At 39.4% G+C, this 53,484-nt stretch overlaps 4 non-coding genes and 4 pseudogenes across 4 annotated transcripts; 3 read left to right on the forward strand and 5 right to left on the reverse strand.

The window, feature by feature from the left end:
• Positions 1–9,243: 9,243 nt before the first annotated feature.
• LOC119571742 lies at positions 9,244–9,424 on the reverse strand (annotated as a pseudogene).
• An 838-nt stretch (positions 9,425–10,262) lies between these two features.
• Positions 10,263–10,415, forward strand: LOC119571745 (annotated as a pseudogene).
• A 3,329-nt stretch (positions 10,416–13,744) lies between these two features.
• On the reverse strand, positions 13,745–13,928 carry LOC119571740. The gene has a single exon (XR_005228638.1). It is a non-coding gene; the product is annotated as a U2 spliceosomal RNA (small nuclear RNA).
• Positions 13,929–17,193: 3,265 nt separating this feature from the next.
• LOC119571744 lies at positions 17,194–17,356 on the forward strand. The gene has a single exon (XR_005228640.1). It is a non-coding gene; the product is annotated as a U1 spliceosomal RNA (small nuclear RNA).
• A 2,224-nt stretch (positions 17,357–19,580) lies between these two features.
• LOC119571743 lies at positions 19,581–19,700 on the reverse strand (annotated as a pseudogene).
• Positions 19,701–26,110: 6,410 nt separating this feature from the next.
• LOC119571739 lies at positions 26,111–26,229 on the reverse strand. Its single transcript, XR_005228637.1, has one exon. It is a non-coding gene; the product is annotated as a 5S ribosomal RNA (ribosomal RNA).
• A 5,292-nt stretch (positions 26,230–31,521) lies between these two features.
• On the reverse strand, positions 31,522–31,717 carry LOC119571741. The gene has a single exon (XR_005228639.1). It is a non-coding gene; the product is annotated as a U2 spliceosomal RNA (small nuclear RNA).
• A 1,429-nt stretch (positions 31,718–33,146) lies between these two features.
• Positions 33,147–33,318, forward strand: LOC119571746 (annotated as a pseudogene).
• Positions 33,319–53,484: the final 20,166 nt, after the last annotated feature.

Below are 53,484 nucleotides of genomic sequence, written 5' to 3' on the forward strand. Positions count from 1 at the left end.
ATATTAATATTATATTTATATAAATTAAATTTTTATTCCTACTACTTACATGCGTGTGTATGTTTATCCATGTATGTATATCCAAATATGTTTTTATAAATCTGTATGAAAATTAGAAAAATTTTTTGTTTAATTGTATTAATATTCATATTGTGTGTGTATCCCTATATTTTATTTTTTAATATATATAATTTTTTAAATTTTAAATATTAAAATATATATAATATATTTATATTTAAAAATATATATATTAAAAATTTTTATGTATATAAATGTGTGTTTGTATAGAAAAAATATATTTTATGTATATGTGTAAACACTATGCATGTGTTCATATTATTATATTATTATATTATATATAAAATATATATATATATATTATAAATAATTTATATATATATATATAATATAAAAAATATTAATATATTAATTTATTTATAATATATAATTATAATATATATTTTTTTTTATTTTTATTAATTTTATTAATATATTATATTTTTATAATATTATAAACATATATTTTATTATTATATAATTATAATTTATATAATTTATTTATAATTTTATATATTTATATATATAATTTTTATTTATAAATTGTATATATTAAATATTGATATCTGTATATGTGATCTTTTCTGTATGGGTGTAGTCATATGTATTGACAAATTTGTGTGGGGGAATATATGCTGTATTGGTATATGTCGATTATATTTGGGGGTGTGAACAAAATAGCCTATTATTATATACAATATATTTTATATATGTAGTGATATATGTATACCTTATAGGTTATGTATGTGTATTTTTGTATAAATGTTTTTTTGTTTTTTGGATTTTTTTTGCTATCGACCCGCGGGGGTATGGCCCTGTTAACAAAAGGACAGCCAAGATCATTAACCATTGTCCTATTTATTTTAGTTTTTGTAAGGTCGTAAAATTTTATCCCCTTAGGAAAGCTATTACTTATTTTTTCATCACCTGATAGCAGATTTGATATTGTAAATTCTATATTTTTAATTCGAAAATATTTTTTATGGTTTATTCTGTTATTGTTGAATTTCTGGGAAGTTGTTAATAAATTATTGCCCCGTTGAAGAATATGGATTTTTGCCCAAGGTAAGGAGGTTTAATTTATGCAACTCAGAGGGTCTACAAGTGCCATCACCAAGGTCCCTTAATTTCCTACTTCCCCAACTGTTTTACTTTTGGTTGATTTTTTGTTTTGTGTTTGGCCATCATTGTCTTGAATGTTTACAGTTTTTAAAAAAAAACCTTACGACTATCCATTCAAACACCATACCGATAATTAACAGATGATATCATTGCCATGGAAAACAAAGCGGCATTTTACCCATTAAGGGAATTGGGAATTAAAGATTCATCAGTAGCACTGATAGACTCTTGGAGGGTTGAGCACATGTGGAGCCCTCTGTAGTAACAAAAAAAACAAAAACCTTTCAAGGGACGAACATAAATCCGGGGTGATTGGTTTAAAATTATTTGGTTATGGTTGGGTTTGGGATTTCAATCAGTGATTGTAGGGGGAAATTTTTTTCCCCCGATATAAGGGTAGGGAGGGGGAATCTAGTGGCACTGACCCCAGACGGGGGGCCCAACACCCCCACCACCTCCCTTCAAACTTTCCTATGGGCTGTCCCCCAAGTTCTATTGTTGGATTGATTTTATTGCTTTTTGTAGGTTGGTCCACTCATTTTGCTGTTTGATGATTTTTTTTTTTATAAGAGACACAAAAACACTGTACGACTATGCCAAGGGTCCAGATCACCAGTTGACCCGGCTGATTTGTCAGCATTTTTCATTGCCATGGATAACAAAGTGGCATGGTACCATATTAGCTTGATTGATTTGTTGGCACCATATAACTTACGAATGACATTACCCAGTCGTTCATTTTTGGTGGTTTCTAATGATTTAATGGCTTTACGTGAACTTCATGAATCAGAAAAAAAAATTCTCTCGTGGGTCATCGATAGTGCAAACTCTAAAACTTTATCAATGGCAGAAAGTTTGACTTGGCAGTCTGAATTTTTAGTTCACATTCAGTCGACCATACACCCGCTCCCACACCATTCAGCTGTCTTTTAGCCGTCGGTGTACATATGTATGGAAAAAAAGGGAGATTTTACTCTGTGGCATAAGCACGATTGTGTAGGCCATTAGACAAATAGACCACGCTGCTCTAAGTCAGGTTAGGAACCAAAAGCCTCAGCGTGGGTTTAGATGACAATTATATCTGACCTCGTCTGATCTCGCAGTTCGCTCACAGAAATCATTTTGACACGCAACTGCGTGCTCAGCCCTTACTCGAAGACATGGTCTCGTATGTTCATTTCACTGTGTAGTACTCTACCTTAGTAAATAGCCAAGCCGTAATAACCACTATCACTACCAACCAGCACAAACCATTTTTAGAGGCACTTCATGGCCTTGTTACAGAGATGTTTAATAAAGATCTCTGAACCTCTGGCGTACCTCCACCTCCGGCACCATGGTGTTAGCTGATGGAAGCCAAGCTTCCTTAATAGAAAAAATTGTGGGTTTCCCATGGCGCTATATTTGATTGAGCCAGGGTATCGATGGTAGAGAGATCTATATCGACTTTCTCGACGAGGTGGTGAATTCGCGTGGCAAAGGGCCTAATGCCTCTATTGCCAATAGGATGGCTTGGGTCTCGAGCTACCTTTGCGACATAGGTCAGTGCTAACTAGCAAGTCTGAGTCGGAGGGGAGGTACTCCTGACTCTACTTCAAGGCTCCAAGACACGCATGCAAACAAGCATTCTGCACAACAAACAAACTTTTTCAAAATTGAGTTCGATGCCAAGCCATACACGATTGACTCATAATCTACTTTCGAACTAATCAGGGCATTATATATCATTAGCAAAGACTTTCAATCAGCTCCCCCATTTATTACCAGAAAATGCACTTTAGTAAATTAAGTTTTTTTTTTTTTTTTTTTTTTTCTTTAACTGACCAATGTGGTCTTTCGAATTGAGTCTACTATCAAAGACTTTTGAAGAGGTATTTGGTGATTTTTTTTTCTAGAGTTAGCCTGATGTTCGGCTTCCTCCTATGTGAATAAATTACCCCAATACTCTCTTATGGAAAACTTACATCCCCATTGGAGGCCCCAGTTATGAATCATATCCAGTGCCAGTTGGATGCAATTTGTATTTAAGATTCCGAGGGGAGCTGGTAAAATACCACTGATCGTACATGGAAAATAATGTTGGCGACAAGACACTTCCTTGTAAGACCCTGTTTGTCTGGACAGAATTGTCCGAAAAAGTGACATTGTGGGGAAAAAAGTATGACATGAAAGTACTGTTTTAAATGAAAATTTGAATAAAAACGAGGCAAGTTTCCGGATAATCCAAAAGCATAAAGCTTTCTGAGTGGGCCATATCACCATGTCATGTTGTAGGCTTTTTCTATATCTAAAAAATACCGAAATAAAAAAATCTTTTTTAATTGCCTCCTGAATATGACATGACTATGACTAGTTTATCAAGAATCCGCCGTGTCAACTAGTAAATTACTGGAATTTATAAAATGCAATAACCTACTGTTAACAAATCGTTCGTGACCTTACTGTAAGACCCTGTTTGTCTGGACAAAAATGTCCGAAAAAGTGACATTGTGGGGGAAAAAGTTTGACAGAAAGTTCTGTTTTAAATGAAAATTTGAATAAAACGAGGCAAGTTTCCGCATAATCCAAAAGCATAAAGCTTTCTGAGTGGGCCATATCACCATGTCATGTTGTAGTCCTTTTTCTATATCTAAAAAATACCGAAAATATTTTTTTTTTTTTTAATTGCCTCCTGAATATGACATGACTATGACTAGTGTATCAAGAATCCGCCGTGTCAACTAGTAAATTACAGGAATTTATAAAATGCAATAACCTACTGTTAACAAATCGTTCGGACCTTACAAAGCAATTGGGCAAAAATTGGGGCGGTTGAAGCATTTTGGGGAATTTGCCCTCCTTTAAAATTGGGAATTGGGGGGAAAAGTGCAGTTTTTAAAAAAGTGTGGATTTCCAAGTTCCATTGTACATTTAAAATTAATCATGGTCATGATTAAGTCATTTCATTCGATCCATTGGGGCCGGGGGATGTTCCTCTACGAGGTTTAAGCCGAATAAGCTTCCATTTTTTAAAATTTGTTTTAAATCAAGTTTATCTCCCGGGCAAAGGAAAGGTTCAGTCACCCGTTCCTTGGTGGCAGGAATGGGGGAGGGTAAAGTTGAGCTGTTTGTATATGAGAAGCTTGGCGAGTGATTGAAATTTCCTCTGGGGAATGGAAATTGGGTTCCCCAGGGGAATGAATTTTAAATTGTGAAGAGTTTTTTTTTTTTTTTTTATTTACAGTGGCCAAACCTGTGTATTAGGGTGATGTTTTAAATTTGTAGAGACAAGCTCCCCCAGGAATCTTTTGTTTGTCTAATTGTTATGGGCCCTAGCTCTTGCTTTTTTGTAATTAAAAAGGTTCTCATTGTTGATATTATTTTTAAAAAACCCTAAAGGCCCATTTCGTTGGCACAGGTCCTGCGGCAGTCTAGTGTCCCCCGTGGAACTTATGCAAAACCCTATTTTTCAAAGGTTTTAGGAATGGATACACTGCTCTAACCAAATTCTGAATATTTTTTTACTTTATCAGCAAGGGTTTTTACAAGTTCGAACTTGACCTTTTTGGGAAGGGGACCCAATTGCTTTTTTTTTATTTTAAAAATTTTAGTGCGGGGTATTCCTGTTGTGTTGCTGGTTTTTCAATAAAATAGGAGATGACGCTTAAAAAGAGTCTTCAATGGGTGCCAGGGTATTTGGGTGCTTTTGATGAAGAGAATAGTATAGGCCAAAAAATAAAAAGTACGGTATTATGTTCCCCCGCGCGAAACCATGTTTAAAAAGGGTCAGACAAAATCATTAAAACTTAACTACTTGCCACCTCCACCTGGCCGTAGGGAACCCATAATATGATGACTTTAAAAAACGCTAAAATATTTCTTTTGTGACAGATACCCTGAAGAAAAAAAAGGTATCAAAAATTTACCACATTATCAGGGGGCCCAAAAAACGAACATTTAGTCGAAAATTTTTTACTGATTTTAATTTTGCGTGACATATAAGTAGAATAAATTCCCTACTACAGTGAAGGGGAGCTTAGGTGATGTAATGGCGACTCCCCCCTCCACCCCTACCCCCCCACCTTCCTTTGACACAGATGTATTTCCCCGAAAAAACGCCCCTTTTGACACAAGATTGGAGAACTTTACATGGGAGTTTAAAGTGATGTAATAATCTGAGGTCATTTACTTTAGTTCAAAATTTCACATTTCCTTTGAAAAAGGGTTAACGTGAAGATTACTTTTATGGGGTTGGAAGTGCCTTGTCTTTTTCCTCGCTACCCAGGGGCCTCCCATGGGTTTTTTTGGAGAATACCCGTATGTCCTGCGTCCCTGCTTTGGAGACGCCAGAAAGATAATCTTTTCGGAACCAACCCTGCGGCCTAGCGGGGCCCCGTCTGGAAAGGGTGGATCAAATTTGTGTTTTTGTATGATCATCCGTATATGTGCTGGCCTGTTTTGCTGGGTTGTTTCGCAATTTGTTGAATTTGTATTATCAATTTTAAATTCTTAGCATTTTCCCTTTTAATTCGCAATTTCGGGTATCCCTTTAAATCTGAATTTCTTTGTCTTTACCGCAATCCTGACTGATGCTTTTTCACTGGGATGTTTTTCTGGGGGAAGCGCAGAAAGTTTTTGGTTTTGTTGGTCAAACTTTCCCCTTTTGCTTCAGGGTTTATCCTCATGATGCAAAAAATTTCATGCCTTCAAGCCGCTCACTCAGTAAAGCCAGATTGATGGGTAGTTGCACAGTTAGCACATTTTGAGAGCATTAGTCAGCAGTGTCATGAGTCCAGCACATTTCCCCCACAATTCAATTTACCATTGTCTTTATCATTGCACCCAAAAAGGTGTGTCCAATTTTCGGCACTACTACAGCGCATAGGTTTTTTTAATATCGGTTCTCATTGGACACGTTGTATCCAATTGTGACATATCGGGAAATTTTTATTTGAAGCAAAGCAAAAACCAAAATCCTACACCCGGGTTTGGGAAAAGAGTACTGGGGTTAGGGGGGCTGCCGATACGCTTACTGTAGTCCTAAAACCCGGGAAAATCAAGGACGAAGGGTTAGCAAACACTAAGTGCTGAAATTTCTAAAAAGCTGAAGTTTCCCCATAAAATTCGTTTATGACTCAAGAAACAAAAAAAGCTTGGCGTGAAGAGGCCAGGAACCCGGGGAAATTCCTTGGCACACATTTTTTGTTTTTTTTGCGTCTGGAAAAATGGGGTCTGAAAAAAACGCCGAAAAACTGAATGAAAATGATTTTAGATGTTTTTTTGAAAAGGGGGAATAAAAAAAAGATAAATATATAAAATTTTTTAATAAAAAATATAAAAAAAATTAATGAAATATAAGAATATAATAATAGAAAAATAATATATATATATATGGGGAAAAATATATAATTTTTAAATATAATAATATGATATGAAAATAATATATTAATGATAAAATATTATAAAATAATTAAAAAATTTTTATAATAAAAGAAAATTTAAAAAATATATAAATAAAAAAGAGAATATATATAATGATAGGGTATTAAATAATATAAAAAAGGGAAGTAAAAATATAAAAGGGAATAAAAAAAAATTAAAAAAGGGATAAATATGTAATGAATAAAATATATTAATATAAATTAATATATAATAAAAAGATATATAATGAAAGGGGAAGAAAAAAAGATATAAAGGAAGGGAAAGAAAATAAAAATAAATATAAAAAAAAGGGGGGGAATAAGATAAAAAAAATTTTAAGGGATATAAAAAAATAAAATAAATTTAAAAATAATAAAAAAAATATATAAAAAAAAGAAAGAAAATAAAAGAATGAAAAAAAAGAATGAAAAAAAAAATAATATAAAAAAAAAAAATAGAAGAATAAAAAATTAAAAATTATTAAAAAAAGAAAAAAGAAGTAAAATATAATAAATATAAAAAAAAAAAAAAAAAAGTAAGAAATGTAAAAATAAATAATATGAATATAAATAAATAAATAAATAAAAAATTTTTAAAATAAAAAAATAAAAATTAATATAGAAATAAAAGATAAATATATATATCTAAATAAATTTTATAAAAATAAAAATATTAGGGAATATATAAATATGGGGTTAATAAAATATAAAATTAAATATATAGAAAATTAATAAATAATAATAAAATAAAAGAAAAATAATAAATAATAAAAATAAAAGTAAAATAGTTAAAAGTTAAAAGTAATAAACGAAAAGAAAATTAAATATAAAATTTTTAAAATTTTAAATATAATTTTAAAATTTATAAAATTAAGGATAAAAATATAATAAATAAAAAAATTATTATATATAATTTTAAATAAATATAAATTAAATTTTAAATAATATATATGTTAAAAAATATTTATAATAATAAATAGATATAATATTAATAATAAAATTTATAATAGGAAAAATTTTAGGAAAAAGAATTTAATAAAAAATATAAAAATAATAATTGTAAAATAAATTTATATATAATAATAGTTATAAAATTTTTAATAGGGGAAATATATTTAAATAGTATATATAAGATTAATAAATTATAAATAATAAATATAATAGGTTTTAATAAAATAAAAAATAATATATATTAGATATATTTAATATATAAAAAAAATAAGAAATAAAATATAATAAAGAAAAAAGGGGAAAATAGATATAATAAGTTATAATAAGAAATAAAAAAATAAATTTTAAAATAATAGAGAAAAAAATTATATAATTAGAATATATATAGATATATATTTATATATAATAGGGATATAATATTTTTAAAAATAATAAATAATAATTTAAATTATATAATAAAAAATAAAATTAATATATAATATTATATTATTAATTATATATATATATATATATTTTTATATAATATATGTTATAATATGTTTATATATATATATAAATATATATATATATATATATATATATATATATATATATATAATATAAAATTATAAGTGTAAAAAATTTTAGGGGTTTTTTAATATTATTATTTTAATATTTAAAAAATTATATATATATATATTATTTAATATGCATTTTATAATAAGGTGTTTTATGTTATTCAAGGATGTAGTTTGAATTATTAATTGTTTGTTGTAGTAAATACAAGGGGAAAATAATATGAAATGATAGTTTATATAGTAATTAAGCAGTGTTTGTTTGGAAAGCATGGAATACTTGTATGAAAAAAAATCCCTTCATGGGATATAGTTTTTTTTACCCCCTGATCCCACGTTTTTTTTTTCTTTTTTTTTTTCTGTATAGTAAAAAATTGGGTTCCCCTCAAATTTTTTTTCTTTAACCCTTTTGATGAAGCGGAAGCGGCTCTCAATTGGGCTTAGATTTTTTGAGACTTTTTGACTCTGTTTATCGATGTTCAGATGAGAAAACAAGGTTGCTGAAAACTGAAGTAATGTCAAAAATTTTTATTAGAGTAATTTTTTATCGTTCCCAAAGTTTTAACCCAAATTTTAATAAAACCCAAATAATTTTTTCGAAATTTTTGCTATTTCAATATAAAACCCTTTTGATTGTCATTATTATTTTGTCTTTTTGTCAAGTATTTCCCCCCGGGGTAATTATTATACTTTCATCCCTTTTTTTCATGTACCGGAACGTCAAAGCATAATGAAAGGTCAATTGATTTTGAAGGCAGATCATAGTTTACTACCCTAAGTTTCTAATAAAAGGGGTTGCATGATGGGAAGGCTTTGTCTTTTACATACTTTAGCTGAAGAACTGTACCTTACTCTTTATATATATCGTAATAGTTGAATGTTTTATTAGTTTAAAATCTTCCCGGAAGATTTGGATTTATCTGGAAGTACTACAATAATTGGGCCCGTTTTTTTAGAAATAATTTTTTCGTGTTTTTTACTGTAAATGTTGTAATATACAAGGGATATTTTTTTCTAGCTAAAACGCATTTCTGAGGCCCTTTCGTAGCGAGAAACTTACTAGTCACTAGTTTAAAGAAGCTAGTTAATATCAGCTTTAAGAGAGGATAATGTGAAACCTAACTGCATACAAATAAATACAATTTGTTGCATCCTCCCCGGAGGGAGGGACCAATCCCGGGGGTACTGCAATACCCGGGCCCACCCGGCAAAGGTGGGGCAAGCCCCTACACTGCCATTTTTTCCAAAAAACAGTTTTTTATCTAGATCCCCAGGGGATCGTATCGATATTAAACGATAAGAAAAGTATACAGGATGTAAACGACTGGGGTTAGAATTATTGAAAATTTATTTGCATATTAGAATGTTTCCTGTATGAAAAAATGTTTTCGGGGTTTACAATGTTCATCAAATTCAACGAAAGACACGTGGGAAAATATTTTAGTTTTTTAACCATCACAAAATTATTAAAACGCATGCGGTAAACAACACACCCCCCCGGCCCCAAAGTTCCCATCCCGACACACGCCCCGCATAGACGTTATGCCCAAATCTATTCTATTAATTATGTAGGCCCCGTATTCCCGCACACTTTGACACGCGCCCCACGCCAAAAGTCCATTATACTTATATGTAAAAAAAGTACGCGCACACACACGAATACTTTTTTGGTTTATTTTCCACACACATTGTATAAATAAAAGTTTCGAACCCTGACCATTTTTCCATTTTATATTATTAGTCTTGCGAAATATAAGCAAGATTTGAAAATGCTAAACCTGAGTGTATCAAAACAGGGTGAATATTTTAATTTTTACACTATTTTTCGTAGATATTATCATCTTATTTTTGGTGCCTGATGGGTTAGATGAATTGTTCGAGTGGTATGTGTGGGTTTTCTATGTATATCCTAAAATATCCGATGATAAAATTAGGATAACAGAAGTACAGGTGGAAAAAGCTTCTTATACACTGTAATTTCGTTATATAAGGGAAATTATTTTGAATGAATAACAAAAGGCCTTTTTTTTCCCAATACATTTTGAAATAAAAACCAAAATGGGGTTCACAGAAGAGTCTACTTTAAAAAAAAAATTTAACTTGGGATTTTTATAAAATGTTGTAGAGCGTGTGGGGTTCTCAGTTAGTGAGCGTGGGGGCGGGCGTGGGTTGGTGAAGCATATTACCTGGACAGGAGATACCCCTGATCACGAAGGGCTGTTTTTCCCGGGCGAGCTCCCATTGCACCCGGTGGGGACCCCCCGATTAAACCCCAAAAGTGGTTAACTCGGTGCGCAATTTTTTTAGCGGGGGCTGCTTCGCGCTTCCCCCATATTACTTCGATCACTTTTAATTCCCTAGGAAAAAAAAACCTTAAAACCATGGGCCAAATTATGAGTGTGGAAACGTTAGATAAATTTTAGTTTTTGAACATCCCAAGAGTTTAATGAAAACTACCCCAAAAAAAAAGCTACCCGGCAATTCTTTTTTATCCCGGGAAATATTATGCAACTTTTCATAAAATTTGATCTAAATTTTTTATATTGCCGGGAAAATTGAAGATTGTATGTCCAAAAGGAAATATCCAATTTTTACAATGCCAAAGAAATGGGTAGTGAAAGGGAAATTTTTCGTACTAGATGGATGAGGCACCAGTATTATTTTTTAAAAAATGTAATTTTCATTTTTTTAAAAGTTTTTTACTTTTTTGAGACTAAACAGTAGTTGCTAAATTTTTCATATTAACCCAATTGGCATATGTTTTTTCTTTTCTTAGGGATGTTATTTTGCAAAAAAATATGAAAATGGAAAATAAAATTTTTTTTAATTATGAATTGCGATTTTCCCCTACAGAGTTTCTGCTATAAGTTGGGGGGCATATATGGGTACACTGTGGTTGTTACATTTTCTAACCTTTAACATTATGGATAAAATTAAATTTTATATATTTGATAAAAAAATGTATGTCCCAACATTATATATTTTCACATATAGATAAAAATATATATATATTATGGGATTGAAAACAGAGTAGACAGTGGTGTGGGAAAAAAAGTAAAATTCTAAATAAAAAAGGGTAGACCCCTTTTAATGTACGTACCCAAATTTCCCAAATCAAAAATTAAGTTTTTTGCAATTATTTTTTTTGTATATAAAGGTAATCCCTTTTACCCCCAAGTAAAAGAAAATTTGGATGAAGCAAGCGGATTTAAAAATGTAAAAATACAGTAAATGAATTAGCTTCGAACACCAAAAGATAGGTTTTTTAATGAAAATAATGTAAACTGATAAAATGGAAAAAGCAAATTTGTTTAGCCCAGGAGGAAAGGTTAAAATTAGTAGTCACTAAAAATAATTGAAAAACATATCCGAATTTTTCCTTCTCAAGATTACTATAGGAATTTATCTTTTATTTGGGGATGTTTAATTTGAAAACCCCCCGAAGTGGGTTAGAAAAAAATTTAGTAAGACTATTTTTAGTTGTTCCCCTCCACAAATCTTTTTAAAAACAAAGATTTTTGCGTTTGAAGGGGAAAAAGAGTTTAAAAAATGGTAATCAATTGACCCAAAAAAGGGGAAAGAGGGGTCTTTGGGGATAGTAGAAGGGGAAGAAAGGCATATCTTTAAAAAACCAATATTTTTATTTTATCAAATAAGGGTTAGCACGCACAAAAGTAAATGTGTAGTATGGATTTTCGTTAAAAGAAGTATTAAAACCAGGTGGTTTTTAAAAGAGAAATTTAACAAATTTAAATTTTAACATCACATATAGGGGAAAGTTGTGCCTTTAAATATCAACCATCGGGATAACTTTTTAAGTACATGAACCTTTTGATTCCCAATTAGATTCCTTATAGTACCTAGAAAATTTCCTTTAATTTTTTTAGGATATGCAGGAATAGGTAAAATGAAGAATACCTTTTATGTATTTTTGTATAGTCCCTGTGCCCCCCCGAATGTATAAATGTGTTGTTTTAAAAAATATCATAGTAAAGCAAGTTCCCCTTTATTTTCTGTATAGTATTTCATTAGATAGTTTTTAGGTTTTGTAAATATTTTAAGGGCAAACTATTCCAAAATTACATCATACGGGAGCTAAACAAGAAAGCGTGAAAACCGGTTTTTAAAGAAAGTCTTCAGTAAAATGCAGGCTGTGAGTAAATCTAGAAAGGGAAACTATGATCATCTTTTAGGATCCTTCTATAGTGCGATTGCCGGGTTTTCGCCCCAGTTTTCGGAATAAATTTAACCACGATTTAGGACGTTAGTGTAATCCTTGAGCGGGGAAACGGGGTCCAATGTTTTCTTAAGTTTGATGACCCCTTTTTACTCGGTTTACCGATGTTTAAGGAGGTCACCAGGCTGAGTGTTGAATTCGTCCACTAGAAGTTTCTTTAACTTTTTAGAACTCCGACAGGGAGAAAAAAATCCTATTAAAATTAGGGGGGCTCTCTGTTTGTAGATTTCGAAAACCAAAAACCCCAGTACCGTTACGGTGCTGTTTTTAATCCTTTAAAAATATTCATGGTTTTAAATGTTTAAAAAATTTTATATTTTTTTTTTATTGATAGCTTTTCAGTAATGCCATGCCACAACCGTTTTTTTTAGGTTTTCAATTTATTTAGTAAATTTCCCCCCTTTAGTTTTGGGGTTTTTGGGAATTCGCAAAAAAAATATATTTAATTTTTTTCCTGGAGGGATTTCTATTTCTATATAAAAATACATTGTCATTAAATTTACGTGCACTTAAAGTTTTTGGAGGGATAGATGTCTCATGGAATGGGAAAAGCAGCAGTTTTTCACCACTTTGGTTTAAGTGATTTAACATTATTGATTATACAATATTTTTTCGTTTAAAATCTCCCCAGACGTTCTGTAGATCAATCTTGAGGGATTGCAATGCCTCCATCCACGTCTAAGGTAAAGGAAGCCCATAGTAAATTTCCCTTCTCAAAGTCATTTTAAATCGCGTGCTTTTAGAAGAAAATGATGGTATCTACAAATGTTTAATTTTTGTCCAAGTTGAACGCATTTTCTTCACCGATCTCCGGAAAGAAGAATAAATCTGTAAAAACGCCCTTTTTTTGGGGGAAACCTTTTTAATACTAGCTTTTTAGAAGGAGCATATAAAATTTTTTACGAGAGATGGTAATCAAGTTTTCTATGAAAACTATTGGATTATTGTTTGGTGTTTTGTGGGCGAGAGGGTTCAGGGCCTTGTATTAAAATTTTGTATAAAAAATGTTAAAAAAATATGTTTTTTCTTGCATTTAAAATGCGCTGTGATGAAGTGAAGGGGCACAGAGGAGAAAAGATTGTTATTTACAGAGCTATTTTAATGATCATAATATTTTTTAATATACCTGACACGGGGTTTATAAATTTTAATTTTTGTATCTTTATTATAAAATAAATAAACAGGAGGGATAGGATCCGTTTTACATTGTTTTTTTTTAACAGAAAATAGCGCATCAGGAATTATGTAATTGTAAAACGTTTATCAGGGTTTGATTTAAAATCCCCTAGAAGGGGGGGATAGTTTTTGGGCCCGTATTTAACCCCACAACGGGTGGAAGCGTAGAGCTCGCCATCCCATTTTCTGAGTGGACTTGAATCGTCAAATGTAAAAAATCAAATTTAAAATATTATATTTCCCTATAGGGGAGGGAAACCCCAAACCAGGGGGCACTGCAAAAAGGGCCGATTTGCGCAAAGTTGGGCAAGCCCCTACCCTTTGCCATTTTTCCAAAAAAATTTTAATATTGTAGATCCCCCTGGGGATCGTATCAGATTTAACTGATCAGAACAGATATACACTTTATCTTGCCAAAAGGCGAGAAGCTACTGAAACATGGTTGTGGGTCCCAGAAAATGTTTTTCTGATGAGATTGTTATGAAGCTCCTTGGGTTTGCAAACAGACTTTTACGTTTTGGGTCAAAATTTTAAATATTGATTGGTACGGAAGTTTGTGTTCTGTATGAAAGAACGTTGCTGGGGTTTTAAACAGTTTTATAACTTCATTTGGCTTTCCCAAAAATGTGAGCAAAAAAACCGTTAGTTTTCAACCCGTTTTCACAAAACGTTTTACTAACACATACCCCCCATGCCGCCCGCACAATAAGCGCACGCGCTCACTAATGCACCCATATAAGGTATTTATATATAATATAGACCTTCTCACATGTCCCATATTGTGAGCGAAATTAAAGTATGCCTCAAACATACTGTGTGTGCATGTAATAAGCACGCTTCGTAATCATTTACCATAGACCCTTGGTTGTTTCCATGTGGGGTCCAAGTTCGTTTTGAACCATCAAATCACGAGGAGGTGTTGACGATTTTAACTGACCCCACTGACCCCTCGTTTGTGCTAGCGGCCCAAAAAGATAAGGGCCCGGTAGCCCTTTGCCCCTTCAGGGCGGGCCCCCGGACTGGACCCCGCTCCGTTTTCCCTAAGAAATTCGTGTGTTCTTTCTGTGTTGTACTCTTCATAAAAAGAGCAAGCCGTCATTTCAATAAACTACCCCCGCTACCATTGTACTAAAATTCGAGCCCATTTAAAAATGGTAGCAGGGTGGTTGTTGCATCCCTTTGGCTCACAACACGAACACAGTCTCCGAAATCGTCTCGACCTGCTTCCACGATCTACGATGTGTACAAATCCACGTGAATACATGTGGGCCTCTTTATTTCTTTTCCCTTCCTTCTCCCATAAATGTGTTAAGCCGTAGGTGCAGTCGCTCTCCCGTTGGTTTTGTTGGGTAAAAGTGCTAAGTGACAGCAAATGGTATGTTCTCACACGTTTCTTCTGACCTTAGATCACATTACTGTGTGATCACGGTATGTGGTCAACAAACATGAATATCGCTCATTAATCAATTAGTTAATTAAATTATCTTTCCCTTCCGGTCGGTCAAGACACGGAAAGTTCAAGAGATGACCACTTGTTTTTCCTGTAATTTGGTTGTTGATGAGGTTGACACCTTGGGATAACTGTAGCACCGTTACATTGCTCGTTGGTGACACGTTCTATCAGGTAGAATTGAGCTTGTAACACGATTTTTTATCAATTTATTTTGAGTATAGCGTTAGGATCTTCCCCCATATCATAGCACACAGGGATGCGTAAATCTCTGCCCCATCATTAGAATAGGTATGAGTAGAACCGAAGTTATTGGTTCGATCGGCAACTTTTGAGTCAGTGTGATATGCAGTTACATCCGTTAATTATTGTAGGACTAGGGTTTAAGCTAGAATCATTATTTGCTTATTTATCACGCCCTTTTCACTCTCTTGCATGTTTTGGGTACATCCCAAGCAGTAGTGTGATTCGTGAGAGATACTCGTAGGGAATGTGATGAGCGCCCATCACAGATACTCGGAAGAAAGCAGGTTATTTACAGATCTTTCTGGCCCAGGTCGCCTGATTCTACAGCCTTTTGGGCATAGGATCCCCCCATCGATGAATAGCGGGACATGGCTACCTCGGCAGTTCAGAATTTCTGACCCCCAGAGAAGATACACTTATTAGAAAGCTTGCAAATATTTTTTCACATCACCATTCATTAATGCGTACATTCTGTCGCATATTAAATGTTGAATTCAGTGTGGTAGTTGAAATAATTTTGTATAAATAGCATTGCTAATTTATCTGTTTTTCTATATTGAATGTTAATCTTCATGTTTGTGATACATTTTCTGTGTGAGGTCACTCTCAGTTTCACTCTCATTCATGTTCGCTGTCACACACACACACACTCACTCACTCACTCACTCACTCACTCACTCATTCACGCAGAACATAAGACACTGAAACCTTTTCATTAATAGGGTTTGTTGCTGTCATATTTGCAGGCATAAAAATCTATGATGTATTTCTTTTGCTCGCAATTTTGTCAGTTGTGATGAGTGACTCATACATAATGTACAGTTTCTTATTTTGCATACATTTCTTCTCTGTACATCATGTCTGCGGACCAGGATGTTCGTCAGAGCAGGTAGTAAGCTGCCTCATGATGTAGCGAAGGACCAGGAACTTGCCAGCGCAGGTACCAATCCCCCCAGGATGCTGTGGATGGGTGCTGCTTGCCTGGACGCAGGCAGATCCAGTCAAACTCCAGAAGCTCGTCAGCGAAGATGCCGAAGATGCTAAGATGCCGAAGAGGATGCCTCCTGCCAGGACGCCCATAGATCCAGACGAAGATTACTAGGACGTGAGGACGAGCATGCGGCCGAAAAGGACCTGGACGAGATCTGCGAGGATGTGTGAACGAGGACGCCGCAGATTTATACCTGGAGGAGGACTATGTTGAAGTGTGTCGACCGGACATGCGACCCCTTGCTCAGCGTTTACCCTAAGACTTCGTCTCGTGTGTTCCCTTACTGTGTTGTACTCTTCATTAATAAAGCGTCAAGCCGTCATAACAACTACCCCTGCTAACCATTGTACTAGGTTCTGAGCCCGTTATAATGTGTGTGTGTATGTATAATGTATACATATGTAACTTTACATAATAGTAAATGGTCATAGAATGTTTACGCAAGTATACCTCAGAAAAGAACTTGTACGTTTTCTTTTGAATAAAAAGTCTTTAAAATTGCCATAAAAAACATTGAAGTAAATTTGACTATACATTCCATGTGATATTAGCGTAGCGTAATATAATTAAAATCTGAATGGTATATACCGCAGTGTACATTGAAATCATCTGAATATTACACTTAGGCAAACATGTATATCCGCCTGTATTAATGGGTGTATGGATGGATTTTATGGATATATGTGTGTGTGTGTGCGCTCACACACTTATGTATACTTATAAACATTGCTAAAAAAAATGTTACGGAGATGATAAAAATGGTGTATTATAAAACGAATGCCGCAAAAAGCTTATTTATTCTACGATATGTAATGGACAGTTTCAAATTTAATGCCTTGCAAGCGAACGTCTCTGTTTCCAACCATAGTTGTAAAATATAATTAGAAATGTGATTTACTAAGAGGATCTTGAGAAAACTAAAGTCAAAGCTGATATTTGTATAAAGTGTTGTAAAGAGCGTGGGGTTCTCAGTATGGGTGAGCGTGGGTCAGCCCGTGGGTTGTTTTAGCATACTTACCTGGCACAGGAGATACCGTGATCACGAAGGCGGTTCTCCCAGGACGAGGCTCACCATTGCACTCCGGTGGTGCTGACCCCTGCGATTAACCCAAATGTGGTTAACTCGAGTGCGCAATTTTTGTTAGCGGGGGACTGCGTTCGCGCTAACCCCCTTATAACATTTCATTTTTACCGAAAAGTGTTTTATATCCACTTGCCTACGAAGTCAGGACTATAATGATTTTACTTGCATATATTTCGTTAGTTTGTCAAGCCAGCTCATTGGAAATTTTACAGATAACTCGTTCGAAGATATTTATGCATTTCCTAAATGTTTTACAGCATTGAAATGCTGAAAATCTCATTTCAATAGCATGGTAGTCTGCACTGGTATTAACAAAACATTTTACCATTCTTTTAAGCTCTATGCAAAGTTATTGGGCAATATTATTGGTATTTTGAAGGGTAATCCCCTTCATTCCCATATCACGAGAAATTTGATCATAACAATGCAATGATATATATATATATATACATATATATATATGTATATATATATATGTATACATATATATGTATACATATATATATATATATACATAAATATTCATATATACACATATACATATATACACATATTGTAGTATACAAAAAAATGGGTCTTTTAAAAGATTGCCATGTAAATGTATGGATGTACCATTTTTCGTTACATTTTAAGAAAAACACCCTAGCGATACCGATAAAACGATGCAGACTTTGAATCGCTAAAGGGATATGGATACCAATACAAAAGCATCGATCGATACATGTATCACGATACTAGCCATCTCTGACTAAAATGATGAATGTAAATCATGATAATAGCAGTGATCCTGGTGATGATATTATTGATGATAATTTATAAATGAATAGCAGTAATGCTGATAATAATCATAATTGTAATCCCACAATCAATTATGATTATTAGTAAGTCAATAAAAGATAAAAACTAGTGACGTTGATCATGGGAAAAAAAATTAATGATTATCATGGCTATTTTATTCATGGTATCAGTAATTACGACAACGATGAATATAACGACAACTATAACAAAACCAATCACGATAGGGAAGACGTAGATTAGTGTGCCTCAATGTCGTGGACATGTTTATTAGCTTTCATCTGTGACTAAACTTTAATATGTAGTGTCCTTTTGCAAAAGTTTTTGTAGCTCGGTTATCACCAATTTCATACACTTGCCTTTTACTAATTTTCTAGACGTTCAGCTCTGTAACGAATTTTAAGGTGTACAAGTAATGCATAAGAATTTGTAATTATGATACTCCCATAATGAAGAATGTAATCATATTAATGACCACATCAGTGGTACTAGTGATATTATTTCAATAAAAAACAATGGCAGTAATTGTAGTCCTCCCAAAAAGTGACGCTAATAAGTGAATTATTAATTAGATTAAATAAATAGGGAAAAGTAATAATCGTGATCATTGCCAGTTTAATTTACATCAGTAATTACGATAACGATGATCCTAATGATAATTATAAAAAAAAAAATTATACAGGGAAGAACGGATTACTGTGCATAAATGTGGTAGACATGTCTTCGAGCTTTCTATCAGTCACTACCTTACTATGCAATTTCCTATTGTGCATTTTTTTCATATTTTTTATATCTGCTGTATCTAGCGCGGACACTGGACCTAATATTTTGTTGTATCTTGTGTTTGTGCTTGTTAACCGTGCATATAATTTATGGCTTTTCACAGTTATCTACTGAAAAAAGACACGTCTGGTTTCCCAGGCGGTCACCCAACCCGAATAATTACTATCGTTGGCGATTGAATTAGGATTTTGTATATTTATGCAATACATTTCAATTTTCATTTGGTCTCTTTGGGTTTACTAAGATTATACACAGACGACACAGTCTTTTTTTAGCGGTTTCGGCCCTGAAAAAAAATCAAAGCTTCAAAGTGCTGCAGTACATATTGCTAAAACTTAATCGTGATTTTTTTTTTTTTTTTTAGACATCTTTATTACAATCATTTTATACTTATTGTTCCTTCGTAGATATCATTACTAATATAAATTACTAAGGGAATTAGTATTATTACAGCTTCAGTTATTTCTTCTTTGTAAAATTTCCCCCAAAATCTATTTAGTATCAGAAAATTAATAAATGTTTAGAATGTAGGTTTGCATTTACTTTAGTTACCTCTATGGGGTTAGCCTATTCGTTTTCTGTGTACCCTTTCTTCCTCTCTCCAGTGGCGATACTTTTACTGAAATTTTCCCTATGGACTGAAGTATAATTTCAATTGATTTCTTTATATAGATATAAGAAGAGCTGCTATAAATTTTATAAAAATGCAAAACATGTAAAGAATTTACAATAAAATGCCAACGACATCTGGTGTACACAGACGGTCACCCATCCAACTACTGACTAGACCCAACGTTGCTTAATTTCTTTTGATCGGACGAGAAGCTGTTTTTTCAACGTGGTATGATCGTTGGCGTATTTATTACTAACATTAGACATCTTAAGTCAGTGTTCACTGAGTTTTCAACATACGAAAAATAATTATGTTTTGTTTTGCACCAAACTACTTTTACTAATTTTCAAGTTGTGCAACTCTGGAAAGAATGCAGTGTATGCAAGCAATGCATATTGAATAAAATGATATTGTCTACGGTTATAAATCTGTGTACACATGCATCCTTACATCGTTACTTTAAGTAGAAAGAGTTAAATAATATAGATAATCATAAACAGGAATTCTGCTTATTATTGAATCTTGAGTGCTTTCATACACATTGCTGTTACTGTTCCTCTTTTTTGGTATTATCAGTATTTGAATTGTATTTGGTATAACTATTCTTACTAATATTCTATTATCACCATCATTAATCAATCCTTTAAACATGTGATTATTGTTGCTATCAAAGACATTTTTGTTATAGCGTCGGCAATAATGATGCTAATGCTGATGCTAATGTTAATTTGAAAAAAATTTGAATAAAATGATGATACTGATTATGATCATGGTAAGAAAAACATAAGCTTTGTCATCATAGACATCTTAAGCATGATACAAAAAATTTAAAGATATCTATGATCATGATAATTATAGCAAAACCAATTGCGGAAGAGTGAATAAATTATTAGCTACAAGGTCGTGGACATGTCTTCAACATTACCTTCAGGTTCTTAAGTTTTTCTTTTAATATTTTCAAATACCGTTTCTAAATCTTTTTTATCTGTCGTCCCATATTAGGCAATGTTATTGTGTGCAAGTATAATTAAATGACTTTACAGCCATCTGCCGAAAATGAAGTACTGTATCTGTATCTGTTTTCTATAATTCACACTATACTAGTCCCAAGAAAATGAAGGAGTAAAAGAACGTGCATGAAGAGTAGTAAGCTGAAAAGACCATCTGTTTTTCCAGGTGGACACTCATCCGAGTACTGAGGAATATCAACATTGCTCAAGTTCGCTGATCGGATCTTAATCGTTAATCCCATTTGCTTTCTCTTTAATACCGTTAATTACCATTTGCTTACTCTGTAATACCTTTTGGGAAAATTTCAATACCATGGCTTTCAGTCACATCAGTGAGATTTGTTCTTTATATTTACATCAATCACAGTTCCCCAAATTTAAAAGGAATAAATCTGATAATGGTTCATGATTTACCAAATTTTGCTAGGTTCTTTAGTTTTGTGCCATTAAATTTTATAAAGAATTCATGGGAGGAGAAAATACTATTTTGCAATATATATAAAGAAGTGTACACGTATAAAAACTGCACTTTGATAAAACTACTGCCGTGATTTTTGATCATTTAATTTTGCTCTCCCGGAGATTGATATTATTGTTACGCCGCCCCGTCTCTCTCTGCCACCAACACAAAGTAGGCTAGCAGACGGTGTGTTAACCACAGGGTCGTGAACACTGAACAGCTCCAAGAGGCACCGAGCACCCAGCGTCCCAGAACACCACGAGGAGAAAAAGCCAAATGGCGAGGCAGGCACGAATAAACACACGATGACAGTCTTTCCTTTTTTTACACAAGTTATTTACCCGTACACTTTTCTATAGGCACAATACAGGGGAACCGCATTCACACTGCACGATACAGCTTATAACAGGGCAACACAAAGTTATATCAGGTCACAAGGGCACACACACGAGGTCTTCACAGGAGCAGCACCCAACTCCGTCCCTCGGCTTGTTCCTCCGCTCCTCCGCTCAAGCCAGCTGCGTCATTTTGCCCAGGTCCCTTCATGTTAACACATGCCCAGGGCATCCTTTTCATGTTAACACATGTTTCGCACAGAGACAAAGACCCACTGGCGTAGCACTATCCCCCCCCCCCCATCAAGCTCTGACATACCTAAACATGAAACAAAAAACAGAAAATTTAAATAAAATTAGTCCTCAGGAACGAACAAAATTCTTTCAAACAAAAGTAACTGTAATTGTAAATCAGTTCTCAGAAACAAAAATCTTTCATCCAGTGCGGCTTCCTTCGCTCTCACTGAGGTTCGCTCTGGAAGAGGTGTGGGCGGCGGTAGATTGGCAGTGGCCCCAGAGGGGTATCTCCTGTCCCAAGACCGGCTCATGGTCACCATTGACGTCTGCTGCATCGCCCTCACCGTCCAAATGCTCGTCCTCATCTCGGTCAGCGTCTGCCACGTCCTCATCGCCGCTACTGGGGCTGACTTCATCTTCTTTTTTTACCATGGACCCAGGATAGCTTCCTGGCCCATGGTAACCCACAGCCGGTGCGCCAAGTCCTCAAGGAAGTCAGGCGACGGCCCCACACCAACCCAACTCCTCGCTCCCCGACGACTCTTCTGGAGCTCCACTTCCTCACAAGTGCCCAGCTTTGCACCAGCTGGCACCTTCTGGGCCTTATCGGGGAAGTTAGCTACCAACACTGTAACTAACCCTTCCCCTGGTCCAACAAGCTCCGCCCAACCCCTACGCATCAGCCAACTGCAGGTTTTGAATGGGCTCCACGAGGCCCTCTATTCCATGCATCACTCTTGACAGTCGACACCGGATTCTAGACTCTGTCCTGGGGGCAAGGTGCAGTCGGTCAGCCGTAACTACCTCTGCACAGCCAACCTCTGGAAGCAAGGGCACATCTTCACCGTGCCCCTCACCAGCTTCCGTCCAAGGTCGACACACGCTTACTCTGCTCAGGTAGTCAAGGCCCAGCAAACAGTGCTCGTCCAGATCGGCCACATACACCGCCAGCCGCTGCACCGTGCTTTCCCACGCCCAAAACGAGCCTCCACGGCCCCTTGAGCTGCACACAATGCCCCGTGACACCAACAGTCTCTTGGAAAGTGCTCGGGCTCACCTTCATCAATGCTACCTTCTCCCCTTTAGCCTTCTGGCCCCGGAGGTCACGGCGGGCTGAGCAGCTGGCCCTAGGCCACTCGTTGCCTTCAGGAAGGCCTCGAACTCCAAGGCCCTCGCCAGCGCCACCGCAGGTCCCCAGGGTGTGCCTGCTTGGACGTAGATTTGCAGCTGCTGGTCCTGTAAAGCGTCAACAAAAGAAATCGCGGGCCAGGACCACGATCATCTCTTCCGCAGCCGCAGGGTACGACCTCCTTACCAGCGCTCCACATCCTGCGCCAGCTGGGACAGTGTCTCGCCACGCTCACGAGTCCCCCTTCTTCAAGTGGGCCCGATATACCTCGGCCTGGTGGTGGTGGGCCCGAAACGGCGTTTCAAAGCCTCCGCCACGCTGGTGTAAGAGGCATGTTGGGGTGCCGGCCAGATCACCAACACTTCCACCTCGGGCCCCCTTTGCTCGTTACCAGCTGCAGGGCCTTTTTCTTTCCTGGCTCCAGCCCTGGGCAGATGCCAGCATTTCAAATTGGGCGACATATGCCTCCCCGGCCACCTTCCCGTCATACTCAGCTGGCTATGCCTCACAGAATGTCTGGAGGCCGAGGGGCTGCGGGGGTGGAGAACGCGTGCCGTGAAAATAAAAACGCCCGGGGGGGAGGAAGGGAGGGAGGGAGGCAAAGAGGCGGGTTGACCGGGTCCGGGGTTTGCCGCCACCTATACCCAAGGGAGCGGTTTCCGATGGGTCCCCGCCTTCTGTAGCGACCACGGCTCCCACCCCGACAGTGCGAGGCCCGGGGATTTCCTGCCACGGACCCCAGGCAGACCCCCGTAAATCTGACACTCTGGCATCTGTTGCCAGAACCTCGTCTGCCTTCTCTGCTTGCAACGTTACTACCTCTTGACGCCGCCTTTCCTCCTTCACTTCCTCCCTCAGGCCCCGAACCTCGCCCTTCAGAGTCTGCACCTCCTCCATCAGTTCACTCTTCACGCTGTTGCAGGCCTTGTCGGTATACTGCTGAGTTCCATCTTCACAGATGCAAGATTGCTTTGTAGCACCTCAACAAGTCGGCAGAAATGTTTCCTTGCCTTCCTTGCCTGCATCTCGACGAGATGGTGCGCCTGCTCGTGTGCCCTCTGTACCTGCTCTTCTGCCCTTTGTGCCATTTCCTCCCTCATACCGGCCAGCATGGCAGTGATCAGGTCCATCCGGCTCGGCTTCACCTCACTCGTGCCTGCCTCAGTCATAGCCTCCTCTCCCTCATGGGTGCCGCCATCTTTGGACGACATGATAAAAACGGCGCTCTCACTGACAAATAATCACAAATCCCACTCCTGACACCATTTGTTACGCCGCCTCGTCTCTCTCTGCCACCAACACAAAGCAGGCTAGGGAGACGGTGTGTTTAACCACAGGGTCGTGAACACTGAACAGCTCCAAGAGGCACCGAGCACAACAGCGTCCCAGAAACACCACGAGGAGAAACGCCAAGTGGCGAGGCAGGGCCGAAATAAACACACGATGACAGTCTTTCCTTTATTTACACAAGTTATTTACCCGTACACTTTTCTATAGGCCCCAATACCCGGGGGGAAAACCCGCATGTCACACTGCACGATACAGCTTTTAACGGGCAACACAAAGTTATATCAGGTCACAAGGGGACACCACGAGGTCTTCACAGGAGCAGCACCCAACTCCGTCTCCTCGGGGTTTTTCCTCCGCTCCTCCGCTCACAGCCAGCTGCGTCATGTTTGCCCAGGTCCCTTCATGTTAACACATGCCCCGGTATCCTTTTCATGGTAACACATGTTTCGCACAGAGACAAAGACCCACTGGCGTAGCATTATCTTTACTTATATAATTTTATTTGCAAATATTACTTTATTATTGTTATTAATGGATTTACCACTACCACTAAATTTCTTCTGTCTGTTTTCTGTCTATCCTTCCCGCTCTTTGCAACGGTAAATTTACTTTTATTGGTTTGCTATTGACTGAAGCATAAGTTCTTTGTGCAAATATATAAGGAACTGCTGTAAACTCTTGAGAACTGTAAAACACATACAGCATATATAACAATATATCAATAGCATCTGGTTTTCAATAATTTTGTACATTTTTAATCTTTTTGTCACCAACTCATACTTAAAAACACTATAAAACAAATTCCTAATTGATGTTGCTAATCCCGAGTTTTCTAACCGAGAACAGGTATTTTTCACAATGATTTGGGTTTCTGTCCACACACACACACACACACACACACATATGTATGTATGTATATATATATATATATATATATATATATATATATATATATATATATAATGTATATACATATATGTATGTGTGTATATATATATACATGTATATATACACATACATATATTTATCCCAAATAATACACTATGTACTTTTCTTATTAAGAATGCATTGAAGACAGACCACTGACCATCAAAGCGTAATTACCTGTACTAGACACGTCTATTAGCACGGTGTAACAACTGATCGTTTTACAGCTCAGTGCCTCAGTGCTCGTTCATCCTGTTTTTGTACTAAAGCCGTTTCGCAAAGCCACTCTTAGCTTGCTAACACTCGAAGAAAATGAGTTTGAGGATGAGTTTCCGGGTGGAGTGTCGAGAATACTCCGCCGCGAAAAAAAATAGACCATGGTAAAACAAATGGTATTAATTATATGATCTTAACTATACCTAAGTAAGCTAAAATAACTTTTTATGTGGTTAGTAATACTAATTCACCATGATATATATATATATATATATATATATATATATATATATATATATATATAGTGATCTGTGGAATTTTTACGGAATCTAGGTAGTTTTGGCAGCCCATGTGGAGTCTTCTAATTTAGCAAGTGGAAACACTTCTCTTATGAACATACAAACAAAATGCCAACAGCATCTGGAGTTCCCAAGCAATCATCCATCCAAGTACCCAACGTTATTGAATTTCGCTGATCGGAGTCGAGAAGTGGTGCTTTCACCGTGATATAATTGTTAGCGGTCTGTATAGCTATGGCAATACCCTTATGCATTTAAGTTTTCCTTTAGACTCACTAGTCACTACACAGACGACAGTCATTTTTTACCGTTTTTTCTGCCCTGGAAGTCTACAAGGAATGGTACAGAACTAAAGCTTCTAAACTGAAGCCAAATATATTGGTAAAACTTTATCGTGATTTTTCTTCTTTTATTATCATTATTGCATTCCTTTTATACCTGTTGTTCTTTTGTAGATACCACTGCTAAGATTATTCTTACTAAGACAATCAGTATTATTACAGGTCCAAGTATATTCCTAAAAATAAGTAAAATCTGTTTAGAATTGGAAATTTAAAATGTTTAAAATGCAGAATTGAATTTACTTTAATTCATCCTATTCGTTTTCTGCCTTCTTTCCGACGGCGATAACTTGTACTCTATTTCCCATTGACCGAAGCATAATTTCAGTTGATTACTTTATACAAATATAAGAAGTGCTGTTATAAATTGAATAAATATGCAAAACATAATTATTATATGTAATAAAATGCCAACAGCATCTGGTGTTCCCAGGCGGTCACCCATCCAAGTACTGACCAGACCCAACGTTGCTTAACTTCGCTGATCGGACGAGAAGCGGTGCTTTCAACGTGGTATGATCGTTGGCGAAGGTTTGACAAACGTTAGCCAGTTTTGTGTCAGTGCTCGTCATTTTTATACATTCTAATATAATGCGTGATTTACTTTTGCTTCAAACTTCATGACCATGACATTCCAGTGATAACGATGAGATCTGCTTCGTAATGTAAGCATAAATCACAATCGGGAGTATTGGCAATTCTAAGTCTATTGTTACCACTTTCTTGCATCTGCCACAACTTTGACTAATTATCGAGCTGTGCAACTCTGTAAAGAATACAAGGTTTACAAGCAGTATGAAGAAATTTAGTAATATAATATTTGATATGGTTTTCAATGTGTATTCATTCTACTGCATCTCTTGCACAGAGCTAGATGATATAGCTAACCACAAGCAGAAATGACTATTATTGAATCTTAAACCTGAGTGATTTCAAAACACATTTTCCCGCTATTGTTGTTATTATTATCAATCATTTGTAGTTGTATTTGTATCGTTATGATTTTATTGTTATTAGTTACTGCTATTAACATAGTCATTATTGTCATGATAATGGTAATAAGGATGCTACTTAAATGTAAATGTGAATCATAATTAGCATCATATCAATGATATTGGTAATAATATTACTGATCATAATACAAACAAAATGTAGTATCATTGTTGATGATAATGATTACCCTCATTCTCAGAACTCCCTCGAGTGTGGGCAAGCTAAGAGTGGCTATGCGAAAGGGCTCTAGTAGAAAAACGGTTAGGATTCGATTGACGCATTGAACGAAAAGTATCAGTTAATACATCGTGCTAATAGACGTGTCTGGTACAGGTGTTACGTTTTGCTGATCAACATACTACTTAGTAAGGAAAATACTAGATACATACTAGATTAATTGAGATTTAAAAAACTTCTATTAACAAACGCAGAAACTCAGGTCACGGTGAAAAATCCTAGATCTAGGTTAGAAAACTCAGGATTTGTAATACTGACTAAAGCTTTGTTATATATCAGGAATCGGTGATGAAAAGACAAACAATTTACCAAAGTATTATTAAAGTTACAATTGCAAACAGGATTTGAATCCCAAATCACCATTCCTGTGATAAGTTGATCCTTACTGTATATCTCTATAGGTTCCTCTTCCGGTCTTTGTTGCTTCTCTCCCTCACGTATAATAGTGTTACGCCGACCGCCTCGTCTCTCTGCCACCAACACAAGGCAGGCTAGGCAGACGGCGTGCTATCCACAGGGTCGTGAACACTGAACAGCTCCAAGAGGCACCGAGCACCACAGCGTCCCAGAACATCACGAGGGGAAACGCCACTTGGCGAGGCAGGGCACGAAATAAACACAAAATGACAGTCTTTCCTTTATTTACACAAGGGTTTTTTACCCGTCCCCACTTTTCTAAGGCACAATCCGGGGAAAACCCAGCATGTCACACTGCACGATACAGCTTTTTTAAAACGGGCAACAAAAAATTTTTAAGGTCAAAAAGGGGCACCACAAGGTCTTCACAGGAGCACCACCCCCAACTCGGTCTCTTGGCATGTTCCTCCGCCCCCTCCCCTCCGGGCCAGTTTGCGTCATTTTTTGCCCAGGTCCCTTCATGTTCAAAACATGCCCAGGTCAGTTTTCCCATTTTAACAAAAATGTTTTGCACAGGGGAAAAAACCCCCACGGGGCGGAAAATTATAATAAAATTATATATATATTTTTTTTTGGTATGAAATTTTGTTTTTATTTTTGGAGGGAAAGGAGCCATTTCTTTAAAATCTTTGCTGAGGAAATTCATTAAGAGTATGTATGTAATTATCCTTTCTCTGTTTTCCCCTTACAGCTGTAGAAAAAGGGGAAAAAATTTTGGGCCATAGGTGGGGGGAAAAAAAAACCATCTACACAAATGAAAAACCCTGTTTGTTGGCCCTTGTAATAAAGAGAGTGCCCCCTCTTTTCCCAGTTAATGTTCTAGGGGTTTGGAATTTTAGCTCCAGATATCTTTTTCAAAAAAGGGGGAAAATTTTTTGTTTTGGTTCTTTTCCCCATTTAATTAGGGGAAACTTTTGCATTCTTGACTTTCCCCATCCTGTGGGAGGGCCCTTTTTACAGCATTAAGAAACTATGCTTTTGAAAACTGGTGTGCCCCTTAACTAACCTTTTAAAACATAATTCCAAGTGGTTTTTCTGTTTCAGAAAAAAAGAGTTTTTTTTTGGGCCAGGTTTGAGCTCTTTCCCTTGGGTCCCCAAAAATTTTAATCCTGATTCGGGGATTTTTTATTTCCCTTGCAGCCCCCCCAAATTGACAGACTAAAGAAAATAAAAATAAATTTGAACCAAATTTTTGGTTTTATATATTAATTATAATAAAACTTTTAACCTTACAAAATAAATAAAATATATATATTATATATATAATAAAATTTATATAAAATAAAATATATCATATATCCATATATAGGGGTTATTTGTCTATAGGGAGAAAAAATTTTTGAAAGCCCTAAAATTTTTTTTTTAATTTTTTTTTTGTGGCTTTTCATAGTTTAATTACGAGGGGGTCAAAAATTTTGTGAAAAAAAAACCAGCATAAAAAAATTTTTTTCCCAGTTATATGCTTATTTTTAAACCCATATGCCCCCGGTTCAGGTAAATACACTTCTGCGGGGAACTTTGAAAACCCCCCTTTTAAGCCATTAAGCTTAAGGGCCCTTAATCATTTAAGGTAAAATTCAAATTATTGTTATTTTTGATATAGCGCTCTTTTCCAAATTTCCCCAAACCGGGGGGGAAAAATTTGGGGTCCCTTTCCCCAAATTTTTTTTTAAATTTTGGGAAACGAAAAAAAATCGGGCTAAATTGGGCTGAAGGGTTTGGATTTTAGACGTTTTCCCCAGGGGAAATTTCCGGTACCCCAAACTTTTAACTACCGAGCGCCATGAGCGGGTCCCTTGTTGTGGGGGAAAGAGAATGTGTTGAGGGTAATTTTCTAGGGTTTTTTTTTTTTTTTTTTTTTTTTTTTTTTTGGACAGTTATCTAAAATCACTTTCCCAAAAAGCAGTGAAAATTGTTTTCTTGCTCTTGGGAAAGTCGGGGCTGAAAAACCCTTCTGCATTCGGAAACAGTGGTTTTTCCTTTTAAACCACCTGTTTTTTGTTTTGCCGGTCCACTTCCACCCCTGGGAAAGCCATATTTTGATTAAATTTAAAAATCCTCAGGTCCTACGGAACGGGCCATTTTTTTCATCCCCTTTTCAAAAATTTTCTGCAGAAAAGTTTCAGAGTCCTCATCTACTTGTTTAAAATTTTCCCATTAAAAAAATTATCCCCTCGTTTGCTGAAAGATCGGGGACAACAGCTGGGGGACCCCATTGAGCGGGAAGCTTGTTTTTAGCCCCCCAAATCCCCCAGAATTGTGGTGCAAAACCCACAGAGGTTGAGTGTCCCCTACTGTTTTAAATTGGTTTAAACTCTCTATACTTTTCAGCCATTTTAGGGGCCCCAAGCATCAGGGGATCCCCCATTTAACCCAGCATTTTTTAAAAGCAAATGTGTAGTCAGGGTTTTTTATTTTAAAACCCTAAGCTTTATATCCCAAAAAATGTGTTTTTGGGGAAGAAATATGCATTAATAGTACAAAATATTTTGTTTAGTTATTTTTCATGGAAACCATTATTTTTTTTTTAAAAAAATTTTATTATTATTATTATATTTTTTTATTTTTAAATTTTAATTTTTTTTTTCAGAAACTCTAAATTTTTTATTTTACCATGTACAGTAAAAACTTTACTTTTCCAAACCATATTTGGGTAGAGCATAAAAAGGGCATTTTTATAATGGCAACAAAATTTTTCACATTTACTAAATTCTATAACAATAGGAAATTTTGAAATTGGTTTTAAAAAATTAAATCCAAAATTTAAATTTTAGGGGTGCCTTTGGGAATTTCTGAAATTGTTAGTTTATCAAAACTTTACAGGTCACTTAAAAGTGCGTTTCCCCGGTTTTTCTAAACCAAGACCCCTGGGAAAATATATTAAACCCCATGATGGGGAAATGTTAATTTAACCCTATAGTTTTAAAGCGGTTTCGAAAGTTTGTGTTTTGAGATTTTTTGAGGGACCGTTGGAGGGGTTTTAAATATAAAATCCACAAGAAGTATTTTAAACCCAACCACCACAATGTAAAAGGTCGGCCCCCATTATTTTTTTAACATACCGATGGTTCCAATGTGCCCTAGTGACCAAACCCTGTTTTTCCCTTTTCCCCTTTAAAAATGGCCCGAAAAAAAAGGTTTTTCTTTTTAATAAAATTGGGTTTATAAATTTGCTGTTATTATTTTTATTTGGTGTTATGGTTTTTAACTTTTATTGAAATTTTGGGTTTAAACATTTAAGACAATGATATAAGCAAAAGCCCCTTTTCAAAAAGTAAAAAAAAAAGGGTAAACAGGGGAGCTAGGTAGGACTAATGACGGACCCTTTGGTGTTTAAAGCACTTGAAAGGCCCCCTGTGAAAATACTATAAAAAAAATTGTTTTCCAGTGGGTTGGCATGAAACCCTTGCCATCCGTGCCGTTTGGGTTAAACTTTTAAAAACTGTTAAAACCCAAAAATTACAATTTCAATTTGTTTGCCAGTAAAATATGGGAATGTCAGTTTTTGTTTTTAATGAATTTTCATAAATTTTAAGTTTTTTTAAACCATTTTTTAAAATAAAAACACTTAATTTGTTCGCAGATGTGATACTTTTGTGCTTTCTATTACAAGAAAACCCTATTAGATAAAATTTCCTTTTTTGCTTTTGTCTACTTTTGATCCCAAACTATTCTTAGTAGCCCCCAATTTTAAAATTATTATACTCGAGTTCCTGTACCCCCTTTTTTAAATTAAGGTTACGGAAAACCCCAAAAGTCAATGAAGTGAAGGTGCAATCGTGATTAATTTAATGAATAAAAAACCCTATTTATGTATCCCAAAAAAGTTATACACAAAAGGTGTCATTTGGGGGGGGGAAGGGCATGGTGTTTTACCACTTGGAGCGAATTTTATTGTACCCTTTACCTTTTATATATCGTCAACATTTGTATGTTTTTTTAATTAATAGTTTTCCCAGAGAGTTTGGGAAATCATCAAAGGAGGTACTGCAATAAGGGGCCATTTTCTCAGAAATCATTTAAATTTCGGTTTTTTTTGCAAAAAGGGTTAACCGTTGGAATTTCAATTTTTTTCTTGAAGCTAGTTTTAATACCCTCTGTTTAAGAAAAGGGGTTAATCTTAAAGGTTGTTTTACTTGCAAAAAAAATATTTTAATTTAATCCTCCCCCGGGGGGAGTGGACCCTTTCCCCGGGGGTAAATGCAAAAAACCGGGGGCCCATCCCCGGCAAAGGGGAGCAAGCCCCCAAACACTTTGCCATTTTCCAAAAATCAGTTTAATTTCCCTAGACCCCATGGGGATCGTAACAGATTTAAGCTGATAAGAACGATAATCACTTTGATTTTTAGCCAAAAGGCCGGAAGCGATACTGAAACAAGGTTGTGTGCGTGTCCCGGGAAAAAGTTTTTAAAAAGGGAAAACCCCCTTTCTAGTGATATTTTTTTATAGAAATAAGGATTTAAACGACAGACATTGGGAAATTTTTGAAATCTGATTGGGATATGAAAATTTTCCTGTATGAAAAAAATTTCCCCGAAAAATATTTCGGGGGTTTACAAGGGTAAATTTATCGGACAAATTTCTTTGTAGCTTCTACCAACTATCACAAAACCCTTTTTTTAACACAACTTTCCCCCAACCACAGACACATTGCATGCATACCCACACACACACACACATATATATAATGCCCAAGGCCTATTTTCTCCCGTATATAAATATTTAGACCCTGTATATTTTGGGACACAAATGACGTCCAGTTTTTGGGATGTACTCTTAAAAAAAGTAAGGGCACACACTAACCGCCCCGCACCCCGAACACTTTCGTAAATATTCTGTATTTTCATTATTAAAAAGAAAAATTTTTTTATTATAAAATATATTATTAATATATTATAAAATAATTTTATTTTACCCTATATTTTATATATATATATATATTATATATATTATATATAATATTTTTATATATGGAAACCTTAAAAGAAAGGGAAAAAGATTATTTCTGGGTATAAATTGGTAAAAATTTATGATCGTTTTCATTTGAAAATATATATATTATATTATAAAATATATATATATATATAATATTTTATATATTTATATTAAAAAAGAGAAAAAGAGAGAGAGAGAGAGAGAGGAGAGAGAGAGTTTTTGGAAATTTTTATATTGTCTCCCTTTAACCAAGATTTGAAAAAAAGCATATCCCTGTGTGCATTTATATCATGTTAAAATTACATTTCTACAAATATTTTCGTACATGTTACCATCTGTTTATAGTTTACGAAAGGGGTTTTATGAATTGTGGGAGTGTGCCCTATGTGGGTTTTATATATATATTTTAATATTAATATATATTAAAATATATATTAAAATATATATTTATTTTTAAAAATAATATAATTATTAAAACTATATCTATAAAATTATATATAAAAAAATAAAAAAAAAAATTTATATTAAAATATTATAAAATATATATATAGATAATTAATTTTGCCAAAACCCAAAGAAAAATTTCCAAAAAAATGTCAGGATGATAAAAAATAGCTAACGGAAGTAAAAGCTGAAAAAAGCTTTATACTATAAATTTAAGGGAAATAAAAAGGAAATTGGTTTTATCATTACATCTTTTTTTCCCAAAAACAGTTTATAAATATGAAAATAAATGTGTTTTAATAGTAGAATTTCGCAAAAAAAAGTTCCCAAATTTTATTTTGTATTTGGGGTTTTTAGGGGCGTGGGGGTTTTCATAAGTGTGGGGCGTTGGGGCGGCGGGGGGGTGGGTTGTATTAGCATACTTTTCCCCGGCACAGGAAAATTTTCCGGATCATGAAGGCGGTTTTAAAAGGGGAGGGGTCACCCCCTTTTCACTCCGGTGGGGCTGACCCTTGCGGTTAACCCCCAAAAGGGTTAACTCGGTGCGCAATTTTTTTTAGTGGGGGGCTGCGTTTCGGGGCTATCCCCCCCCTTTTTAAAAATCGTTTTTACAAAAAATCCGCTATCCCCTTTTTTTCATTCGTTATACAAAAATCCGCTATCCCCCTTTTTTACATAAACCCTTTTTCCCAAAAAGGGGATTACATTAAAGAAAAATAGCTTCTTTAAGTGTGGGGAAGGGGGGAAAGGGTTTCCCTTTAATGGGGTAAGGGATCTTTTTTAAAGCTTTTGGTTTGATATATCCCCTTACAAAAATATGAAAACCAAATCAATAAAGGAAAAAATGTCGAATGGTATTATTTATTCTCGTAAAAATTTTTCTTTTACATACCGGACATACAATCTTTTAATCCTATATTAGCTATCCTTACTGAAAGATTGGAGATGAAACCCGTTTTCAGAAAAAATAAAATTTCGAAGACATTGGACAACTATTTTAAATTTTTATTATTATTATTATTTTTATTTTTTAAATTTGTTTTTTTTTTTATATAAACACCCCTAAAATAAAAGAAAAAAAATTTGATTTTTTTTTTTTAATTTTAAAAGTTTGTTTATCTAGTTTCTTAATTTTGCGTATCAAATTTTAGGCGTAACCCATTTTTTAAGAATAGTTATTTTTTTCCCTTTTAGAAAAAAATAATTTTTAACACTTCCCAAAAAATTTAAGATGTGGGGGGGAGATGAGAATGAAAGTGTATGAATTCTTAGGGCTAGCTTGAAAAAGGAAAAGGGCATTCTAAAGGGGTTTTTTAGAAAAATAAACCCCTTGAAATATATACATTAGATCAAAGTATTTTAGTCTTTAAAATATCATTTTTAAAAAGAACCCAACCCCAAGTGGGGATAGAAAAAAATTGGGAAAAAGACAAATAAATTTTTTCCCCTCCACGGGGGGGAAACCTTTATAAAAGGGGGAAAATTTAAAGCTTTTTAAGGGAAAAACCCGGGGTTAGGTTAAATGGCACCCCGTAACCAAAAAAAGGTGGCTGGGAATACTAGAAAAAGATAAAAAATAAAGCAAGAAAAGGTTTATCCCTGAAGTAAAAAGATATTTTTTCTTTCAAAGGGTTAGCACACTTAAAAGCAAAAGTTTTTTCATGTGTTCAAATTAACCCAAATTTTAAATTTTCCCGGCAATTTTAAATTAATTAATATAACCTTGAAATTGGGAAAGTTTTGCATTGAAAAACCGTTACTATCCAAAAAAATCAAAAATCGATTTTTTTAAAGATTCATGAATCTTTTGGGTTCAAAAAAAAAATCACTAGGAGTGTTTTAAATATATATCTTTCACCTAAAATTTTTTTTTTTTTGGTTTTGGGAAAAATCACTGAAGAAATATGCTTTCCTAGTAGGGTATGGTTTTGTTTAGTTGCACCTTTTGGGTTATTAGTTTTTTAAATGGCAAAAATATGCCCCCCATATTGGGATTACATGTACCAAAAATATGCTTTAAAATCCGGGGTGTAGAACGAAAATTGTTTTGTAAAAAGTAGTCTGTGAATGAAAAATCGAACTTTGAAACCCTGATCATACCCTTTTTGGACCAACTAATAGTTTCGATTGCCGGGTTTCTCCCGAATTCTCGGAATTATTTTTAGCCACGATGAGGACTGTTAGTGTAATTTCCCCGGGGGGGGAAAACGGGGTGTCAAGTGTTGTGGTTTTAGGATTTTATGACCGTTTGACTCGGTTTTTCCCATTTCTCAGAGGGGGATATCAATCCCCAAGTCTGGAAATATAGTAAAAATCCTAACAAGGAAAAAAAAGAACATAATTACAAAACTGAGAGCTTGCCACTTATAGAAGAAAACTTGAACAGAAAATGTAAGTAAACAATTTTCACTAATATTTGGTATTAAATGTTTACATGAAAATTTCATTAATAAACAACTATTTGTTCGTAAATATAAATATAGACACTGATACTTGCTACTAGCAGAACTATTACATACTGATACCATTACATTCTTTATCTACAGTTGATATTATTATGCATGCACGTCTTTATTATTGTGAATATTATATTACTACTGCAATTTGTAGATACCTGTAAATTCTGTACCCCCTCTGTTACTTCCTGTAAATATATGGCAACCACAACCACGTTCGCGCTATCCCCCTTATTGCATTTCGTTATGCGGAAGTAATTCCTCGGAAAACCCACCTGTATAAGTCAAAATTAATGAATGGTATAGCATCTCTTAAATATTTTCAGTTTGATATATCCCAGTGCTTTCATTTAAACTTGCCCCAAAGAAGAAAACTTGCCTGACGATTCTTATTTATGCTGGTAAATTATTATGCAACATTGCATAAATGTATTGATTTGTATTCCGATATTAGCTACTGAATATTCGAACCATTGGAGGTGTACAAAACAGAAAATATCCCACTATATATACAATACGAAAGAATTGGGTAGTGAAAAGAATTTGACTTATATGGGTGTAAGTATCAGTAATATGTTTTGGAAAAATGTAATGTTACATTTACTTAACCCAAAACCGATGGGCATGGCATGGAGATACATGCCATGCTCACTGTGAGTTTACTTTATTATTTATATTTTTATATTATTATTATTATTTTTTTTACACATAGAAGGCTACACTTGTTACAAGTCACTAATGAGGCAATGCAAGTACTACCTATCTCGTTCCTGTTACCCTTTTCCCGTTTTTCGAAAAATTTTTTATATTGTTCGTACCAAGATCAGTAACATAATAATTAATGTCTATACTAAAACTACACATCGATATTCATAGCATTAGTAAAGAAAACCTTTTCCCCCGCAAATTAAAAGCAAAGGTGAAATCAGGAAAGGGGCCGCAAGGTCTACTAATAGACTCCTTTGTGGCTAAACACTTACAGAGCAATAATAATAATAATAATAATAATGTTACGCCGCCCGCCTCGTCTCTCTGCCACCAACACAGGCAGGCTAGGCAGACGGCGTGCTATCCACAGGGGTCGTGAACACTGAACAGCTCCAAGAGGCACCGAACACCACAGCGTCCCAGAACACCAGGAGGGGAAACACCAAGTGGCGAGGCAGGGCACGAAGTAAACACAAAATGACAGTCTTTCCTTTATTTACACAATTTATTTACCCGTACACTTTTCTATAGGCACAATACAGGGGGAAACCAGCATGTCACACTGCACGATACTGCTTATAACAGGGCAACACAAAGTTATATCAGGTCACAAGGGCACACACGAGGGTCTTCACAGGAGGAGCACCCAACTCCGTCTCTTGGCTTGTTCCTCCGCTCACAGCCAGCTGCGTCATTTTTGCCCAGGTTCCTTTCATGTTAACACATGTTTCGCACAGTCTCGAAAGCCCCCACAGGCGTAGCACTATCCCCCCCTATCAAGCAGACGACCGTCTGCTCTGACTACCTAAACCTGAAACAAACTACAGAAAATTTAAATAAAATCAGTTCTCAGAAACACAAAAATCTTTCATCCACCCGCGGCTTTCTTCGCTCTCTCTTGAGTCGCTCTGGAGGAGGAGTGGGCGGGCGGTAGATTGGCAGTGGCACCCAGAGGGATATCTTCTGCCCCAAGACCGGCTCATGGTCACCATTGACGTCTGCTGCATCGCCCTCACCGTCCAAATGCTCGCCCCCATCTCGGTCAGCGTCTGCCACGCCCTCATCGCCGTACTGGGGCTAACGTCATCTTCTTTTTCACCATGGCCCCAGGAGTGGGCCTTCCTGGCCCATGGTAACGCCACAGCCGGTGCGCCAAGTCCTCGAGGAAGTCAGGCAACGGCCCACACCAACCAATCCTCGCTCCCCGACGACTCTTCTGGACGCTCCACTTCCTCACAAGTGCCCAGCTTTGCACCAGCTGGCACCTTCAGGTCCTTATCAGAGAAGTTAGCTACTAAAACTGAAAACAACCCTCCCCCTGGTCCAACAAGGCTCCCCCCCAACCGCTCGCCTCAGCCAGCTGCAGGTTTTGGATGGGCTCCACGAGGCCCTCTACTCCACGCATCACTCTTGACAGTCGAACCGGATTATAGACTCTGTCCTGGGGGCAAGGGTGCAGTCGCTCAGCCATAACTACCTCTGCACACCCAAACTCTGGAAGAAAGGGCACATCTTCACCGTGCACTCTCACCAGCTTCCATCCAAGGTCGACACACGCCTTACTCTGCGTCAGGTAGTAAAGGCCCAGCAAGCAGTGCTCGTCCAGATCGGCCACATACACCGCCAGCCGCTGCACCGTGCTGCCCACGCCAATACGAGCCCCCCACTGGCCCCTTGAGCTGCACACAATGCCCCGTGACAGCACAACAGTCTCTGTGGTGCGTCTGGAAGTCGCATAGTGGCCAACATATCGGGCCGCACTAGGGTCTTCTCAGCCCCAGTGTCCACTGTCAGGCGGCATGGCTTCCCATCTATTGAGCCCTCCACCTGCCATCGTGCTGGTTCGACGGCAGCTTACCCAAGTTCGGGGCCCGGAAACCGAGGACGGCTGGGTTTCGGCCCCCTTCCAGCCTGTCCGAGTTTTCCGCCTGTACCACTTCCTTAGCCTTAGGGGCATGCACTCGGATGGTGACCATTACCTACCACAGTCCTTGCCCGCACTGCTGGAAGGCATCAGAATCCGTCCAGTTGAGAGGACGTGTTCTCCGCTCCCTCTGAAAACTGACTACGTCTGTGCCCTTCCTCACTGCAGCCCCAACACAAGCCTTGGAAAGTGTAGGCTCACCTTCCTCAATGCTACTTCTCCACTTAGCCTTCCGGCCCCGGAGGTCACGGCGGGGGTGAGCAGCTGGCCCTAGGCCCCCGGTTTGCCTTCAGGAAGGCCTCGAAAATCCAAGGGCCCCTTTCCAGCGCCACCTGCAGGTCCTCAGGTGTGCCTCCTCAATGTAGATTTTCGCTGCTGGGGCCTGCAAAAACGTCAACAAAGAAATCGCCCGGGCCCGGACCACGATCATATCTTCCGCAGCCGCAGGGTTTCGACCTCCTTACCAGCGCCTCCACATCCTGCGCCAGCTTGGGGCAGTGTCTCGCCATGCTCACGAGTCCGTTCTTCAAGTGGGCCCGAATACCTCGGCCTGGTGGTGGTGCCCGAAACGGCGTTTCAAAGCCTCCGCCACGCTGGTTTTAAGAGGCAGTTTGGGATGCTGGGGAGATGCCCAACACTTCCACCGCGGGGCCCCTTAGCGCTTTTTACCAGCTGTAGGGCCTTCTCTTCCCGGCTCCAGCCCTGGGCAGATGCCCGTATTTCAAATTGGGCGACATATGCCTCCCAGGCCACCTTCCCGTCGTACTCAACTAGCTTACGCTTCACAGAATGTCTGGAGGCCGAGGGCTGCGGGGTGGAGAACGCGTGCCGTGAAAATAACACGCCGGGGGGGAGGAAGGGGGTGAGGGGGCAACGAGGCGGGTTGACCGGGGTCCGAGTTTGCCGCCACCTATATCCAAGGGAGCGGTTCGATGGGTCCCCAGCTTCTGCAGCGACCACTGGCTCCGACACGACGCTGCGAGGCCCGGGGGTTTCCTGCCACGGACCCAGGCAGACCCCAGTAAACCTGACACTCTGGCATCTGGTTCCAGAACCTCGTCTGCCTTCTCTGCTTGCAGCGTTACTACCTCGTGACGCCGCCTTTCCTCCTTCACTTCCTCCCTCAGGCCCTGAACCTCGCCTTCAGAGTCTGCACCTCCTCCATCAGTTCACTCTTCACGCTGTTGCAGGCCTTGTCGGTGTACTGCTGAGTTTCCATCTTCACAGATGCAAGAACCTCAACAAGTTGGCAGAACTGTTCCTTTGCCTTCCTTGCCTGCATCTCGACGAGATGGTGCGCCTGCTCGCGTGTCCTCTGTGCCTGCTCTTCTGCCCTTTGGCCATTTCCCCCCTCATTTCCGGCCAGCATGGCAGTGATCAGGTCCATCTGGCTCGGCTTCACCTCACTCGTGCCTGCCTCAGTCATAGGCTCCCCTCGCTCATGCTGCCGCCATCTTTGGACGACATGATAAATCGGCGCGTCACTGATCAAATATCACAAATCCCCCTCCTGACACCATTTGTTACGGGCCCGGGCGCCTCGTCTCTCTGCCACCAACACAAAGCAGGTAGGCAGACGGCGGTTTATACGGGTCGTGAACACTGAACCAGCCCCCAAAAGGCACCGAACACCACAGCGTCCCAGAACACCAGGAGAGGAAACGCCAAGTGGCGAGGCAGGGCACGAAAGTAAACACAAAATGACAGTCTTTCCTTTATTTACACAAGTTATTTTCCCGTACACTTTTCTTATAGGCACAATAAAAGGGGGAAACCAGCATGTCACACTGCACGATATGCTTATAACAGGGCAACACAAAGTTATATCAGGTCACAAGGGACACACGAGGTCTTCACAGGAGGAGCACCCAACTCCGTCTCTTGGCTGGTTCCTCCGCTCACAGCCAGCTGCGTCATGTTTGCCCAGGTTCCTTTCATGTTAAAACATGTTCGCACAGTCTCCCAAAGACCCCCTGGCGTAGCAATAATAATAATAATAAAATAACAATAACAATAACAATAATAAAATAGGTCACAGTATTTTCCTGGCGACATTGAGTTAAATGTTGTTTACTTTTATGAGACTAGCTTCAGTAGCAACATTTGGCATATTAATCTAATTGTGCATGTTTTTCTTCACTTAAGGGATTTTATTTCATCAAAAATATTCTGAACACAAAAATAACAGTTATTTTTAATTACAAATTACGATTTCCCATACGCAGTTCCCGCTATATAGTAAGGTGGACATATGTGTAGTACACTTTGGTTGTCATTCGTTTCCTATGCTTTTAACGTTACGGATGAACGGTTTTCTCGCGGTGGATTATGCTATCATTATCATATATTTGATTAATGAAATGTGTATGTTCACACACATAATATATGGTGGGAGTTATCTCAGAGTAGATCAGAAATGTAAATATAGTAGGTAGACCACTAGCGTGTTATTGTATGTACACATACACACGCACACGCACAGGCACAGGCACACATACACACGCACGCGCGCACGCACAGGCACACATACACACGCACGCGCGCGCGCGCTCACACACTCGCACACATAATCAATTTGAAGCCATAGCTAATGTTACCTTTATTTTATTCTATATAAAGTATACTCTTTTCACCCCAAGTAAATGAAAATTAGGATGCGTGTAATCTAGATGAGAATTGTGTAAAAAATATAGTAACGTTATTAAGTGATGTAGCGTCGAACACCAAATGTTTGGCTTTTTTGATGGGAAATTATGTATAACTTATATAAATGGAAAACAAATTCATGTTTTAGCCGATGATGGAAGGTTAAACCTTTAACCAAAAATATTGAATATTATCAAGCATTCCCCTTACTATAGAATATTTTTTATTAATCATGATAATTATGTTTTAAGTTGATTTGAAACCCACCGAAGTGCTATAGAAAAATTGAGTAGACTCATTTGAGTTTTCCCCTCCACGGAAAATCGTAGTAAAAGGCGACAGAGTGCTGGCCGTTTTGAAGGGACACCAGAGTTTAGAAATCAATGGTAACCGACTTTGACCACAAAGGTAGACCTGAGGATTCGGGTAAGCGATGTGTATCGGGCAAGAAAGACGTAGCTTGAAATACGCTATTATTTTACTAATAAGGATTAGGCACTCATAAAAGTAAATGTGTTAGATATTACGTTACCAATATTTAAGGCCAGGTAGTTTGAACATCAACTGAACTTAAACAAAAGAATGAAAGATCGCTATGACGAAATATTTCCCCTTAATCATCAATCATCCGAAATACGGTTTTGTAATATACACGACCCTTTTAATTCTCGTATAATTACTTGTAGTACCTAGAAATGTGCACATTAATTTCAATTGGAGATACATGGGAAGAGACAATATGAAAACGCATTCAGTATTTCAGATATTTTTAGTTTAGTCCCCGTGGCCACTTTATTTGATTGTCATGTCTTTGTTTTAATAAACTATGTTAGTTGATTCATTACGTTTCCCCAATACTGCCTGTATACCATTTGATCAAAATAGGTGTAGATTTATGTATTATTGTGAAATGGCAAACTACGTCCACAATTACATCATATATACAATCAACATGAAACGTAAAAGCCCGTTGTATGTCGAACAAAGAACCTCAGTAAAATGTAGTGTGTGATGAGGTGTAATTATGAAAGTAGGATCTACTTGATAGGATCAGGGCTCGTCTGGACCTTTATGTCTCAAGTTTTGAGTGTTTTCTTGTAAAGATATCCTGACACCCCGAGCAGAACACCTTGGCCCTTGTGCTGTAATTTGGGTGTTTATCTTGCACACCTTGCTTTGAGGCTTCGTATTTTTAATTGTAGGCCAGATGTGCTGCAATAAAAATACGAAGCACTGGTGGCAATAGCAGTTTTACTGCGAGGTGCCCGGCCAAACCCATAAGGGTTAGATGTCCCCGTTCTGCAGGGTCCTAACCCCGACCGGCCCTAACACACAAGACTGTTAATTGCCCATGTGGTCCTTCCTTTTTGATACCACTACTACCGCCCTTGCACCATCCCTGTCAAAATTAGCTTCTGCTAGACTTTCCCTCCCTACCTTCAATCATCCCCTCGTGCTATGCCTTCATGGGTCACGTAATCAAATTATCATATTCTGGAGCCTCCCTGTGAGGTTGGCTCCAGAAAATCTTCTCAAATCACAGAAGTTGCCTTGACAACACTGCTTTAAAGTTCTAATGGCTACAAATTTGTTGTGCCAAGCCTGAACGCTGACCCCCTTCCTCCCGCGACTGGCCAAGACCACTCGCCGCAGAACAATGTTCAAACCTCGCCCTCTCCCTTCCCCTGAACTAATGCTAAATCCGGTCGTGGCGAAAAAGAGCGCAAGACATCCGGCCTACGATCGTGCGAGTCTATCCAGCGGAAGTCTCGGCCACAAACGAGTCACTGTCCGTTGATGTTTACAACCCCCAGAGTCCACGCATCGTAAGATCCGTCTTCTGCGCCTGAGGAGGCACCGAAAGCTCCTATCTCGTGTTATATGATGATGTTTAACACATCCTCCCCACCTATATGTGGAACCTGAGACTTATTCAGGTTGACCATTGCTTGAAATGTTACCCGATTTCACCACACCAAACACACATGCACACACGAACATGCTGCAGCAGATGTGGAGAACCTTGAACACTTCTTGCCCATGCAACAAAACCATCAGTTTTGCAAAACTGCGCGGGCAGCATGTCGCTGTCAGTGGGTCTTGCCCCAACGCAAAGAAAAAAAAAAAAAATTATTAAGACAAAAAGACAAGCACAAAAACAAAACACAACCCAACCTACGCGTTCAACACTCCGACCCTTACAAACATCCACACCCCCACAACCGACCCACCACGTTCCCTCGGGAACACAATGCCTCTACCACCTCATCATTTTCCCCAAAACAACGCCTTCATACCTACAAACAACCCCAAAATACAGACCATACTACACTAGCTTTATAGCTGCAAATACAACGGCCAAGAATGCAACAAACATAACTCCCAACACTCTACCAAAAAACCGGTTTCCCCAGCATTGTGATTCCCCGAGGAAATCTTCGAAGACGAGAACCTGTATCAAGAACCTGAGGATCCGCACAAACAAACACAAACCCAGGCTAGAGTGGCGACCACCCCCTCACCACAGCCCTCTACCTCTCAGGCACACGTACTCCCCACAACCACAACCACACCGCAAAACCTAGAAACTGCACAAGGAAAATCAACTCAATAACACAAACATCACAAACGGCAAACCCATTCACCACTTAACATGCACCAAAGAAAGAACAAAAAAACAAACAAAAAAACAGACCCTCTGCTCACGGAAACCACGGAGCCGTCCACTTCCTCGTCGTCGTCCATGACGACACCATCACGGGGACTCCAGAAGCGAGGAGAGCCTCCACGTCGACCTCATTCCCTTAGGTTGTAGATGGGGCTACCGCGCTGCCTGTTCCCCCCAGGACGATTTCCCGTCCTCCCCGTCGGGGGACTTAGGAAGAGCACGGAAGTGTTCGGGAATTGGGTCCGCCGATTTCCCGGGAATTCCGTGCCGCCCTCTCCCAGGAGTCCCTCCCGACCCCGAAGAGACCCAGTCATGGGCCCGTCCTCTTCTCGATCTCGTTACACGTGAGCAGCACACGCCACGACAAGTAGGTCACCCGTCATCTTGACTGCTCTGAGTGGCATGCTGACACTCGTCAAAGCGATGTAAGTCATTTTATAACGTAAGACACGTTTTTACGACTTCCTAGACCGGGAAAGGCGTGACCGTCGATTCTTTTAAAAACTCCACCGTCTATCACTATTCCTATGCTTAACACTTCGCTACACGTCCAAGACAATCACGAACGGCTGTTTTTGTAGGGTGCCTGCATCCTCGTAAAATCCACCTTCAATTTCGAATCATCTCGCCTCCATTCATTCCATCCTGATTTTCTGGCTCTTAATCTCTTTCCCACCAGCAGGCCCTATAATGATTGCCACCTGCCTATATCATACCCCAGTCAAATTTCCGAATTCACGATTTCAAGAAATGATTTAATTATAATAATCTCCCAGTCCTTTCTTTGCCGGGATGTTACGCAGCACACACATCCTTCCACCACACATACACACGCCCCGGCGACAGCTCTTTCCTATTTTTCGAAACAAAAATACTCCACTAACATCGGCCCGACTCTACACCTCATTCACCCGAGAGGGAAGGCCGCCCTGATCTCGTTTTCGGGACAGAGCGGCACTCCCTACCACACACACGTACCACCTGCCCGAACTTCGGTTTTTCTGACCCCTACCGTCCCTCATAAAAACTGTCATGACACGTATACTAAACAGACCCAACATCCTTCAGGTACAAAAAAGCATACTGGTGATGACTTTAAATCTTACCTTGCCAGTCAATTTTAAACTTCACCTTGAAAGAGAAAACATTCGCGAAATAGATAGCCTTTGGCATCTACTTTTCGCTTGGATATCACCAGCGCCGGCGCATACCGCGGAGCGCTATAAGACCGCAATCATTCCACAATTCCATCCAAGCGAGAGAACCATCGTCTCCTGACCTGCTATAGGAACGTTTCCTTCAAAATTTAAATCACTTACATCGGTTCGTGTGACCGCTCACTTCCTCGAATCACGTCAAAATATTTTGGTCATTACCACAAATTCATTGCAAAATTTTAATTAAACAAGCAGAATCTATGATAGTTCGCACTCCACGGGAATTTTGGCAATCAATTAGACAATTTAAAAGGTAGTAACTGCCCCACCCTTCCCGCACCTCCTCAAGGACACAATCAAATTTCAATCCCTTGATGTTACAAATTGTCATACCACTGGCAACTGTTTTCTTCCTCAATGAACCCACCCTCGTTTTACTGATCAACATTCAAACCATCAACACTGATCCAAGACCACAGATAGAAACAGAACCAAGCAAATTAATCCCCTGGATAATCTGGAACGACAGCATGCGACTCCGTGCCCGCATCCGTCGCTGTAGGATGTAAACAATAATATGAGGTTTCCTCGAAAAGCCCGGGCTCCTCTCAGATCCGGACGCGACGCACTCATTCATCTTCCTGACAACTTTTCGAGCTATGACGCCTTATTACACTTCCCTTGCCTCTGGCTACTATCCCTTATCCCTCACCTTTCAACGGCTTTAGTGGCCCTTATTCCCTAAGCCAAACAAGAACTAACTGACCCCAAGAATTACCGCCCCCAATGTTTACTAGAGACATTAGGCAAAATTTTTTGGAAAGTAATAACTCTAACTCCTCGACTAGGCTGTATCCTCGACACCCATGACCTACTCTCTTCAAAACCATTCGGCTTCCGCTCTCACACCGTTTTCGGACCAAATGACGCACTGACATACTGACTAACTACTGTCCTAACACAAGACAGAGACTAAAGACTGGTTCTCCGTAACCAAAGACGTGGAGTCGAGCCTTCGACACGGTCTGGCTGCTGGCCTTAAGTACAAACTGGTGGCACAATTCAATTTTCCCCGTGCACCAATACGCTGCTAGCAGCTTCTTGGATGACCGTAATAACGCTTAAATTTAAGCAAAATTTTCAGACACATGCCAAATGCACGCAGGTGGTACCTCAGGCAGCATAATCAGCCCAACCTATACATTTAACACAAACGACCTCCCCGACCCCACATTCCCCGATGCATTGACGCTTCTTTCGCGACACTGTACTCCGTAGCTAGACATGATTCCTCGCTGGTGATTGTCCGACGATCACGACGAGCGTACACCGTTCTCGAGGGGGAGCACAAATGGGCTTATCAAAACTAATGCGACAAAAACAAATTCTCTTTTAAACCTAGACACACCCTCCTTACGAGCCAATCATCTAAACTTCTTTCGACAGACTACGACAAGCCACCTCTTCAAAGAAACACGCTCGTGACCGTGCTCGGGTAACCTTCGATTACAGTTCAGATTTTCATTAACCATAACCAGTAAAAGCACATTGGCTAGAAAACCTTACATCGCTTAAATCGATTTAGAGGTGCTGCCACCGCGCACGAAACTGCACTGTTCAAAGCCATTACACCCTCTTCTCACATACGCCCCCCTCACAGGCTTACACTGCAGCAACACACAAACAGAAAACACTGCAAGTCTCCAGAATAAGCTCTCCTCTGATCTACACTTAGGCTGGGACTAGTTGTACGTTCATCACTAGCTTCACGAGCGAGCTTCTTGCTCGCCCTGAACCTCGTGTGGCGCGCGAGGGTTTGTAAACAACTCGACAAACTTCGTCTTTGGCTGCCCGACTGGATAGACAAGAACAATGTCTTTCTCCGGGGAAGGAGAAGCGGCCTTGGCCGCGATTTCTTTGCGCTAGATTGGGGCGAAGAACAGGAGCCAGTTTTTTGAGCTCGGCAGCAACATCTTAACCACTGTGAACTTTCTTAATCTTCCTTCCTGCCTTTCACCCTCCCTACCTCCCTTGTTTCGTTTGTTTTAAATGTTTTAAACTTTTAATGTTAAGTTAAGTTACGTTAGCTTGGCGATTTTTACTATAAACTCGGCGCCCGCCCTCGCCCCGGCTCGGCCAATCGCGTCGAGGCGCGATTGTTGCCGGGCCTCGCGAGAGCGGGTGTCGAGCGCCGAATTTATCGCCTAAACTTTTTTAAGCTTTTTATTTTCTTACGTTTGTGTTTGCGTTGTTTTTTAATTTTTCTTTCGTTTTATTTTAGTTTCTCGTTCTTAACCTTGTTCTCTTTTGGTTTTTATAACTTTAGGGGGTTGTTATACATAAAAACCTATTTTAATTACCCTTCTAAATAAACAAACTCCCCTAACGAGAGCCCTATCCCGTTTTTAACTCCCTTCCTCTCCCACTTCCTCTTTCCGTGTGTCACACAACCTCGCCCTCGCCTCATCTCATTATCCTTACATAGCACCAGCGTCCCTCATCCAAATCCTTACCTCCATCTCACTGGTTTCGGATTTCCGACACGTGACATCTGCCGCCTGCACCCTGCCATGACCGTGGCTCCTTTGGCGTAAGGAGTGCCAACACGCGAGTGGGGGAGGAGATGTCATGGCCAGTGTTGATAACCCAAACGTGGTGAGATCGCCAGAGCACATCTCCCTAGAAGTCCTGCCGCCGACAGGGAGAAATCTCTGCTCGACGCGGGCAAGGGAGGTAGCCTCTGATTAGCGATCTCACTCGTACTTCAACCTGTAGCCTCACGGTTAGCCGAGGACACCACCGTTGCCATGGGCGAGAAGTCCGTGCACGGTGGCGTCCCGATGGCGCCGGACAGGCCACCTTTACCGCTCCCAACCTCCCTCGTTAGCCGAGTGGATCCGCAGCCCGGGCGCGGTGGCCTCGCCGACCCGTGAGTTAGCTCATGCGAAGCGAGTCACCGTTATGCCTGGGCAGCGAACCACCGATGGCGCGAGGCCTCCCTTGCTGACCTTTATCCTCCTTTCCTCGTCCTATCAGCTATGCCCCCAACTTTTACCCCGCATGTTGGGTTAAGCCCCGACTCTTTTCTCTTACTAAATCATCTCTTCGATCCCCCCCCTTTATCCTTCCCCTCTCCCATCTTCTTTCCCCCCCGGCAACGGGTCTTTTCTCTTAACTTTACCTTTACCTTACCCGAATTTGGGGAGGGCTCTCTGGACCTCTAGGTCCCAAGGTTTTTGAGTGGGTTTTCTTTGTAAAGAGATCCTTGACACCCCCACGCAGAGACGACCTTGGCCCTTGTGCTGATAACTTTGGGTGTTATCTTGCACACCTTGCTTTGAGGCTAGTATTTTTAATTGTAGGCCAGAGTGCTTACAATTAAAAATACGAATCACTGTGGCAATTAGCAGTTTTACTGCGAGGTGCCGGCCGAACCCATAAGGGTTAGATTCCCCGTTCGGCAGGGTCCTAACCCCGACCGGCCCTAACACACAAAGACTGTTAATTGCCCAGTGTGTCTTCCTTTTTGATACCACTACCGCCCTTGCACCATCCTGTCAAATTAGCTTCTGCTAGACTTCCCTCCCTGACCTTCATCATCACCCTCGTGCTATGCCTTCATGGGTCACGTAATCAAATTATCATATTCTGGGGAGCCCATCTCCTGTGAGGTGGCTCTCCAGAAAATCTTCTCAATCACAGAAGTTGCCGTGACACACTGTTTCAAAGTTCATAATGGCTATAAAGTTGTTGTTGCCAAGCCTGAACAGCTGACCCCCTTCCTCTCCTCGACTGGCCAAAGAACACTCGCAGAACAAGGCTTCAAACCTCTCCCTTCCCCTGAGACTAAGGCTAAATGCACGGTCGTGGCGAAAAAGATCGACAAGACAATCCTGCCACGATCGTGCGAGTCTATCCAGGCGGAAGTCTCGGCCAAAAACGACGTCACTGTCGTTGATGTTTACAAACCCCCAGAGTCACGCATTGTAAAGATCCGTTGCTCTGCGCCTGAGGAGGCACAGAAGCTCCTATCTCGTGGGATTGTGATGTTTAACACATCCGTCCCCACCTATAATGTGGAACCTGAGAGCTTTATTCAGGTTGACCAATGCCTCAAATGCTACAGATTCAATCACTCTAAACACACATGCACACACGAACAGAGATGCAGCAGATGTGGAGAACCTGGACACTTCTTTGCCACATGCAACAAAACCATCAGATGTTGCAACTGCGAGGGGCAGCATGTCGCTGTCAGTGGGTCTTGCCCCAAACGCAAAGAAATTATTAAGACAAAAAGACAAGCACAAAAACAAAACAACAACCCAACCTACGCTTCAACACTCCGACCCTTACAAACATCCACACCCACCACAAACCGACCCAACACGATTCCCTCGGGAAACACAATGCCTCTACCACCTCATTTTCCCCAAAACAACGCCTTCATACCTAACAACAACCCAAAATACAGACCATACTACACGTAGCTTTAATAGCTGCAAAATACAACGCCAAGAAATTCACACAACATACTCCCAACACTACTACAAAAAAACGGTTTCCCCAGCATTGTGATCCCCGAGGAAATCTTCGAAGACGAGAACCTGTACATACCTGAGTATCACGCACAAACAAACACAAACACCGAGGCTAGAGTGGCGACCACCACCTCACCACAGCCCTCTACCTCTCATGCACACGTACTCCCACAACCACAACCACAACGCAAACCTAGAGAAACTGCACAAGGAAAAACTACAAATAACACAAACGATCACAAACGCAAACTCCCTTCACCACTTAACATGCACCAAAAGAAAGACAAAAAAGACCCTCTGCTCACGGAAACCACGGAGCCGTCCACTCCTCGTCGTCGTCATGACGACACCATCATCGGGGACTCCAGCAGCGAGGAGAGCCTCCACATCGACCTCAGTCCTGAGGTTGTAGAGGGGGCTACCGCGCTGCCTGTTCCCCCCAGGGACGTAGTTCCCGTCCTCCCCGTCAGGGGAGACTTAGGGAGACACGGAAGTGTCGGGAATTGGTCCGCCGATTCCCGTGAATTCCGTGCCTCCCTCTCCCAGGAGTCCTCCCGGACCCCGAAGAGACCCAGTCTGGGCTCGTCCTCGTTCTCGATCTCGTTACCGTGAGCAGCAAACGCCACGAAAAGTAGGTCACCGTCATCTTGACCTGCTCTGAGTGGCATGCTGACAATCGTCCAAGCGAATGTAAGATCATTTTATAACGTAAGACACGTATTTTACGACTTCCTAGACCGGGAAAGTCCTGACGTCGTTCTTTTAAACTCCACCTCTATCACTAATTCCTATGCTATTAAACACTTCGGCTACACGTCAAGACAATCACGAAACGGCTGGTTTGTAGGGTCCTGCATCCTCGTAAATCCACCTTTCATTTCGAAATCATCTCGCCTCCATTCATTCATCCTGATTTTATGGCTATTAAGCTCTTCACCCAGCAGGGCCCTATAATGATTGCCACTGCCTATATCAGACCCCAGTCAAATTTGCCTATTCACGATTTCAATAAATTATTTAATTATAATAATCTCCCAGTCTTCTTTGCCGGGGATGTTAACGCAGCACACACATCATTCAACCACACATACAACAACGCACACGGCAGACAGCTCTTGTCTATTTTCGAAACAAAAGACTCCACTACATCGGACCCGACTTCTACACCTCATTCACACCGAGAGGGAAGGGCCGCCCTGATCTCGTTTTCGGGAACAGAGCGGCACTCCCCTACCACACACACTTACAACCTGGCCCGAACTTCGGTTCTGACCACATACCCGTCATCATAAAACTTTCAATGACACCTATACTAAACAAAGAAACAACATCCTTCAGGTACAAAAAAGCAGACTGGGATGACTTTAAATCTTACCTTGCCAGTCAAAATTTTAACTTCAACCTTGAAAGAGAAAACATTCTCGAAATAGATAGGCATTGGCATCATCTTTTCGCTTGGATATCAGCAGCAATGCGCCGCGCCATACCGCGGGAGCGCTATAAGATCCGCAAATCATTCCATCCAAGCGAGAGAACCAAGCGTCTCCTGACCTGCTATAGGAATCGTTTCCTTCAAAATTTAAATCACTTACATCGAGTTCGGTGGGACCTCACTATCCTCAGAAATCACGTCATAAATAGTTTTGATAATGACCACAAAATTCATTGGCAAAATTTAATTAAACAAGCAGAATCTATGAGAGTTCGCACTCCACGGGAATTTTGGCAATCAATTAGACAATTAAAAGGTAGTAACTTCCCCCCCTTCACTCACCTCCTCAAGGACAACAATCAAATTTCAGATCCCGTGGAGGTTATCAAAATTTTTCATGACCACTGGCAAACTGTTTTCTATCCTCATGAACCCCACCCTCTTTTTAATGATCACATTCAAACCATCAACACCTGGAGCCAAGACCACAGGATAGAAACAGAACCAGAGCAGATTATCCACCTGGATAATCTGGACGACACATGCGAACTCCGTGCCCCATCTCGCTGGAGGAGGTAAAACAAATAATAATGAGGTTTCCTCGAAAGGCTCCGGGCTCCTCTCAGATCGGACGCGACGCACTCATTCATCTTCCTGACAACGTTTTACGAGCTATGACGCACTTATATAACACTTCCCTTGCCTCTGGCTACTATCCCTCACCTTTCAAAACTGCTTTAGTGGCCTTATCCCTAAGCCAAACAAAGACCTAACTGACCCAAGAATTACCGCCCAATTAGTTTACTAGAGACATTAGGCAAAATTTTTGAGAAAGTAATTAACTCCCGACTAAGGCGGTATCTCGACAACCATGACCTACTCTCTTCAAAACAATTCGGCTTCCGCTCTCACCGTTCGACAAATGACGCACTGAAACATACTGACTAACTACTGTCTTAACAACAAAGACAGAAGACTAAGACGATTCTTGTAACCAAAGATGTGGAGCAAGCCTTCGACACAGTCTGGCATGCTGGCTTGAAGTACAAACTGTACAAAATTCAATTTTCTCTCGTGCACCAAGAAGCTGCTATGCAGCTTCTTGGATGACCGTAAATTAAAGCTTAAATTTAAAGGCAAAATTTCAGACACCATTCAAATGCACGCAGGTGTACCTCAAGGCAGCATAATCAGCCCACACTATACATATTATACACAAACGACCTCCCCGACCCACATTCCCCGATTCATTGACGCTTCTTTACGCCGACGACTGTACTCACTTAGCTAGACATGATTCGCTCGCTGGTGTTGTCCGACGAATCAACGACGAGCTTGACACCGTCTCGAGGTGGGAGCACAAATGGCTTATCAAAACTAATGCGACAAAAACAAAGTTCTCTTTTTAAACCCTAGACACAACCTCCTTACGATCCAATACATCTAAACTCTTTCGACAGACTACAAGCACCTCTTCAAATAACACGCTCTTGCACCGTGCTCGGTGTAACTTCGATTACATGTTCAGATTTCATTACCATACAGTAAAAAAGCCACATTGGCTAATAAGACCTTACAATCGCTTTATCGATTTAGATGTGCGGCCCCGCGCACGAAACTGCACCTGTTCAAAGCCATTATACACCCTCTTCTCACATACGCCCCACTCACACTTACACTTGCAGCACACACAAACAGAAGAAAACTGCAAGTCATCCAGAATAAAGCTCTCCGCTGGATCTACACTATAGGCTGGGACGAGTTTGTTACGTCATCACAGCTTCACGAGAGAGCTTCTGTGCTCCCTCTGAACCTCGTGTGGCGCGCGAGGGTTTGTAAACAACTCGACAAACTTCGTCTTTGGCTGCCCGACTGGATAGACAAGAACAATGTCTTTCTCCGGGGAAGGAGAAGCGGCCTTGGCCGCGATTTCTTTGCGCTAGATTGGGGCGAAGAACAGGAGCCAGTTTTTTGAGCTCGGCAGCAACATCTTAACCACTGTGAACTTTCTTAATCTTCCTTCCTGCCTTTCACCCTCCCTACCTCCCTTGTTTCGTTTGTTTTAAATGTTTTAAACTTTTAATGTTAAGTTAAGTTACGTTAGCTTCGGCGATTTTTACTATAAACTCGGCGCCCGCCCTCGCCCCGGCTCGGCCAATCGCGTCGCGGCGCGATTGTTGCCGGGCCTCGCGAGAGCGGGTGTCGAGCGCCGAAATTTATCGCCTAAACTTTTTAAGCTTTTTATTTTCTTACGTTTGTGTTTGCGTTGTTTTTTAATTTTTCTTTCGTTTTATTTTAGTTTCTCGTTCTTAACCTTGTTCTCTTTTGGTTTTTATAGCTTTAGGGGGTTGTTATACATAAAAACCTATTTTAATTACCCTTTTAAATAAACAAACTCCCCTAACGAGAGCCCTATCCCGTTTTTAACTCCCTTCCTCTCCCACTTCCTCTTTCCGTGTGTCACACAACCTCGCCCTCGCCTCATCTCATTATCCTTACATAGCACCAGCGTCCCTCATCCAAATCCTTACCTCCATCTCACTGGTTTCGGATTTCCGACACGTGACATCTGCCGCCTGCACCCTGCCATGACCGTGGCTCCTTTGGCGTAAGGAGTGCCAACACGCGAGTGGGGGAGGAGATGTCATGGCCAGTGTTGATAACCCAAACGTGGTGAGATCGCCAGAGCACATCTCCCTAGAAGTCCTGCCGCCGACAGGGAGAAATCTCTGCTCGACGCGGGCAAGGGAGGTAGCCTCTGATTAGCGATCTCACTCGTACCTCAACCTGTAGCCTCACGGTTAGCCGAGGACACCACCGTTGTCATGGGCGAGAAGTCCGTGCACGGTGGCGTCCCGATGGCGCCGGACAGGCCACCTTTACCACTCCCAACCTCCCTCGTTAGCCGAGTGGATCCGCAGCCCGGGCGCGGTGGCCTCGCCGACCCGTGAGTTAGCTCATGCGAAGCGAGTCACCGTTATGCCTGGGCAGCGAACCACCGATGGCGCGAGGCCTCCCTTGCTGACCTTTATCCTCCTTTCCTCGTCCTATCAGCTATGCCCCCAACTTTTACCCCGCATGTTGGGTTAAGCCCCGACTCTTTTCTCTCTTACTAAATCATCTCTTCGATCCCCCCCTTTTATCCTTCCCTCTCCATCTTCTTTCCCCCGCAACGGGTCTTTTCTCTTATTTACCTTCTACCTTTTCCCACTCGATCTTCCCCC

The sequence above is a fragment of the Penaeus monodon genome, unplaced genomic scaffold (genome assembly GCF_015228065.2).
Source record: "Penaeus monodon isolate SGIC_2016 unplaced genomic scaffold, NSTDA_Pmon_1 PmonScaffold_774, whole genome shotgun sequence".
NCBI lineage: Eukaryota > Metazoa > Arthropoda > Malacostraca > Decapoda > Penaeidae > Penaeus > Penaeus monodon.